Genomic DNA, 58,275 nt, shown 5'->3' on the forward strand with positions numbered 1-58,275 from the left:
AACGACTTGTTGAAGGGCACGGGCATGTGCATATCATTCGGTTTCTCGATACTGCTGCCCGGATCAAACAGAATCGTTTCATACATAATCTAAGGTAGATGGGGAAGTAGTTTATAAATGAGGGAGGGTATATCAAGGCGATGAACTGAGTTTGAACCGTCGATCTAGGGGGAAGACTTTCGCAGTGTGCAATATACATTCTTTTATACCAATTATATCGATTTTCGGATTTGGGTTTTCTTATATATCTCGAGAACTATAAGAGGTACATAGGCCAAACTTGGTATGTAAGTTCTCGTAAAGTGTATACAGATGAAGGAAATTTAATTTTTGGGAAACCTTCCATTCTTCCTAAATATATCAACAATAGAATTCTTAGAGCTAGCGTCTTGCGCTTTGGTATACACACACTTTGAATGCCATATTTTATCCCTGAAAGTTTTGTAAAAATCGGATGAAAGGCAACGAAGTTACAATAGGCTGCCTTTCTTATAAATAGTGTGGGGTAATGAAAATATCAAGTGCGCAGCTTGTGGCGTTTATCTTATTGTTTTAGAGCATCGAAAAAGTCTTAGAAAGTTTGCAGCCACAGCTTGGCGCATGATTCAGGGTATCTTCTAGTCGAGCACACCCGTCTAACTAGTATTGTTTCGCAAGTTTGCAGCCCTGATAAATAGAGTTAAATAAAGGTCTGTCGCTTACGCCATTTATTAGCTCATCGATGGACTGCTTGTTGCCGCCGACTCCGCCGCGCATGCTGGAACGTGTCCGGGATCGGGCTGTGCTGCCTCTGGAGTGTACCTGTGGCATGCTGACCATTTCGTGCTTGAGATGCATATTGAATTTGAGGAACTGATCTGTGTACGGCGATTCGGGTATATAGTTGGGCGTCAGATCCACCTCCTCGCCATCGACTGTGTCCAGCACCTGGCAAATGGAATCAATTAACTGGATGCTGGAATTTTTGATAAGAGCCCACCCGAAATTGCGAGCGGTACTCAATATCTGTATTGATTTCCATGGCGTAGGTGTGCTGTTCACGTTGTTTCTTTTAGCCCCAGATGGTTCTTCGAATATGTCCAGAGCGACAATCACGGATTTCTTTAACGATTTACGCTCGCCCTCAGGCTCTTTTTTATATTCGACAAGAGATCCATCTTTGATTATTTGGTTTTAGTTTAAGTTTTAGTTTCAATGTCAAGTCTATTAAATCTAGTCGAAGTATTCTTCAATGCTATAGAATGCTGGGAATTGGAACTGAAACTCCTTGTGTGACTCGATAAGCCATTTGAGAGTGCTCTAGTAGGGTGTGCCCGACTGGAGGATACCCTGAACCTACTTCTTTCAACTCCAAATGCAGTTTGCCTTAGTTTAAACTTCTGTCTGTTGCCTGAATTCACCCACTATACCGAATACCCTATTTACCCATTTACAGGGTATAAATATTGTAGTTTTGTTTGCCTGTTGAATATTTCAAAGAATATTTATTAACCAATCAAAATCTCAGGTCGAACTAATTAAACTAATTCTTGTATTTTTACACAACTGTAATTGTGTCAATTTTTGGTTCAAGGCAATCATAGCAGCCACGGGTTTGAACCGGCTTGCTGTCTTGCTGGTACTTCTGTTTATCATCTCTGCAAATCAGTGCGTGCCTTTTCTTATCAATTTTCCTTTAATTAGCTCTATGAATACTTGTTAATTTTTAATTAAATCTCTTGGAGTTTGCAAACCCAATCTCCAGCTAGTTAGTGCGTTTGTTCCGGCTGCTGCTGCTTATCGGCGGCAGCTCACGTGGCGACTCCTTGTAAATTTCCCCTGCGCCTGATGTTAGATAAATGCCAGATAAAGCTAACACCCTGCTGCCCGGATACCAACCACCATCCGAAGGACGCAGCTCCACTCGGCACGCAGCACTCGGCAAGCGCGTTTCAGTTACAGTTGGACCCGCGTGCCGTGCAAAACGTAACAAGAAATCCGGAATCCGGAAACCGGAAAAATTCGAAAAAGTACGTTTCATTCGCGGCGGCGATAAAAAGTGAATTTGCATGCGTGTATCTTTGAGATACATTTCGTCTAATCGATGTGGTGTTAGACACAAGATATATTGCTCTCGCAATCCAAATCTCAATTGCCAAGCGGCTAATTACGAGCATGTCCATTGCACAACAGCAAAAGCAACAGCAACAGCAACACGAGACGGCATTGCCTTCAATGGACTGCCAAAGTGAAAACCGAGTACCAGAAAACTCAATTAGGAATGTTGCAAAAAAAACAACATCGTCGGCCAAACCGCAGCCAGCTTCAGCTACAGCTCCAGCTCTGGCCAAGCAGCAGCAGCAGCCGCAGACGCAGTACGTCATAAATTCAGCGCCAATGCATGCCAAGGCGACCACCGCGGGGGTCATCACCGGCGGCACGCTCCATCTGCATCGAGTGAAAAGTGCGCAGGTACGTAAAACGTGACGTTAATTGAAAGTTAACCAGCACACGGGGATGCACTTCCAGCGCCCATTAAGATGTCGCTATATGAGCTTTAGCATACTCTATAAACGAGGTGAGCTCAAGAGAAATCAAGGGGTATCGAGAGGATTAGGTAAACACAAGGAAGACTGAGATATAGATTAAGATATAGATGTAGATATAGATATAGATATAGACATACAGACATGAAGACATATAGATATGTAGACATTTAGACATTTAGATATTTAGATATATAGCTATATAGATATATACATATAGATTTGAAGGTGAACCAGTTGAACAGCCCTCTCTCTAAGTCAATTGCAACGGGGACATTGCTAGAGTGAAAATACCAAAGCAAAGCACACGCAATGCTCAGATACAGCTTATGAGGATGCACAGATACAGATGCAGATACAGATACATGCGAATTCCCGGTTCTTGTATAGATACCTTGCCACAGTGCAGGGTGCGTAACGTAAATTTGTGCGTCTATTTTTTTTCCTTCTTTTTGCTATCATTATTTCTTTGCCTTTTTTGCCGGCACCGGCTGCCGTCCTCGGGTCTGTCCCGGCCCGGCTGGCACGGAGCTCAATGGAGCTTGCCGCATGCGTGTGAGCCTGCGCTGGACGTGCGAGAGACGAGAGACGAGAGGCGAGAGGAAAAGCGTCATCATAGCCATGTTATGTAAACATTGACTGGGAGGACTTACGAGATGTGCAGTGGGGTGGCAGGTGGAATGGGCAGGGAAGTGAAAAGCAGCGACTCCGAAGCGACGGGCAACCACGACGCAGTTGCCAACGCCGACTGCTGGCTGCCTGATGCTCGATGGAGGCGTTTTGGCGGTCTTACTGTTATTACTGCTACTGCTGCTGCCTCCACTGCTGCTGTTGATGCTGTCAAAGTCATGTCCATTCATCTGATGCGAAATGAATTTGTTGACGCCATTCAAAGCGTACTTTCAGGGTGGCTGCTGTGGTTGTGATTGCATGTGTGTGTGTGCGTATCTGTGTGTTAGTTGTTGCGTGTGGTCTATTACTTGCGCGTATCTGTGTGTGCGACTGCCTGGCCGATTGGGTGGTCTGAGCAGGCAACAAATCAAAGCATTGTTTGCCTTTAAGTCGCAGCATCCACATTTGCATTTGCCCACTTTTCGTCTGGAGTAGCCCGCATAATTTCTTTGCCCACTTGGCCGTTGAGCCAAGTTATGCAAACTTTTCTCGCAACTTAACTTCTTGAACGTTGCCATAAAATGCAAAAGAAAATAACATTTTAAAGCTCTTCCAAGAGTACGGCCTTTCAGGCAACCGCATAGCGAAACTTTGAGTTCGAGTTCCAGACTGGAGTATGTAGCAGGTATTATCTAAGCTATCTATCCTCTTTAGGTATCTATAGATCCTATACTTTAATAATGATTAGAATAGTAAGAGTACGAGAGGTACGTGTTTTTGTTGTAGACAGTGAGATCGGATAACTATATCATATAGAAATGATCAATCAATCTAATACTTATAAAGTATGAAAAACTATCTTGTTTATCAAGTTAGCTTCACCAAACCCCGCAAAATCCTACCAACATGGGACTATCATAATATATATCTGCCGTAGCAAAGATGAGTTAAAAATAGATTTCTTGTATTAAAAACCTTTTTATTCATCAAGATATTTTGAGCAAATCTTTCATTTATTAGCTTTTATTATAATCAAACACTTATTAACATCAGACTCCTGTATCAAGCTTACGAGCGTCACAATTCTTTCCGCAAATCTGCAAGACCCTGACTCTACAAGGGTATTAAAATTTCGGCCAAGTTCGAAGTTTCGTTTCTTGTTGTTTTTTTTTTCGATCTGCTATCCCTTAAAGTTTTTCCCGGCAGCAGCTCGAGGGCTTTGGTGGTGGTTCTGCGACTTGTTTATGTTTGCTTCAATTTTATCCCTGACATCGTTTGCATCCTTTGTTTGGGCTTTCGATTGCGATTTTCCGTGTAGTTTCGCTAAAAAAAAAAACTCAATGTCAGAGGGGTCGGGGAATGGGGGAATGGGTGTTGGGCTGTGCTTGGCATCGGCCTTGCCCGTTTGCATGTCCCGCCAGCCGAGGACAGCCTTGCACTTGCCCGCAATTGAACTTCACTTGGGGTTGTTTCGCCCACGGTTCCGGCAACAGAGAGAATCTCATCGTTGTCCTGCGCTCCCATTCAGCGGCTGGCAGTGCTCTTGCTGAATTTATCTGAGAGCCCAAATCGCAAACTGGAGAGGGTCTCCAGTCTCTCTGACTTTGCCCTTTGGCCGGAGTTGTTATCCCTTTCTCCCTCTCTCTCTCTGTTTCTGCTCTGGTCTCCTTTCATCTTGGGCTCGTGTTTGTTTTGCTTTAGCACCGTCTCGAGGGGTTAATCAACCTTCTTCAACTGTCGCCCGAGCTGTAACCGAGACTCGAGAATTTTTTGAGTTGCTCGCAAATTCAGCTCGTCCCATGGATAATGCACAAAGCAATTGAATTTATGAGCTGTACTCGTCTTTACAGAATCCATAAAGTTAGTTTGTAAGTGGATTTATGGCCTGACTTCTTACGCAGCACGTGTAGCTTTTTACAGTCGTGTGTCAATGCATCTCAAGGGTAGCTGGGATATAAATCAGAATATTTTGAAAGAGAGTGCAAAATAATATGGGTTTTTTCTTTATAAATACTAGGAGGGTATATTTCAAAGCAAATAGTCCCCTCAAAAGTAATTAAACAAATTATTTGTCATCTAACATTTTTATCCAAACTGACCTTATTATACGTAGCGTATAAAAGGTCACATTTCTAACTACCTAAAGTATTTGTATATGCTTGATCAGAGAGTATTTACCCGGAGAGTGCACATTGTCACATAGTGGGAATTGTTTGCTCCCAATATTGCTATTTATGCTGGTGATCCCTTCGCAGCATCTAGTGTGGGGGGAGGGGTGGGGTAATTCACATATGCACTGCACGCACGCTATTGGCTGTCAGGCTTTTGATCCCGCTATCTTTGTTTTTATGCAGCCGAATTTGCTTGTGCTTGCGCTCTCAATTGTTATGGTAGTATTAGTGTGACGCCGGCTTAGCGTAGGCGCGCGCTTAATGAGGCAATTTAGTGTGTGCCTTTCTCTGCTGTTGATCGGTTGCGTCCTCGGCGCGTGTTAAATAAATCTAATCTCGTTTTGAATAGATTTAAGTTAAATTTGTAGTATAAAACGCGTTTCGTTCGTATTGTGTGTGTGTTTACAAATTTCTATTTACTTCTACCGCTTCATTCAACAATTGGCAAATTATTTGTCGCTTACATTTTGCTGCTGAGCATTTTTCACAAGAGGCAAAATGGCGCGAACACAATCAAAGAAAGAGAGAGAGAGTGAGAGAACAATCTAGAAAAAGTAAAGCTCTTATTTAACAGGTAATTGTGCTCTTGCTGTGCATGCATACATAGAAACTATATATCTATATATGTAACTTATATTAGTGACGTCACAGGCTCTGTTAATCTTTTAAATAGTATGCGAATGAAGAGAGTAGACTTTTACAGTTTGGCTTACTGATCATATGCTACAGTAATTGCAGTTACAATGGTGTTCAATTAAATAGCTACACTTTAGTAGGAAACATTTATTTATGCTTTTAAATAAGTAAAGAAATTTGCAACATAATGATCTTCAATTTCGGGCTGCCAGTGCAATTGTCATATTTGTACAGATTTTGATTTATAAGTGGCCCAATGTCAAAAAAATATATATAAATGTATGTGTGTGGAAAATCAAGTGAAACTGCGTCAAATGCATTTTGTTGCTGGTTTGGAACGGTCATTGAGCTTCAAGTGGAAACCCATGGCAAATGGCAAATAATCCAAATCCACTTCAGACTGAATTATTGTGCATGGCAAAACATTTCGGGGTCGTAAATTGAAATGCATGTAAAGCAGATTTCCAGTTGGGGGCATCCGCATACGCAGTGGCTGCGGCTGTGGCCAAGCCCCCCCATCCCGCTCCCTCGCTGCATGCCGCGGCGCTAATGGAAGCCCGCGACGCGCCTAGCTGCCTGGCGCCAACATATTTTGCTGTCGCACTCAAATTATGAGCGAAAATTTGCATAAAGTCAACGGAAAATAAAAAAAAACAAAACCCAAAAAAAATACAAAAAATAAAAACGAACAAATAGACGGGAAAAATGTATCTTACAGAATGCAAAAGGTGAAAGAAAGTGGAAAGCGTGCAGCGAAGAATTGATGTGTACGTGCTGGAAATTTCTTAATTTCGGTTGAAAGATGTTGTTACCTGGCGGCTTTTCCAAAGCCAAGCCAAACATTTTCCTCACGTCATGTGAAACTTCTTTTCAGACTGCCCGAAAATAAGGTAAGAAAATTTCTTGTTGATTACGTGTGGCACATTCAAGAATATTTTCATGTCTGGCGACAACATTTGATTACATAATTTCCTTTGCTTTGACCAGCTTTTAATATGCATTCAGAAAATCTAAGTGTGTGTGTGTGTGTGTGTGTGTTTTCCCACTGCAGCAAGCTGCGCCTGGAGCGTCGTCAGCGTCCATTTAAGAGACAGCTGCCATAAATTTGGCTGGGAAATCGGGAAACTGGGAAACTGGGAATCTTGGATGCGCTAATCAGCGCTGTCAAGCGTTGCAGTTGCAGATACATATGCTGCGATGCGATGCCACAGATGCAGATACATATGTATCTGCAGATACTTTGGCGCTTGGCAAATTGTCGGGGCACAAAAATATCTCACGCATTCTTACGACGCTTTTTTTTTTTTTCAAGCAATTAATTTATGCAGTTGCGCCGAGATTTTCCAGCGCAGATTAAAGTCGGCGAGGGCATTTAATAAATTGCCTCTAAATTAAAGAAAATGCGACAAAAAAAAAAAAAGAAAAAAATATATGGTACAGATTTATGGGCGAGTTTTGGAGCACAGCAGATGACACCTCGCTGCCAGGGTTGCCACCAAGACGCGCATTTAAGGCGTATCATTAGGCATTGTGCTGGCGACCAAGTTGTCGCCGCTTTTAGCCAAAATTCTGTGACCCATTAATTCGGAAAGTTGTCAGCCGGCCGCGCTAATGATCGCTGCTCTCGGGACTTGAATTTTTTTTTTTTTTTTTGGGGGGGGGCGCCCACGTTTTGGCCCCGGGTCCCCGTGTTTGGTGTCGCCTCGAATATTTTGTTGCATTTATTTTGGTGCTCGCGCTGACCTTATAAATCAGACTGTTAGAAGTTGGGAGGGGCACAATCAAAAAGTTTTCGATGGCGTCCAAAAATCCATAAAGTTCGTTTTTTCATTTTGTTTTTTTCGTTTTCATCTTGTTGGTTTTCCAAAAATCTAAACATAAATTTTTGATTTACGCAATGGGCGCGGGCGGGCGCCGCATTTCGTTGATTTATCTGCTCGATTTCAACAGCCATCAAGTAATTTGTGTTTTCGACAAATTGGAAATGGCGGACACCAAAGCAAAGAAAAAAAAAATTGACATGGTTTTTCTTCATCTTTCTCTCTAAGGGATTTGTTAGGATGCCATCGATAATCGTGTTGGGTGCATAAAAGTATTTTATTGGCCAATTATCCAAAAATCGTTTATTGTTGTTGCTGGTTACGTGTGGTTTATATCGTTTATATGGCATTTCAGTCGGATCAAACGATACTTTTCAGTTGTGAGTGGCAGCTCTTTGTAAGTGTGTCATATTAATGCCCTTTCGAACATGGCCGCATCCAAGATAATCCCATATTTATGACCCTTGAAAACGCACTCATTTGCATGTGCTTTGTATGACGATGATAGTCTATCATATTTTTAGATGCTGACTAGACTCTTTAATCGCAGCAAATAGAGTTATCATTGTGAATATAAATTTGTCTCATTGTCAAGAGTTTATCTGGAATTCCTTGGAAAATATCTGCAATCCCATTTAGAAGCGTTTTATTTAGCAAGCTTATCTACGAAAAATTCCAGGGAAATATTTTTCTACAAACAGTTGAGCATATTTCGCTTGTATTTTTATGCCTAGACAAAAAGCTTAACTTTTCTCGATCTTGATATTTGCTTAAGTTCCGACAACATATGAACTGAGTTATTTATGTCGAGTTCTCCGTGACAATTGATTCAAAGTTGAGAGCGGGCCACGCTCTATTAAAGGGCTGTTCAATTGGCTACTCTAGAAATATCTAATCTTATCGGCGCTTACGTATTAATCATTTATTTTTTGTTTGTTTATTTATTTCGCATTTCTGCCAGTTTGTTTTGTAAATTGCGGCCAACACTGAGACAACAACATACAGCAAGATATAGTGCATACTTCACTAAAAGGGGGTTGTATTTGTCAGCTGTGAGCCACGTGATAAGATACGAATGTGGCACCTCGCATGATAATAATTGGCACACACAAAATATGAAAAGTAAGCTGGAACGTTGGATCAAACTGACTACGTTATACTCGTTTAGAGTTCAAAAGCTTAGCGAACTTTTCTATTTGCATTTCTGGCCCGATCTTTAGAGATGACCTCCTCTGGTCTATCTGCGAGATTTGCTGACTTAAGCTTAGGACTAGCCAACTCGTCAAATATTTTGAGAAAAAGCTAACTTTTTGAGTTTTAAGCTCGTTTCGATCTTAAGAGAGAACTTCCTCTGGATTATCTGTGAGATTTGCGGACTCTAGTCTTAAGGCTGGGCTAGATATAGATTAGTGCGGGTTTCCCTCGTCCTAGTGGGCGTGGTTCAGCTTGGCTGACTCGAATACACTCGACTGTCCAATTTAGGATTATAATACAGATGGACACAAAACCAATATACCCTCCTTTTCATCTCGTGAATGAGTATAATAATATTTAACTCTTCGTGGAAATTGTGCAATCGGTAAAAATAGCCCGCGGGCCCTACGTGCATATATAAATAAATGTATTTATCAGATGGCCAGATATTACTTGCGTTGTTTACTAGTTTAGCTCCAAAAAAAAAACTAAACAAATCAATCATAAATGCTTAGCTCATAGATACATCAACACGCACGGATACAAGCTGTGGCTGTTGATGGCAACAGCTGATTGATTTATTTACCTGATGATGTTGCTCTTCCATTAGGCAGCCACCCGCCCCCTCAACCGATCGACCTGCGACTGACGTGCTTCCATCGACAACCTTGTGTTTGATTTCAGCATTTCCTGCTGCCTGGCACCGTGGTGTCTGCAATAAATGATATGTACATGGCTGATAAGTTGATAAGATGTTCTCGTTAGTCAGCTCGCAGCGCGTCATCAGAATTTCCGCCCAAAATCCGTTTGACGTCAATGGGAAATATTGTTTACTTCTTGTTTTTTTTCGCCAATTGCCGCATTTGTAATTGATTTCTTGAAGGGCATTTATTCCAGCTGCTGTCGAAATTTCCAATTTAAATGATTGTCATAGGTCGTTGTTCCGAAAAAAAAAACAAATTGATTTCTATGCTAAACAGGTGCGAATTCTTCAATTCCTTCTATATACACCTGCTTGATAATTTAGTGACGAAAGCTCGAATTCTCAAAACTTGATAAAAAACTGATCAAAATCGATTTACTTTTCACATATGTGAGGCTAGTTAGAGATACATATGCATCTTACACTCGATAAGGGCATTTACTCTTCGGCTAAATGAACTCTAGCTGTTCCATTTGTTGCCATTTTCTGAATGCTCTTTTTCATCTGTGAACAGACTCGTTTTCAATTTGCTTGGTTCCCAGACATTTAGAACATCCTACGCTGGCCTTTACAGCCCCAGCTCCACTTGGAAGTTCGCGTCTGAGTCATGCGCATGCGTGCAGCATCCGAGGCGATGCTTTGCATGCGAATTGTTGTTATTGTTGTTGTAGCCAGCTGTCGGCTGTCAACTTGTGTATCCATAAGATACGCAGGCAAAAACAAAGCGCATTGATCGCAATTACGCGGCAAAAGTGTCGGCGACGCACAATTGGTACAAAAAAAAAAAAACAGAGATTGAAAAGAAAATGAAGTGAAACAAGCAGCAAGGGATATCGCTGATACGCCGACGATTAAATGCCCTACTTTGAAGTGCTTTTATACGACCGAATATTTCTATAAGAGCCATATAATATAGGAGTTATATTTGACTTTTATTGAAGGTAAGAGACTAGATTGGAGAAAGATAGTCAGAGGTATATAGACTCAGATATTGATGCTGATCAGGAATATATATAGTTTAAAAGTTCGCATATATCTTCTGGGTCACACAATTGATGACAAAATAATAATACCCTGTGCAAGGGTATTATAAGGGAAGTGAGTTGTTTTTGTTATTGGGTTGTCAGTGCACGGTAATTGCAAGCGGTATCTGCAGCTTTAGCTGTATCCGTATCTGTATCTGTAAAATGTATCTGTATCTGCTGGATAGCTGCTGCATTGTTTGTGGTTGTCACTTGAAGTGCTTGAGGTCGCAACAATTGCAACACTTTCTCAAGAATTCCAATTGTGACGCAAGCAGCAAACCAATTGTATCTTGTATCTTGTATCTTGCAGATGCAGCCGCGACCGACACGAAAAACAACTTTCGATAGCGAGCATTTTTTTGGGCCACACTCGATACTCGATACGCGATACCCCCAACTTACTTTATATGCACACATTATGCACGTCTGATGAAGTTGTCGTCGTCGTTGTCGTCTTTGTCGTCTTTGGCAGCCGCGTAACAGTAGCTCAAGAATGTTTATTCTGAGGCAAAGTATCCGTTGTATCCAACCTCCCGCAGAGAGTGCTCTTCGCTTTGCCTGCAATTACCGCAAGTCAAGTCGATTTGTAACCGAATCTTTTGTCTGGACTGCGGCTGTGACTGTGACTGCGACTTGTTTCTGGCATCAGAGCGCCGCATGGCAGCGACCTTAGTCATAAAGTTCCATTGATGAAACTCGACAGACAGCCAGACAGACAACTGGACAGACGGACAGAACAGAACCAGACCAGCCCAGCCCAGCCCAGTCCAGTCCCAGACTGACCACAATCACGCTCATGAATGAAACCGAGTCGGGAGAGTATGAATGAATTGTCCAGTTGAACATATTGCAACCGTATGCTGATTTCTTCACTTTGTACTTTCCGCTGAGAGTGCTGTTAAGAATTTCTTAACCCAATTCCAAACTCGACTCGACTCGTCGCGCCGCGTCTCTTCCTAAACAGCTCGCAAAACAAACAACTTTTATGGCCGGGTCGTTCGGTTGAGTGTTCGCAGCGCATTCCTGTATTTCATTTAGGGATACGGCAAGTCGAGTGTTTCTGAGAATTTTCATAGTTTGTGATTCTTTTCTTTCTCAACAGAAATAACAGATACTCTTGGCCATCCACTGCCACTTTCCAGCTACATTTATGCGGAGTTGAGTTCAGTTTTCTGTGCGCTGAGTGTTGATTGCAGTCGTAAAACAATTAAAAAGTTTCATGTCATCATAGGCATCATATGAATCCGGCGTGCAGCGCTTTAAAACTGGTCAAGCGGACTGTTTTGGTTATGGTTTTAACGGATATTTCTTTCGGGCCATGAGTCAGCATCGCTATAAATGTCAAACTTAACAGATCTTTAGATAAGCTATGAACTAATTGGCAACAAAAGCTGAAAGCTTAGCCGTCGATTAGCAGAGAATTGACTGTAAAGAAAACCTAATAGAGAAGAACCTATTCCTTTCGATAAAAGCCAGATAAAAGTTTTAGTATATTATATATCTGATAATAATCAAGGGGTTTTGGTTTTTTGTTTTCTTTAATACTTTTTGCAAGTCTTTACAAATTAACAAACCTTATTCATTGTGCAGGTCATGCTCTTCACGCTGTTTTTAAATGTTCTTCTTATAATTCTCAACCAGTTTTAGCGTATGCAAGGTCATGTCGTTTATTGAGCCTTGGTTCTCGTCTTCTTTCATTATTTGGTTAGATACGTGAAAGATGCTTAGACATTTAAGTGAATAGGAAGTTAAACTGTGGTATTCGCTTATAATTCTCAAACCGTTAGAGTCTGAGCCTGGCTTGATGCACACCGTAGCCCTAGTTCTTTGCTGTGCGATCAGTTCTCTTCTTCCTTAAAATTTTATGAACATCATTCAGTGGACTCAGTTGCTATACATAATTCTTAGCAATCAAGCGAGTGGGAAACTAAGCTGTTATTAAGAAACATTCGCGTATGATTCTCAACCAGTTAAAGCTTGAACTAAGCCTGCTGCGCACAGCTGATATTTTTGTTTGCTGAGCCAACAGTTCTGCTCTTCCTCTATTCTCTGCTCACAAAGGAAGTGCAAACAAACTTTATGAACATTCAGTCAATAGACTCTGTTCCCTGGCATATTTCCTCTACTGTTATACGAGTAGGAATCCAACCCTTTTTGGCATTCATCTTCAAGCACTACAAAATGCCAAGTCAGCAAATTGAAATTCAATTCTTATTTGTGCATTTGTCGAGTTGGGATGCTTCGTTGGCCAGCATTATCGTGGCAAACACCCCCGCACAGCCGGCAGAGCAGCCATTATTTATGCTGGCCATATCGATATGGCAGAGCCCAACACTCGCAGACTATTTTTTTTTTGTTTTCGAGGCAGTTTTGTATCTCAATTTGCAATGTGCTTGTAATGAATGGCTGTGCCATGCGATCTGTTCAAGTAGAAGTCGCCGGCTGCCTCTCGAGCCATGTGGGTGCAACTGCAACTGCAACTGCAGCCGATCGTCATGAATTATGCAAACACGAGCAAAATGCAGCCATGCCCGCCCGCTGCAAGCTGCTTCAGTCTGACATTTCTCTGTCTTTGTGGCAACAAACAAATTGTTTGTTATTATCGTTGGGTGGCACCGGCCACAGATCGTGCGTCAGGAAAGCTGCCTCCGGAGCTCCGGATTAGGAGTCCGCGTCAGATTAGAACGCGAGGCGGCAAATTGTCAAAAGGCGCCGCAGCTGCCAACCATTTGCTTAGGCTCCGCTGCTCGTAATATTTACTCTCCCATATGGCATATATTACTTGGGAGTTTTGCTTTCAGTTTCACATCTATATATTTATTTATTTATTTTCATTCTTATTTTTAGGCCTTGCACAATGTGTGAAATTGCCGACAGACATTGAGGCAAATCTTTCAGATTTGCTTTTGCCTTTGCCTTTGCGCCCTGCCCCGACTTTTTGAAGTCGCCCAGTTTTCAATGATGATGATTAAGTCGTTTGCTCTTTGACGTTTCTCTGGAACGAGCAACCATTAATATTATTTCCAAATCGTCTGGGCGGGGCAATTAACCCATTGAGTTGGGGGAGCTAAGTATAAGGACACACGGCCGAGAGATCTTAAGTGAGCAGTTTCCGATAGGCTCTGCGAGTAGTTGAATTTTTGAAAAGATGTGTCTTCTGATAAAGAAAAGGGAGGAGTAAGAGGAAGACAAAATCATTTAATCATGGGAACTTGGAGGAGGAAGAAACTTCCAGCAATGATTTAAATGTGCCTATAGCACAGTTTGAATTTTAAATAAGTTTCTAATTATTTTTATAGTTCTGCATATTTAAGTTCTCTGAAGTAGAATAGAGTTTTAGGCAATACATTTGATAATGATTCAAAATTTTAATCATATTAGTTTATAGACTCTGGAATGCTTCTCTGATCTTATCTTTTCTTTACATATCGATGAATCCTTAGAGAATTTTCTTCCTTAAGATTCTCTTACATCTTCATATCTTAATAATAGAAATAATAGAAACAAATTCTTCAAAATGCTTAGATCTCCTTAATATTATTAAAGTCATCAAGTTTTTCTTGGAAATTTAATTGATTTTGGAGGATCCCGATTTGAATTCCTTGCCATTGTTAAGCTGTTGTCTTCTCTTAGCCGCAGGTCATGGCTTCTGTTGCTGTTCAAAAAGTTGGGTCCATAGTTTCTAGGTATATTCCATATTCATATTAAAAATAAACATTGTTGTAGAATACGTCATGGCGATTGTCTTTATCGCCTCTTTCGGAGCATTTTCTTCCGTTTGGCGGCTTGAAATGCAGCTGCTAGGCATATATATGTACAAGTATCTGGGCTAAATCAGCCCAATCTCTGAAAATGCTTCTGCTGCTGTTTCAGTGAATTCCGTTTCCATATCTTTCGGCACTCGGCTGGTGAATTCTTTTGGGGCTTGGGTTGCTGGTAATGCGTGCTCCATAAATGTGCAGAACGTGCCGCATACGAAAACAATGCAAAATCAAAGCAACAACAATAACAACATCATCAACAATGGAAGCATCCAATCTCCAAACCAAGTAGCTAACCAAACATCAAGAGTCGAATGTCGGCAACAAAGCGCACTGAACACAGATTGGAAATGAGGCGAGCAGCCCGAAAATGCATTTTGTAGTTCCAAGAATCTATTAGGCCCAGCGGCAAGTGGCGTTTTGTTTTGAGGAGAACGCTTCTCCGATAGGGAAAAGGAGTGGGAGAGAGAGAGAGAGAGGGAGAGGGAGACCCGTGCCAGTTCAATTAGAGAAACCGGCAAACGGCTGGCTGCACTTCATCAGCTCAGCGGCGCGTGATAAGCCGCAGTTGCAATCAGTAAAAGTGATGTGGAAATAGTCCAAAAAGCATGAGTACTTCATGTTGTGCCATAAATTCATCAATTATCTGGGGACTGCCTCCCCCATCCCTCGGCCCCCCGCCACTCCGCTACACCCTTTTGCCACTTGTGACTGTAAAGCAATAGACGCCGAAGACGTGCCCAATTTCGGGTTGGAAAGTTGGAAAGGATCGTCTTCAGCATTGCGCAGCTGTGGGCGCAATTAAGATGTGCATCTTAATGAAAGTCAACCTCGACTGATGGCCTGTTGCCGGGGACGAGCCATGGCTGATTAGGAGTGGAGCGCTGCAAGCGGGGCGACACTCCTTAATCGAATGCTCTCTAAGCCCGAGGGAGTTACATTGAATTGGTCTGGTTTCAGGCAACACCAGAGATTACCAAGTGAACAGGAAATACACGTTTTATTGACCTGCAACCCCATAGACGCGGAAGTTGTCAACTGCAACTGCACTAGCTTTTAATCGTCGGCTTATTGCTTGATTGACTGACTGTTTGATTGATGATACTGCATCACAGTTAATATCAGTGCTGTCAACTGGTACAACTAGCCCTTGGCTTTCTAACTATATACATGTGATATTGTTTGTGCTAAGTGAGTGATTGACTGATTGATGGTCAAGTAACCTCGTCAAGAACAGTGCTTGCCTTCAATCAAATTTCAGCTTCCTAGTTCTTAAGGTGTGGAATGTGCGTTGATCACCAATCAGTCAGTCAGTCAGTTAATCAATAAGACAGTCGTCAGTCAGTCATTCAGTCAGTCAGTCACGACAAACATTTTTATATGCAGATGTTTTGTGTTGATTGAGAGTCTGGCTGATTGATGGTTAGGTAACTCCATCAAGAACAGGGCTGGCTTTCAATTAATATTCCCAAAAAAGAAAGAACTTGTGATTTGCTTAAATACGTAAAAGTGTTTGATCTGACTGATTGACTGACTGACTGATTGATGATCAACACATAGGCCAAGCCGTAAGAGCTAGAAAGCGATTTGGGGCAGTCGAAGGGAGGAAACTGGAAGAAAGCTGATTCGAAATTAAATAACATCTAGACATAATAATGGCAAAATAAAGTTCGAGATGAATAGAGACATCGTTAGACGGCACCCAAGGGAGAGTTGGACTATTCTGGCTGTGCCACTTGAATATGTGGGGTGCCATTAAAACTGAGGGTTGTTTGGCGACACAAATGTGCAATAAAAAGTCATTCTTCGGCGGATGGTCATACAACAAATGGCTCAATTAGGAGGCGACAAATATTTGCTACAGACGCCGCCCAACCCTGATTGCGATATTGAGAAATGGGCATTTTTTTTTTTTTGGGGTGGAGAATGCTGAAATTTTGTTTGGCAATCTATTTTATACCTGCGACAAGCAGGTGCCATAATTCCCCAGAGAAATAGCGAGCACGAGAATAAACAACAAAATGTTTTAGATAAAAGATACGACGCCTACAAATTGTGTATTGTGCAAGCATTGGGCCAGAAGATGTTTATATATTTTGGAGAGAGAGAGAGAGATATGTTTATGATGCGTGATGCGTGGTCGCATTAACATATATTATTTATTCAGCTTCCAAATTGCAAACAACAGCATTCCAGCGTGTTATGAGGTGTCATGCGAGGGGGCATGCGACACGGGCAGACGAAGCTGTTTCATTTGCATATTTAAAATGCCCAAATTGTGGCAAATAATAAAGTCATATATGGTGTAGGTGGAAGACCGACAGCTTTAAGTCAGTTTCTGCTATGTTATTGGGCAAACAGCTCAGCTCAGCTCAGCTTCCAGAACTCAGCTCTGACTAGGTAATTAGAGTTTCAGTCGTGGTCAGCTGGCAGTTTTCCAACCCCACGACTGACCCTTGCCTATTTAACAAGTTCTCTAACATACAATTTGACGACTAATTCCATGGAATGCGGGCGTATTGCCACAAATGAAAACCTAGGCAGGCATTTAATTGTTCGAAAATGGAAAATGGAAATGCGGCACGGCATGAAAACAAATGGCATGAAAAACTGAACACGGACCCAACCCCAGACTATGCACACATACTAGATAAATGCCCGAGCGTGACAGCGACAAAGGCAGACGGGCATCCAGGACATGCTCTGTTATTGTTGCCAAAACGGACAATGGCATAATGATAATGGCCTTAAGGCAGGATAATGCACATACCACAGCCAACAGAGGCAGCCAACTACAAAGTTGATTTGTGTCCAATTAGACTGAGGCATCAGAAAGAAAGGCTGCACATAATTTCAGTATATGGCTTGGAAGCGTTTTTAGACGCTAGGAGCTATATGATATATGAGTTGTCCAATTCGGTCGTTTCCAAAATATGTAGAGCCTATAATAGAAAGACGATCTATCTATCTCTATCTATCTATGTCTACAGACAAACTTGATCAAGAATTTATATATACAATTTGAAATCGGATATGAATGTGTCATACAATCGCAGATAACCTTTAAATCCCTTTCACCCGTTTTCCATGCGTTTCTAAATCAAATTCCGTCTACGACCCACGCAACGGAAATGACTTGGTTAAATTGTGTTAACTTTTAATGATTGCGATAAGAACTCGTCAGAGCTGGCTAATAAAACTAATTGATAGAAAGTCAGCCCGGGTTAAACGCTTCCAGGCCGTGTCTTCTTCTTGTGCTTCAAATCACATCAGAAATGTGATTCAATCAAATCCAAACTGAAAGCGACAATAAAACTCAACGAGTGTCAAGCACTACGGCGGGTCCCGGGCTCATTTACTGCTTGCTCGCCCGATCCTAAGCCAACTCTTTGGTTCTCTGTAAATGTCTCGCTGTCAGTTTGACTGACGTGGGCGTGGCACTTGGCATGCAAATCATGTCAAATGTCACTTTCAACTACACAACTGCAGCTGCGACCGCACCTCAGCTCTGCTCTGCGCTCCTTTCCCGTCTGTTTCGGATTCTGGTTCTGTTTTTTGTGCTTCTGAATGGAGGCTTGGGCCAGCACAGCTTCCCTCTGTTGCGGAACGGGTTGACCTTCGGCACAGACCTGGTCGTGCATACCCTTTCGTAATCGCATGCAGACAGACTCAAAGAAAGTCACAGCCCGAATACGTGTCCCTGGGGAAGCGCCTGGTGCAGGCGACAATACTCAACACGCCCCCCTGTGGCACGAGTTCGAGTAGAATTGTTTCAGTCGATTTGTTTGGACAGCTGCGGTTGCAGCTACTGTAGCCGAACCCGCCCCCTGACCATGCCTCACTTTTTGGGTAATATGAGCTTTCATGTATCATCTGTGCTCCATCAAATGTTTGGCTACAGCTCATAAACTGTCTGCATTCGATATGCCTCAAAAAATAACGAAAATATTAAGAGTATTTACTTACAATAGATAGCTGAGTGAAATTTAATGGGTTTATTTCTCATATAACCGAAAGTATTTGAGATATCCAGCATAAATAGTGTTGAATGTGACGGGGCACTGAACCTCAAACGACATCCACTGATAGAACATATGAAGTTACCCCTAAATCGATCGTATATTAAGTGACAGAATTCTATTGGCATCGCTTACCAAAATTCTACTTAATTGTCCCATTTCGATTGTGCAAAGGGTATTAAACTATGCGAAATGCGCACTTCAAAAGGTAGCAAAAGCAGCTACTACCTTTTTCCATACACTTTGCTTGTGTAAATAGTATTAAATTTACGAGCAGAGCCGAGTGGGTTTCGTATACGTTCGGCTTTTCACGCAGACGCACACACACATGCTTAAAAGCCGAATGCTTGTCGAAGTCACGTTGTTTTGAGAGAGCTGAAGAGAGTAAGTGTGCACAGCTAATGGACAGATACATATGCGACGCTTGTATACCCTTGCTTGTTAATGTTGTGTGTTGTAAAACTTGTATAGTTGGGTTACGATTGTATAAAAGATATTCATAATTATTTGCAATTCAATAAGTATAGAATGTAGTTATAGATTCATAGCCTTAGGCATCACTTGATGCATATGCTAGCCTGGGGTCTTGAACTCTGAGAATAACTTAGGACTTAAGGCAGCGTTGGGAGATGGAGAATGTTAAAAAATTTTATATATGTTCAAATTATGGTTTTCTTTCAATCTAGGAAATTATTTCTAAACCAGAAAATGAAAAAGTTATAAATATTAAAAATGTGTAATACAATAATTGATAAGAAGCTATTAAAAGAAGCTAAATTAAAAATTATAAATATTAAATATAACTAATTATAAATAATTTATAAATAAAAAATAGATATTGAACCAATTAATATAATAATTTGTAAACATAAATAAGATTTTCTACAGACTGAGCAAAGCGACTTATAAATACCATAGCACTCCACGTTAGGGTATCTGAACAACAATGTTGGTGGTAAACGGCAACCGGCTGAACAGACTGCGACCCGCTGTTCAGTGTCTTCTGTGGTTTGCTGCGGTGCGGAACGTGTTGAGCGCTGAACGCACAGGCGACAAAAAGAAAATAATTGTCGCATTCAATTTGTTGAGAGTTTTCTTTCGCGCGATTAGAAACGCTATCAAGTCGCGGCTTTACGAAGGTGGTGCGATAAAAATCGCTTGAATTCGGCAAAAATATTGGCCATATAAAACGTTGTTGCGGGCATTTTGTTGTTGTTGCAGTTTGGGGCATCTTTTGTTAAAAAGCCACACGAATTGGGGTTTTTTTCTGGTGTCTGTCGAATTTTGTGGCCCGCGCGCAAAACTTGAATTTTTAAGCTGATTCCGCAAAAAAGCAAAGTCACAACAAAAACCAATACAAAAAGCATAAAAAGCAAAATAAAATCAAATAAAATCAAGCTAAAAACATATGCTGATGCGAGCATTGTGCTGAGAAAGATACAGAGATACAAGTGAAGTGACATGTGAAGTGAGTCGAGATACTTTATCTATATTGTCCTGGATTAAATATATTTCGGGTATCTCGATTGCTCCATACAAAAAATAATACATATATCATGTGCTAAGCCAAGCAGCCACGATCAACTTCAGTTAATCCTCAGCTCAACCAATTCGAAATGCTGGAGAAACAAAGCGCCATTTCAGTGTCCGGCTCCTGCTGCAGCTCCACGGCGACCAATGCGGACCTGGACTACGATGTGCCCGTGTCGCGGCGCATTCACATTAAATCGGTTCGTAGCCATCATCATAGCTCATAAACTATCCGACTTTATGCCCGCGCCAATATCTATGCGATGCATAGGCGCCGATAAAGTCATTGACAACTCATTACCAGCTAAACTGTCTAGGATCGGCCATTTCCATTCCCATTCCCCTAGCCATGCCATGCCCCTGGTCGTACCTCTGACCATTCGTATCGTGGTCGCATCTATCTGGCCGCCTCCTGGCTTCATTTTGTTGTGACAGCCGTGTTAAACGGCGGTTCGTGTCTGCGTTTGCTCAGGAAATTGTAACGGATCTCTCTTGGCTATCTGAAAAGCACTCGAATTGGACGCGTCTGGAGCCAGGCAGCTGCCACTTGCCACTTGCCAGTTGCCGCTTGCCACTTGCCGCTTGCAACTTGGCAGTTTCCGCAATTTTGCATTGGTTATCACCTCCGTCCCAACGTTTTTGATGTGCCAGTTATATTTATTGCCCAGGTGCGATATCTGAGAGTCATGCGATAACTCTCTAAACAGATGCTAGGCCGTTTCATTTCTTCAAATCAATAACATTTCGACAGTTAACACTTTGAAAACAATGAGTTCATCAGTGCATGTATGTGATGTCATGTATGTGCTTATATTGCCTTTGCCGATACCCTGTTATCACGGGTATGAAAAGTGATTAGATAGAGTCTCTCGGGTATTTTTTAGTGCGAAAACTTTGACCAAAGAAAAGCAGGTGAAATGTCTGAGGACATTTCTAGAAGGCAATATGCAAACAATTTATTATATTATAAATAATATTAAGCTAATTGAAATAATTATATTATTAATAATAACAACAATAATTAAAATATGAAATTACATATATCAGTATACATTTTTCAAAAATTACTCCAAATTTTATTAGATTAGATTTTTGTTATTATTAAGAATTAAGGCCAAAGCTGTGTTAAGTGAAGTTTTTCATTAACCCAATATTTGGCATATAAATCATGATTCGATAATAATCTCTTAATTGAGTGAGAATATAGTTTCTTTTATCATTTAAATTCCGACAAATTTGCACATTAAAAAGTAAATGTGTACTTGAAAGTTTCTATATGGAAAATTTCTAAAGCTCAAGCTAACCTCGCAATTTCGCCAAAATTAACCTTGAATATTGTTTTTGATGCAAACACAGATACACATATTGTATATACGTTTAATTATTATCATTCTTAACAAACAAGTGGAGCTGCTAAACAAATTTGAATTTGTTTGCACAAAACTGAAATAAAGTAAATTAGTTTACACATGAGCACGAGTCGAGTTCTTGCTAGAATTCCGGCGAGAGCTAAAAGCAAATGAATGTACTCAGACACTCACACTCAACTCTTGGGTATTCAGTTTCAAATTAAATAAAAGCAACAACTAATTACAAGCGTCGTCTCTGAGAGCTGACCAGGCGAGGGGGCTGGCCCAATGGGCTGGCCCACTATGGCAATACTTGTTTTGGCCTAACAGCCGCTGACACTAAGTACACCATAATTAAAGTTGGCCAGGGGCGTTGCGAGAGGGGATGAGGAGGCGCGACGGGGGGATTGATAGACTGCAGCTGCAGCGAGCAGACGCAACGCTGCGGCCAGGTGAGATTAAAATAAATGTGCTCCAAATGCGCAAAATGCGAAAAGTAATTGACGCTCCCAAGCCCAAGCCGGTTGGCCAAGGCTCTGGCCAGATAGATAGCCAGACTGTGCAGCGTGAAGGGGCAGAGGCAGGGGCAGGGGCAACCAGCTTAGATTTCAAAATGCAAACAGCGGAAAACATTGAAGATGGCTCTTTCCGTTTCGCAGTTCCACACAGACGCCACAGACGTGTCCAGGACGAGAGACGCAGGCCAAAGGGTCTATTAGCATGGCGCGCTGACTGCTGGCAAATTAATTGTTGCAGCCAGTTCCAGGTCTGGACGTGCCACAGCTGTCCATCTGGGTGCACGCAATTAATGGCACTGGCCAGCGAATAAAATCAGTTATTAATAGTTGTGCGCATTTTCCCTCTCTCTCTCTCAGTGCATGTTGATTTCCAGCTAATTTGAACTGATTGAAAGTCAATTGCTGGCGGCAAGTGAGAAGCTATAAATAAGCGGCAAGGCCATAAATCCTGCCACAATCCATGTGCACACGGGGACCACTCACGTGGCCCGTCCAGAAGTCGCCCATTCGGCCCTGACTTCGGCCCTTTATCAGACGAGCGTCTTATCGGCCCAAAATTGAATGGCAGCGTTTAGGCGTGACCCGTACGCTGATAAGGCCCAAGGCCTCGCGGCTAACTTATCGCCGGCACAAATTTTTTGGTCTGAGCAAATCTAATCGAGCCTTATATGCCGGCACATAAATTGTAATCGAAAACCCGCTGCCAAGTAGCAGAAGTATCGTAGAAGAAGTAGAAGTAGTAGTAGAAGTAGCGGCAAATCGAATACCCTTTTTTTGACAATCGTTTCCCAAGAACTCCTTTTAATATAGTAGACTGCAGATATTTTAGGAGCACGTAGTTGCAGTTTTTTGTGCAGGATAAATTAAGAAATATGAAATAATTTTATATTTATTAAGTTTTTGTTTTTTTTATAATTATAGCTGCAGAGTTATATAATATAGAAGTCAGATGTTGCTCAGAAGTTGTAAGCATATGTAAATACCATGGTAAACTCCTGAAATGCCAAATTTAATAATTTGTAACATATAACGTGACAATAGTTGAATACCCTCTGCTAGGGTATATAAAATATGTCTACTTAATATTAATTACGAGCCTGTCTGAGGAGGTCTTTCCCGGCGCAGCCAGTGAAAGTCCTGTCAAGAGTTTATCGCGCCGCTCGTTAGACAGATATGCAGACAGACTTTATTTCTCCTGTGGGACTCTCATCCCTCTTCTTCTTGTTCTCTCAGCTTCCCCCAGTTTGATTAAGTGGCGTCCCATGGTTTCAGGGCACAATTTGACTCGCTGCCTGGCAAGGGATCTGCCTGCCTGCTTCTCCTTCTCTCACTTATTGGGCACTTATTTTTTAGTGCCAAGCGCCTGGAAATTGATTAGAATTAATGTGCGCGTGCGGCGTCAGCGTTTTCAATTTGGAAAATTAAGAAAAACCACAAGAAAAAAACATGTACATAGCTTTGTCAAACTCACGAAATTGAAATTGATTGAACGCGCGGCGTTGAAAGAAAATGTCATGCCTGCAGCATATAGGCACAAATATATTGATCGATTGATATAAATATATGACACCATATCAATATTTTGTAAGATCAGCTATTAAATTATTCTTTCAGCACCCCATTTTATTAGCTCCACAATTATAGAGCAGAAATACAAAAAAAAATTCATTCTCAAGTAATTGCTGTAGTTGAAGTTCGTGTAAATTAACTCGAAGTGAACTACTATAATTGCAAAAAATTGTTCAAGTGCTGCAATGGATCGGCTTCAAGTTAATGGAAAATATGATCGTTACAAACAAGAAATAAAACAAGCCAAGTGCTTAAGCCATTAGACCTGTTTAAAGTGTGCTGAACTATGGCTTCACAGATCTTTAACATACTGAACTCTGGCCAAGTGTTGCCACATTCAAATATGACTCTCTATTGTTAAGGGTTAGGAATCATAGCAAATAAATTTAAATGCCTTGTGAAAGTCATTTTAATGCTTAAAGAAAACCAAAAACTTTCGCTTAGCTTCAGTTATTTTGCTTTTATCTTATTGCAATTGGCTGGCAGCTCTACACGCTGCGTACAGTTGCACCCCGTGCTGTTATCTAACACTGGTTCGCTTTGGGGCAATCTAGTGCGCAGTAGCTGGTACCCTCTTGGCCCCGCCCATGGTCATTTAAGACCTTTTGCTACCATAATTAAGTTATCAATTTGGTTTTCATTTTATTTTTGCATTGAGAGCTGCGTAAACATGTCAATAAAATGGATTGAGAATGCCAAAGCGGGCAGCTCTGTGAGAAATTATGCACTTGAGTTGCGATAATGAGGCAAATACCTGCGTAGAGCCACCTGTTGCCATTGCTGTTGCCGTTGCCAGTGCTGGCCTTTGGAGTCTTTTGCACCTTTTCGCACTCGGCTGGCAGGCCGTCACGCCAAACGTGCCCAGCCAAGACAAATGTGCCAGCTGATAAGACGACTGTGATAAACGGCTAGAGGACAGGCTGGAGGCAGGTTGGGGCAGGCTGTGACTGGCCAAAGGGGGGCACAGCGCACCATGGGACTGGCTCCTTTTGGCATTTTACACATTTGCTGCATGTTAACATGGCAACGGCAACAACAACAACACACGGCAACAAATTACATGCACGCGAACTTTGCTACTTGCCAAGTTGTTATACCCCGTGCCCACGAAAAGGGGGTATTATGGTTATGGTGCAAGTGTAACAGGTAGAAGAAGAGCATATCGCGCAAGTTGTAAGAAACACAAAACTTGGTATGTAGGCTCTCTTTTAGTCTAAACAGAAACAGAATATTCAACCTTTAAGAAAGGAAAGATAAAAGGGAAAAAAATGAAGAAGGAATTGAGCTTTTTGAGTTATAGAGATGCGCTTTGGTATAAAAGCACCATTAACTGCCATATTAAATCCCTGCTGATTTCATTAAGATCGGACTGTAAATACCCGAGTTATGAAAGATTGCATTAGCCAAAGTGGGCTATGAGAAGAAGAAGCTTAGTGAGTATGTCATTGAGAGGGTATATTTGTTTTTGTGGCCTCGAAATTGTGTTAAGGCAGCTTGACGCTGGGTATCTGCCAGTCTGGCACTCTCGACACTTACTTGCTGTAATTGTAGTTGTTTGGTTTTCTAACGCTTTGTCTTATCAGCGGGTTAAATGCGCCTGCGGTTTTTCCCTTTTGTATCTGTCAGATACAAAATGTGCATGTTTGGGTCTGTCAATGTTGTTGTTGCTGTTGTTGCATGTTTAGTACGTGTCGGCTTATGCGGCTTTTATGAAAAACATATTTGAAATACATCAGGTCACGTTCAGGACAACATGAAAGCAGTCCCAGCAGCTGACTCATCTCCATAATTGTTGTTGCTGCTCTTGTTGCTTGAATGTAAAGCACACAAGGTGCCTGCAATGCTAATTAGGCAACACCTTCATTGAGCTGGACTGCGGCCACGCCCCAGAGCAGCCATAAGTCATAGACCCAGACGCGACATTCAGCTGTAATTACAATAACAGCAAAAGGGCATAGAGATACAAAGGCGAACATTACGAAACGGCATTGCGAAGCTCAACAATAAATAAACAATTGCAAATTGTTGGCAACAGGTCGACAACGATAAGGTGCACCACATTTCTTATTGGGACAGCGGACATGTAATGGGCCCAGCAGCGGAAATGCGACTTACTACAACTTGCACGCTTCTCTCTGCTGCAGATAAGACAACATATCGGTTCGAACCACAAAATGAGTAATAAAAACTTGTATACAAGCGGGGTTGGCCAGACGATGTGCAGTCAATTTGCACGCCTTCGGGCCATGTTAATGGGCCCCATATTCATTAGGCTGCGGCTACTACACTGCACTACAAGGCACAGCTGAGGCTCTTCAACATTTTTTAGCCTGAGTTGGGTCCATCATTATCATCGGTCAGTTTCTGGATAGTTAAAGTGCTGCTGCTGTAGTTTACTGCACATTACCTACACTGGGCGAAAACCCATGTTCTTTCTTCTAGTATGCATGGGAGAGGAGCTCATATTGTTCTGAGGACTTAACTCTACCTTTCTTTTCTTTAAACGAAGAGCCTAAAAAATGTGCACAGCTGGCAGGCCTCGAGGGCTTGTCTTGCATCTACATATTATGTCCATTGTAATCTTTTACTTTATTCACTTTCATGCCAAGGCCCCTCTTCAAACTGACATTCGCGTGGGTCCAAAGACATAAGCTCTAGTATAAACCATTTGTAATCCATCACAAGACTCCTAACGAACTGTAAAAACTGTCGCTTGGGCTATTTCTCGGACCAACTTCAGGTTCAAGGTTCGCTTAACGTGGGTGCCCTTTGGAGCAGCGAGCTAACGATCTTCAAATCTTAGAGAAACTGGTTGGCAGCACAATAAATTGATGCCACATGACGCAGATAACTAAGCATGAGTCAGGCACACATCCGGGGTATTCCACGGCAACCAAGTCTCTTCCACAACAAAACTCATGACGTAGCTACTCGACGAAATAGTTTTTAGACTCGTTTACAAGGTGGAAAAAGTCTATTGGCTTTTTTACTGTCTGACATTAGAGATTTGATAGTTATAATTTAGACAATGTTGTCTATATCTTCCACAGTTTTAAAGTTCTAAATAAGCAATATATTGTAGATTGTCTATGGGTTGATCCAAGCACTGACAAAACCGATATAATAAAAGATCAATCTGATTTAAGAGGCTTCGTATGTATCTAAAGCTGGCGCCATTCTGCGCTGAGCTGTCAACTATCGATATCGCCGTGTGAATTGTGCTCCTAAAAAATCGTGGAAAAAAGTGACAAAAAACGGACAAGCCCACCTAACAGTGGCATAATAATACAGCTGAAAGTGAATTGAACCCCAAAAAAATCAAAAACTGCGTTAAAGTGCCTAAAATAAAGAAAGACCCAAAAATCAAAACTGCAAATGTGCAATTTGCTCACAAGCAAAAATTGGGAGCTGTCAAAGCCAGTGCTGCCAATGTCAATGCCGAGTTGCCTACAAAAATAGCAGTCAGCTTAAACAACGTTCAGGCTTCCATGGCAAATAAAAACTTAAAAAACGATGACGTCCCTGGTACCCATGCATACAACACACGCAGCAACACCTGCTCCAGTCATGCAGTGTTTAGCAATATTCCACCGCCAACTAACCCCGAAGTCAACAGCAATCAAGTACACGGTCTTCTAGCCCCGCTCACTGAAGCAAGTAGATCTTCACCTGATTACATGAACGAGGTTCACGCGTACACTCCTGAGGGATGGGGACAGTCGAACCAGCTACAACTACAACAACACGGCATTGTGTGCACAACAGCAACCACAACAACTACAACCACCGTGTCCTCAAGTAGCGGCTGCAGGACCTCTGCCTCCAATGGTACAAGCTGTGCCGCACTGGAGCCCTCTGGAACACACCGCAAAAGCACCAATGAAGCTTTCCAGCTTATCCCAGTAGCAACATATAGCGCCCAGAGCTCTTTCCCGGCAGCTGCGTCTTGCAGCGGTCTTTGCAGCCAAATCCCTGCTCTGCACCCTCTAAAGAGCAAAGGTAATATGCCAGCCTTCCAAGAAGCGCTGGTCAATTGGCAAACGACTAAAACAAAAAAACGACAAGGAACAACACTAAAGGCCGGAGCCATCAAAAAAGGGAAAGTACCCACAAAAAACGGGAAAACCAGCAAGGCAGGAGAAAGTTCAACTGCTCCCAGTGCCTCCCTGACAAATGGAAACAGATATGCTCCACTTGCGCCTCTGGAAGAAACCTCTGACATCGAAGACGACGAGATTGAAATTGCAGATGAAGCTCCGCCAGCTCGTCCTGAACCTCATCCTGAAAAAAAGGTCCCTAAGCCCAGGCCCATAACACTTCCTGGAGTTAACGACATCGTCGCAATGGAACAGACACTTGACCAGGTAGCTGGCCCAGATGCCTACGAATTTAAGGTCTCTCCCTCCGGCACGCTGAGAATATACGCGAAAGATTCCGACACTCATAGAGCCATTATTCGCAAACTCACTGAGGTCAGGGTCCAGTTCACGCACTTCTGTCTCAAGGAGGACAGACCATATCGCGTAGTCGTCAAAAACTTGGCCGCTTCTACTCCCAGAAGCCAAATCGAAAATGTCTTTGCAATACACGGCCACGTTGTAAAAAATCTATACAACCCGGGGACCAGGCTACCTACAAGTGACGCTGATGCTGACCCCGCAAACGATTCGCCAAATCGCAACTACTGGTTCGTAGATCTTAAGCAGGCCCCAAACAACAGGGACGCGCTTCTAATTAGCAAGGTTGGTCGTCAAAGGGTCCAAGTTGAGCTTCCGAGAAAGAATAAAAGCATCAGGCAATGTTATCGCTGCTATGAGTTCGACCACACAAAAAACTATTGCCTCAAAAAGCCCATATGTGGACGGTGCGGCCAACCCCACTGGACCAACTCGGAGCAATGTCAGGCCAAAACGGTGGCAGACCTGCGATGCTCAAACTGTGATGGGAACCATGCTGCTTATTATAAAGGATGCAAAGCATTCCAGCAGCGCTTGAATGCCCGACAACCGGCCATCAATGTTGCCCTCCCGGCACGACACAACCAACAGGAACCTGCACGGCGCATCAACTCGCAGTTCGTACCCTCCCGAATTGTGCAACAAGGCCTGTCGTATGCTGACGCGTTGCGGCCAGGACGCAACACGTACCAGCAAAATGCACAAGCGTGCCAACACCCTGTGTGCAATCAGCCCACCGCTACAACAATGCAGCCCCAATACCTCCAGCATGGATCTCAGGGGCAAGACACGTCCCTCGGAAGTATCCTTCAAGGACTCCAGCAGTCGATCGCAGCACTGAATGCAGCAGTCACAAGTATCCTGGTCAGCATCAAGGAGCTGAAGGACGCGCAAGCTCCACAGCTCGGTCTTCCCACTCACCGCAAATAATGGCTGCCCAGATGCGCCTCGGATCGTGGAACGCTCGCAGCATCTTACAAAATGCAAACGAGCTCAAACTGTTTTTAAGAAAACATGAAATAGACATCATGCTTGTCTCAGAAACCCACCTACACGCCGGCCTGTACTTCGCCATGGAGGGATATGTTTGCTACCGTGCGGATCACCCAGCAAATCGAGCCAGAGGAGGTGCTGCGGTGCTTGTCAAGCAGAACTTGGTGCACTACCAACTATCTCAGGTGACTTCCAGCGCAACACAAATGGCTGCTATTATGGTGGGGACTCCTTTGGGCGAAATACCTGTAGCTGCAGTGTACTTACCACCAAATCTATCCTGGAGCCGAGCTGGATTCGATTCTCTCCTTGATCAATTTGGTCATAAATTCATCGTTGGAGGTGACTTCAACGCCAAACACCGGCTGTGGGGAAGCTACAGAGCTGACAACAGAGGCATTGCGCTACATGAAGCGCTCACCAGCTGCTCAGCCCAGGTCTTGGCCACCGGGAGACCTACCCACTTCCCGTATAACAGGCAAAGTACTCCTTCGTGCATTGACTTCTATATATACAAGGGTATTCCCAACAGCTTAATATCAGTTCGCGAAGAGTATGAGCTTTCATCTGACCATCTACCCTTACTTGCAACGGTATCTACGTCTGCTCAAAGGACTGTAAAAAAGCGAAGGCTTGTCACCCCCGAGTCGAACATACAACGCTTCAAAGCTGAACTGAATGGCATGATTGATCTAAGCATGCCAATCTTGACAGCCGAGGATGCCGACGCTGCAGTTCAAACCCTGCTGTATCAAATACATACCGCGGCTGCCATCGCTGCGCCAGCACAAATGTATTTTACGCCTACAAGCCAACCTACGAGGACGCTTCCCCCCATCGTTGAAGGCCTTCTTTGCCTGAAAAAGCGGCTGAGGAGGGAGTACGTCCGGACCCAGGACCCCAGAATCGATAGGATCTATCGCCGTATCGCCAACAGAGTCAGAAAGGAGTTGACCTTACTGAGAAGAAAAGCCACAGACACCATGCTGGAGGAAGCAACGGCAGACGAGAGCTCCAAATTCGCACTGTGGAAACTTACCAGTCGATACAAGCGGCAACCTGCACCAAAGTTTCCCGTTCGACATCCCGATGGCACCTGGGCCAGGTCGCCAATGGAAAGAGCCGAAGCCTTCGCCTGTAACCTGGAGGAGCGTTTCAACCCGTTTGAGACCGCATCGCATAGAAGGATACAGCGAGTCGCGCAAATCCTGGAGGCGCCGCTACAAACGGCACTCCCTTTATCACCAATCACCTTCCAAGAAGTAAAGCAGGAGATAAAGAGCCTAAAAAACAACAAAGCCCCTGGGGAAGATCGGTTGGACAACCAGACAATTAAGCTATTGCCATACAAGGCGGTGCTTTTTCTCGTAGCCATTTTTAATGCAACTCTTCGGCTAGGTCATTTTCCAGTAGCCTGGAAGAAGGCGCACATCATTATGTTGCACAAGAGCGGAAAATCCCCTAATCAACTGGACTCTTATCGCCCCATCAGCCTCCTGCCTACCTTTGGCAAGATACTGGAAAGGTGCATCCTTAGAAGGATCCTGGATACTCCGGAAATAAAACGCTTAATCCCGAAGTTCCAGTTTGGGTTTAGACTGAAACACGGTACCCCTGAGCAACTCCATCGGGTCACAAATTTTATTTTGGACGGCTTTAACAGGAAGGAGTATGTGGTGGCAGCATACCTCGACATCCAACAAGCTTTTGACCGGGTGTGGCACGCAGGACTCCTCTCCAAGATTAAGGGCAAATTGAATCCGCAGCTCTTTAACATCATTGCGAGCTTCTTGAACGAGAGGACATTTAGAGTGGTACAGGATGGAGTAGCCTCTCAAACCAAACGCATAAAAGCGGGCGTACCACAAGGCAGCGTCTTGGGTCCCACGCTATATAGCCTGTTTACACATGACATGCCCACAGCAAATGCAAGCAGACGGAATGATCGGCAGGACCTTCTGGTGGCCACGTTTGCTGACGACACGGCAATCCTTGCAAAAAACAAATGTGTGTACGTGGCAACTGACCTCTTGCAGGAATACCTCAAGCGATTTGAAAACTGGGCTTGTAGATGGAACATCGCAGTGAACCCTGGAAAATGCGCCACGGTTACCCACACTCTACGCAAGGACTCATGCCCCGGACTTTTTCTTCATGGTGAGCTTCTAGAGCAATATCGTCAACACAAGTACCTAGGTGTCACTCTCGACAGACGACTTACATTTAGTAAGCACGTCTCTGCAGTAACGAGCAACATCAAATCTAAGATAAGGCGAATGAGCTGGCTCCTCAACTCCAAAAACAAACTCTCGCTCCGAAACAAGGTCCTAATCTACAAGGTAATCCTTGCCCCAGTGTGGCGTTACGGGCTTCAAGTTTACGGTATAGCTGCAAAAACACACCTGAACAAAATTCGCATCATTCAGGCCAAAACCCTGCGCAAAATAACTGGAGCCGAATGGTATATTCGAACACGAGACATTGCAAAGGACCTTAAGGTTACTATGATAGGAGACCTTATTAATCAACAAACAGCAAGTCACTTATGTAAGCTCCGCAACCACCCTAACGTCTTGGCAAGAAACCTGCTAAGGAGACGAAGAAGGAGGCTTAAAAAGTGTTATCCTATAGACCTGGCCAAACGCCGACTATAATGAAGCAAAATTAACATGTACATATATATACACATTGTAAATATTTAACTTAAGCTTTCATTACCCAAAACTCACGCTGATAAAAGTTGCTAAAAGTGAAAAGTAACAGAAAATTAGCAAAAATAAAAGTAACTTAAAAAAAAAAAAAAAAAATAAAAAAAAAAAAAAAAAAAAAAAAAAAAAAAAAAAAAGCTGGCGCCAAATAGATAATTTTCTCAAGTCTTTTAATAAATGTTTTGGTTAAATTCTTTGAGCTGTAAAAGAGTATTGCCCGGTCGGCTATAACCAAAAACAACATTTATACTTGTTATTGTTAAAGATTGGTTGCTCTTTAAAGAATTTGAGCAACATTTTCAAAAAACCAGGAAAATCGAAAATAACTGTTAAGCACCACGATCCGACTTTTAATTTATTCAAATAAATCTTTAAAATGGCTTTTTAATTTGTTTGCTTGTGCTATGCACAGATTTTATGGACATTGTTTCTAGTTTTGATGTTGCTCAAGTCCCTTGCATTGCCTTTGGGGCACTTTGCAACATTTTTTTGGGTTTTTGCTGCGACATTTATATTCCCTCGTCGCTGAAAATCATTTATTATTGAATGCTTGTTTGTATGTTCGTTTATCAAATGATTAATCTTTTGTTTATTGGCTTTCAAAAAACTTTTATGGCGGTTCTGTTGCTGGCGAAATCTGCTAAATGGGGGAATTTCTGTCTTTGTCTCTGCCACAAAAAAAAAAAAGAAATAAAAATAATAACAAAAAGAATGCAACAGACGATAAAAATCAACTCAAAAATTCATAATGTTTTGGATATGAAATAGCAAAACTTTAGCTACATAAAAATAACAACTTTACAGACACGCTTTTAAATTGATTTTCTGCAGTTGATTCATGAGCTAAAAAAATTGTGAGGTTTTATTTTATTTTATTTTATTGTTTTTGTTGGTTTGGGGAAGTCATTTAGCAACGCTTTTGTGTTGCGTATTTCACTTGAAATTGTTTTTATTTATTTATTTATTTTTTTCGCGAAGGTCGACAATACAATTTGTGAAACCGTTTATTTGTTCTTATATATATCAGCCAACAGTTAATTTGCAAAGGGGTTTACAAAAAAAAAAAATAAATAATATTGAAAAATTTCCATCTTAAGTATTGTGACTCATTTAACGTGTACACACAAAAAACAACAAACAGGCCCTTAGAATATATAATCAGCCGCATCTGGCCAATTTCATAGTAAATTTATTTCCGTCGCACGCGCACTATAAAAATAAAAATCATTATTCATAAGCGTTAGCTAACTGCAATATTATGTAAGCGACAGTGAGGGATGCAAGTGCCACCAGACGATCCATCAGGCTGAGCCAAAACCATTTAACAGGCCAAAAAGCAATCAAAACTAATCGAGGATTAACGCTAGCTTAAGACCAGTACAACATCTAGCTAGAGGAAAAGAAACCACGTACATATATAAGTATGAAAAACAAATCGCAATAGGGGGAGATATGCAAATGCGAATTATTCGTAGTCTGTATTTAATATACGAGAACCTATATACCTCTATGCCCAAGAAGTGTTGTCTCTAAATCGATATTTATCGATATTTAGGTGGTATAATTTTTGAGTTGTGCCTATGTCCTGTCTAAAAATCGATATTAATCGATATAAAACAAAAATAATTTTCAAGTAAATTGGTATTTATCGATATCTATATGGTATAAATGTCGAGCTATGCCTAAGTCATATCCCGTAAAATGATCGATTAATGCCTGATCGATTAATGCCTGTTTTGAAATCAATATTTAGAGATAGTTAGCGTCTCATATGAGTTACGAGTTTTGCCTAAGAAGCCACCTTTCAAAATCGATATTTATCGATATCGTGTTTCTTTGAGTAATGCCTAATTCATATCTCAAAATCGATATTTATCGATATGAAGAAATAATCGCAGTTGAATTACATGTTGTACAATTTGTAGTCAAATGTAGCATACATTTTTTTAAATTTGCCGTCTACTTTTTGCTTGCGGTCTTTAAGGTTGATTAGTTGATTTGCTTTCTACTCACTTAAACCATAGATCAGCTAAGCCACAACTACAACAGCTATTAAGGAAATCAAAGATTCTTCGCAGATTAGTTCAATTGAGCTCAAAACCTGAGGGTCAACTGGAGCAGCCCTCAACAAGGGGCAACATGCCTGAGGCATGGCCAGTGCGTGCCACTGCCCCAACTGATTACGCTCGAGTCACATTCATTAAAGTTGATTTAAAGCTAAATGGATCAACAGACACTTGCAGTTATTTGCGGCGCAGTCGTTGACATGTGTCCCCCTGTCTGTGTGTGTGTGTGTGTGACGGGGCGTGGCACATCGGAAACAGAGTATCTGTTGCACTTTCGCTGACTCGGTTTGCGGCTCAGTGAAGCGTGCAACATGCATCTTGTTCCAGTGTGGGGGAGTGTAGAGCCAAGGAGTCGATGAACAACAACAACAACAACAGCAACTGATTTTGACAAGTGTCAACGCATTTTAACGTCAAGTTTAACAGTCGGTTAGCTGCTGCTGCTGCTGCCGCTCGACTGAGCAGCTCACGGAACGTGTTTTTTTGCGCTGTGCAATCTTTTTGGCCTGCTTTAAAGTTTTATTGTCGCATTTTTTGCACACGTCTTGACGAAATGTGCCGAAAAGGCCGAGGCTGTCAAGACGCAAACATTTTGTTTATTTTTGCACTCAACAACTGCAACAACAACAATAAAACCAGTTCAACGCAACATATGGCGTTTTATATTGTGCAGACAAGTGGACTTTAAAATCAACATATAAATATATCTGACTGGATATAGCTCAAATATTTGCCATACGGCAATTCGTATGTAACCCTTTGAATACCCTGGCAAAGGGTATAACAGTTTTGCTACGAGATTTGTAACGCACAGAAGAAGACGTCTTTGTCTCAACATAAAGTGTATATATTCTTGATCAGCATCAACAGGCGAGTCGATATCTTTTTTCTATTTGAACTAGTCTTTCAATTTTAAAGCTATCTCTATGATACTTTGCTTAGTTTCTTCTTTTGGTGCATATGTTGGCATCGGCTAGATCGAATCACTATATCACAAGACTGAAAATCGGTTCAAGTATTAAAAACTCTTTTGTTTTTGCAGTTATCTTGTGGCATGAATAAAATCTTATTAGATAGCTCAATAGTTAAGTTTTTAAATGGAAAAGTTTGCCGTCCTTGAAGATATCTTAAAGAAACATAGCACTAACGAACTTTAATGTTCGCCTAATATATCTGGCATAAGTCTCCCTTAGGAACAGCTAATCGAAATTAAAGCTTTTTTCTATATATAAGCCATATGTCTATCTTCAAGCCTTATATCTACAAGGGTATTTCATGCTCGGCGTGCCAAAGATAGCAAATATATCTTTTGAAGTTTTTGTCACATTACTTTAACAGATTAAATTCCTGGATTTCATTTAATCAGCCACAAACACTTTAGTCCAAAGGTTGACTACAAAAACAACGAAAAATGACGTGTTTGCTGTACACAAATAAATAGCGCCTAGTCACAAAAATGATTTCTGCTAATGAAGCCAAAAGTTGAAAGCGAGTCAATAATGTATATATATATATGTATATTTATATATAAGTAAAAGCTGACAGATCGATATTGAGCCAATTGGATTAATTAAAAGCAGCTAAAAGTATATATAAAAAAAAGAAAAACAAACACAAAAGTTTATCAGTCACGCGATGAGCAAAAAGCCTCAAAAATAAATATATACCAAAAACACACAACTTATCAGCGGGGCGGGGGGGTTATCACAAAGTGTTATTGACGATAGCATATTCTATATACGATTTTGTACACATTTAGTTTGAGATTTTTTTTTGTTGCTCGTTTTTTGGCACTTCAACTTTTTAGTTTTGTTTGACTTAATGCGGTTAATGGGCTCCTCAAAGTCAAATTGTCATGTCGAGGGGCGACTTAAAGCTCATCACAGCTTAAATACAATTTTTGACAAAGTCGTTGCGGTTTTTTTTTTTGCTTTTTATTTTTTTATTTTTTGGTTTATTTGCAGCTTTTTTGCCAAATTTTTATTTGTACACAGCGTTTTTTCTTTCTCGAGCTTTAAGTGCTCATTAAGACGTCGTCGCCGGCGGCTTCTGTTGTTGTTTTTGGGGGAGTTTTGAGTTTTGTCTATGTGAATTCGGTTATTTATGGACTTTGAATGTGCTCAAGAAATTGCAAAACGTAGCAATTCAACTGGCTAAGGTCATGCACTCGCCATGGAGCTGAGCAGAAACAACAGATCGTATAATGTACAATATGTGCTTTATGGACGACGCTTTCTACAAGCCTCCCCTCAAATTGTGGCTTGGTCTCGACTTTATGGCCCATATGGTGAATAACCTTTCAACGTAACCGGCCAAGCTGAAATGGCGAAAAAAATACAGAAATTGCGCTCAAGAAATAAACAAGAAATATAAAGATTTTTGTTGTTTAATGTTGGCATTGTTTGTCTCTCGGCCGAATCTGCGTACATGCGATTTATGTGGAACTGGAACTCTGGCTTGAAGCTATGCTTATTGTAGCTCTTGTGCTCCTTTTTTCTTTTTAAACAATAAATCGATGGAGCTCTTTCACTTTAGGCTTGAAGCGCGCCAAATGAAAGGAAACACACACACAAAATGGCCCAAAGGCAGAAATTAAGTTTATTAATTTTTTGTGTTGTTTGGCAGATTTATGACAGCATTTTACATGCATAATTTGTAAATGCAATTTAAAAAGCTGCTGCACAACATTAATGCAAAAGATTATGTATATGTATTATTGATCAGTTAAAGCTTGCACTTTCATTGAGGAAATCGAGATTTTTAGTTCCAGTTTCAAACCAACAAAAATCTACCGAGAGTATTGCAAAATACTTAAAACTTCTACATATCTCCTTTGAAATCTCGATCTTTTCGAGCTTTTTAGTTCGATTTCTCAGCTGTGCAGTTCTATTGAACAAATCGAATTTTCTAGTTCCAATTGTTGCCAAAATGACAAAAATCTAGAGCTAGATATAGCAAAACATACAGGATTTCTTCAAGTTTGCGTTTCGAGCTTTTCAGTTCCATTTCTCACTCTTGCAGTTAAATTGAACAATTCGAATTTTCTAGTTCCCATCCAAAATTGGAACTAAAAAGTTCCACTGTGAATCGCGTCTAGAAATGCGCTAAGCAAACCAATTAAAGTCGCGTCAAGCAAACAGAAATCTATCGATATTTGATTTTTGTTTGCTTGTGACAACAACAACAACAAAAACAACAACAACAACAGAAACTAAAACCACAAGCACCGAGCGGAACTTGAATACCAAACGCCCAACTGTAAATATTTGCCCATACAATTAGCGCTGTGTTAAAAATCTGTGTGAAGAAGAAAGCTAAGCAAACTGCAAGTGGATGACAACCCTGGCAGCTGCAGAGCGATCTCCGAATGTTTTCTCTCGCTCGCACTCTCACTTCTCCATGCATCGATTGCATTTGTCGTAGGCAAATTAACAAATATTTCTCTAGCTCGCATTTTTGTGCCTATTGTTGTTGTTGTTGCAGTTGTTGTTTGCGGCTTGCGGCTTGTCGATTGTTGTTTGAACAACGCAACGCTCAAGTGTCAGTTGGCAGCCCTGGCCCTCTCCATGCCACATCAATTGCCCATGCACATGAACTTCAAGTGCGCTCATTTTCTTTTGACATTTGAACGGTTTCAGCTTTCGAAATTGAAAAGTAGAATATACAAAACGCGCATACCCCTACCCATAGTTGCTATACCCTGTGCCCAATTGGAAATTGGATAAGAAGGGGTATCACGATTTGTGCAAATGATTGGAACAGGCAGAAGATCGTTTCGCCAAACATATTTAGTACAAGTGTTAATAATAATAATCGATAAATCGATAATTATCGATTTGCAGTTTTTGTGTCTTAGGCATAGCTTGAAGCTGATAAGAGCAAACGAGAAGCTTGTGTCAGGGCCTCGGATAGTATACACAGATCCACCATCAGAATCTAGTATCATTAGACGAGTCGAGCTTGCTCCGTTTCCACGAAATCGATAATTATCGATTTTGCAGATAACGTTTTATAAGCATAGCTTGAAGCTGATAAAATCTGGAGATTCAAAAACATGTATTATATATTCAAATTGTATACACAGATCCAGAATTAAACCTTTTGGATACATGAGGAAATAGTGTTCATGGGTCTAGCGTATCTCCTGGTCGGGCACTGCCGACTAGAGCACTAGTACGTGTAGTTGTTGTCGAAACGGGTTCCGCACTCACACAAAACCGAGTTGAAAGTTCAACGGCGATTCATCGCGCGATATTGTAATCGCTGGAGTTTTGTGTGCGAGTGTGTGTGTGTGTGTGTGTGTGGTTTGTGCGCAGCTCATATTAAATGAGCCCAGGAGCAGAGGGTTAAATGAAGCGAAAGGAAGGGGCCACAGGGTTTTAGGGAAAGAGGGGGGCACCAGGTACAAGTTGTACTAGTGCTCCCCAACTGCCAAGAGTGGCTGTCACGGCAGCGGCAGCGGCAACGGGAACGACAACGGTGTCGGCTTTGGTTGGAGTTCAAAACGTTCGTTTTGGATTTTTGTTCGATGCGGTGGCGAAATTAAAAGCAACACGCTTAACCCGAGACCGACACACAGATACACACACACACATACACACACACACCCATAGATAAACACATGGATATATCGGCTCATTCATTGAAGAAACCTTTGCCCGCCGACCCATACAGTACACAGTCGTGCGCATTGCTTTAGAAACGATTTAATAAAGGGAAGTTGCATCGTTTAAATGCGTATCTAAGGAATGTGGCAGATGATTATGGAACTGTTGAGGCAACAATGGAAAAGCCCTCACTGTTAATGGGGCATGCATAGCTAGAGTAGAGTGTCAGTAATCGGTATTTAAAGTGCTGCACTTAGAGAAAAGGTTAAGTATCTTGGGCTCGATTTAAGAATTAAAGTTCTGAAGTCGCAGTCAAATTAAACTGAGAGCAAAGTTCCGACGCTTTTATTAAAGTGTTTTGCGAATATACAAGAATGTGATTAGAACTACTTTTAAATAAAAATAACTAATAATCAACAGAATAATTTTTAATATTAGTTGTCCGAAATTAATAATTTGAAAAGTTGTTATATTTAATTCTCGTACCATTGCAAAATGTCTCAGTAAAAGACTCAATTACAAAACTTATAATAAGATATGTTTTGTGCCTCTTGTAAAAGGTAGTTTTTATTTAGTTGCAACCTTTTGATCTAAATTATGATCCACAGCATGAGTTATTTATACTACAGTATATTATACTAGAACTCTGTGTTTCTCTAAGTGTATGTACTTTGTTGATAATGCCCAGTATCATGCAATAATCAGATGCTAGATCTTAAGAGCTCTTTAGCTCAAAACGTTATGAATTCCAAGCCGGTTATGCCAGTGTTTAGAATGTCGTTTTTTTTCACAGTGTAGTACTGCAACTACTGTGCACTGAAACAAGTTGTTGTTAATGCCTAAAATCATATAATTATCATATGCTAGCTGTTAAGTGCTTGAAACTTGATAGCTCGTATATCCGCAAGCATTCCAACTAATTCAATAAACTTCGTTTCTGCATGGTCAACCCGAACTGTGGGCTGTGCTCCGACAACCGCAGTTGACCTGAAATTCCAGGTAAACTAATGAAGCGCATGCCATGAGCTAAAAGACAAAACAGAAAAAAAAATATAAGAGCTTGCTTTGTTTTAAGCTGCTTTGTTTTTTAGTTTGCCCAAAATCCGTTTTGCACTTTGTGCAATTTTTTTGCCCAGCAAAAAGCGATTTATTTATGCCATAAAAAACCGAAAATAAAAAAAAAATATGCTACCTGTAGAAACCGCAGACGAGCTCTTATGAATAATGTTTTGCTTTAGTCCAAGATCGAGTTGGATTTAATGTTAAAGTTGGAGTTAAAGCTAAAGTTAAAGTCAATGTCGGGGTCGGTCAGTCGCTGGTCAAGCTTCACGTCTTTGAAATTCCATTGAAATTCGGGGCCGGTTCTCGATGTTCTGTTTTTTTGGTTTTTTTTTTTTTTTATTGCGGCTTCTTAGAAGTTTTGGCCGCAAGCCTTGCATGCAGTTCATTATGGTCATTATACATCCGAATTCTTAGCACACGGCATAAAAATTGCTTAATTCTGATAAGACACACAAAACATAAGATATAACTGAAAATGATATTAATTGTTTGTTGCATTCTCCATTTTGCCTGATTTATTTGCAGAAACTTTATGCTAGAGCCATTTATGATAATCACGCCGACGATCCGGACGAGCTGCCCTTCAAGAAGGGCGACATCCTCACAGTCATCGAACAGAACACCGAAGGCATCGACGGCTGGTGGCTCTGCTCGCTGCGCAACCGACAGGTGAGTTGCTAAGATAAGAGCTGGGCTCTAACTGGGAGCAGCCCTGCAGAGGGCATCTCGCTGTGCACTGAGATAAAGCATCACGAGAATGAGAATTAAAGAATAAATTATAGTAACAATTATGCGTGCTCTAGTTGTGAATGAGCGTAAACCTTCCTCTGCTTGATCTGATTATACTATTCCAGAAGATGGATGTCAAATTTGCTGACTCTAGCTTTTAATACTAAAGAGATTTCCTCAATTAACGGGATTTCGATATCGATTTATATCGATTGCTTAGACACGTGGTGAGTTATCGATGACAATGATCGATGACAAGCTCTACTAAGAGGATCTACATCTTAGGAGGAACTCGACATAGCTATTGCAAATATATGCACTTTAAGAGATGCTTTCTTCTTCTTATTACATCTCTCTTAATCCTTTTTACCCATTTTCAATGGGTTCAGGGTACTTCAATAGGATAATATATTAATTACCAAAGTATTAAACAAGTTTTTTTAATTCGAATTTCTCGCTTAGGCTCAAACATTTCTATGCTCATCAAATTTGAACAGCATTTTTTCTTGATTTAACAAGATTCTTGTTATTTTCTTCGAGTGCAGGTCCATTAAAGCCCTAAAGGGCAACGCCTTTGCGTGCTGTTTTGGCCGCGTATTTGTTTTGTTTGCTCCTTCTTCGGGTCTCTGTGCTCCGCTCCTAATTGCCAAATGGCTGCACAGCCACGCCCCATTTCAGCTGTGCATCTGTAATTAAACAATTGAGGCATTTGCATAAGTTCTACCGCCCTTTCCAATTATTTTGCATTCCATTTGGTAATAAAAAAAAAAAAAACCAAACCTAATTTGAATTTATAATTTAATTTTGTAATACTTCGAGTCTGGACAGATCCCAGGCTTCTCGTTATGTTCATGATTCATCAACATCATCTCGGGGCACGTGGCCGCCACCCGCCGCATGCGGGCCGCGCCGGTTGCATATAAATTTCACATTTGGCACTTTAATTGTGTCCGCAGCTGTAATAATAATCCCCATAATACTACGGCGAGCATTATGAGCGATTACCACAGTGCATACAACATTATTTGGACATGCTCGAAGCTGGCCCATGCTGGTCCAGAAAGCCGTGGAGCGGCGGCGAGCTGCAGATCGAGGGGTGTGAATTATGAAAAGAGGTCGATGTTGTCAGTTTGATTGCGTACAACAAATTGGAATGAAATGTTTCACAGTTTGTTAAGCTTGTTCAACAAAAAGAATATCAATTAATTGGGCTGAAAGCATGAAAATAGTCGAAAAAGTGGGCAAACAAACGCTTCGAAGCATGCTCTGCATGTTGATTAACTTTTTATTATTTCTGCTGGAATTTGAAAAAAATATTTAAAATATATTCAAAACTATGCCAAGAATTTGGGAAGGATTTTGTTCTAAAACAGATTTCGTAGAAATATTTTGTAAATAATAAAAAGCCTTACAAAAGTTTACGTGCGTTGTTTTCAAAGTTTATTATCATTAGGCTTAAAATATTTACACGAGATATGTTGATTTGATATGTTTATATGTTTACTTGCATTTTCTCCATTTGACATTTTATTATTATATATTGAACAAAAGAAGTGAACTGCAGATGTGTTTCATTTGCGAAGAATTTTAAATTATAATTACAATAATAATAATAATTTTCATAATCGCGTGTTTTTGCATAATATTAAATGTTGGTTGGACTGAAATAAGTTTTATTTATTTATCGAAATACTTATAAATAATAAATAAATAATAAAGCAAATGCGAGGCCAAGCAACCGCAATCGTTGCTTAATAATTAATTTTTCAGATAACTGAAGTTTATTTAAGTATAATTTCTGGCATTTCGCGACACTAATTTCATAGATTACCCTGCTTCAACTTAATAACTTTATTTCCTCTATTGTTTGGCAAATAATCTGTGATCTCTTAATGTTCACATGTTCAAAATATGCAACCTTGAAGCTCTGCCCCGATTAGACCCAACCCAAATACAAAACTTATAAATGGCAACACAAAAATTTCCACCCCAACAAAAAAAAAAACACACACACCCGTTGTCTAAATTAAAAACTGATCAACGGGCAAAGCTTGAAAACATTTTTGCACGTCGCTGGCAAAATTGCAGCTCCGAACATATTTTTAATTAACAACTCAATTGGCCGGGCTCAGCACTCAGCACTCAAACACTCACGAGTACTCATGAGTACACTCATGCGGCGATAGGCTGGCGGTGTCTGTCTGGTCTGTCTGTTGGTGTCAAAACACATATCAAAATGGAAATCAAAATCGCTTTAGATGGCCATAGACACATGCATAGCTGCAGATACACAGATACACAGATACACAGATACATAGATACAGATACTCAGATACTCGGTGTCGGCCAATTGTCGTTAATTAAAAAGTAGCCGCACTTTTTAATGGAAACAATTAACCCAAAAACGGCCAATTGAGTGGCGACAGCGGCAACAACAATGTTTTTCATACATAAATTTAAAATAAAATGAAAAAAAAAAACTAAAAAGTTTAAAAATGTTTTCAACAAAAAAATATGCAGCATAAATTATTCAGCACTTGCTAAAAAAAAAATTAAGAAACGGGGCGCAATTTTCGTTGTTTACGGCTAAAATAAAATTGAAATAAGCTGCAACACATGTTGACAAGATTTTTTCCTACCTCTTTGAAGCTGGCAATGGAAACTCAGTTCGTATATCACATCAAAAAGTCTCACACAGATGTCAAGAAAATTGACAAAAGATCGGCTGCAAAAAAAAAATCAACTGCACTCGATTTAAAGTCAGCTTGACAGGCAATTAAAAAATTGCAATTTATTTTATGCTTTTTTATATATAATATTTCTATATATATTCTTTATTAATTAAGAATGCACTCGGCATTCAGTTAATAAAAAAGCAATCGAAATCAATTGGACTCATTGAGTGGCAGCCATGAATTTTGACTGATAGCCCAGTTCCCTCGAGAAATATTCCAGCATGTTGTACTCAATTCGCAGCAAAATGCAGCTAAGGTCGAAATTTACAAAGTTCTGATTTAATCCTAAACTTCATTTAAGAAATTTCTTTTGTACTAAATATTATCAACAAGTTCTGATCTAAAGCCCAAAATCCTAAACTCAATCTTTGAAATTTGTCTTGTAGTAAATATTATCTACATAGTTAAAATTTAACAAGTTCTTATCTTAAGCTCGAAATCAGTGAGTTCTTATCCCTATTTCTTGTCAAGTTTTATGGAAATCTAATTGAAAAATATTTAGAAATTAAGTTAGCTATTATTTTAGAGATCAATTGCTAAAATTCGCTTGCTTTTATTTTTTGTATAGTTCTAAAACCTTGTTTTATTTTTGGTCTATTTACAGGGTCTTTGCCCCGGCAACCGGTTACGCATCTTGAACTCGTACGATTCGGGCTGTTTCTCACCATCGCCGGCCAGTTCGCCAATACCCTCGCTGGCGGCCAGTACGGCCACATTGAACAGTTCCATCTGCTCGGCGGAGATCTATGAGAACGGTTCCATCATCAGCGCATCGGGTGCATCTGGCAGCAATGCGGACAGCCAATCCACAGGCTCAGCCTCATCCAACGGCCAGGGCCGCGGTGCACGCAGATCGTGGCATGTCTCGCCGAACAAGGTAGGTTAAACGCAGTTTCTGTTTCCTTTTTTTTAAATTTTGTTATTTTTTAATTTAACGCTTCGTCTGCGTTTCCTTGACGGCAACCAACTCCCTCGAGACGCCCCTGGGGCTGCTCCTAATTGATATCATTTCATTTAGTTTTCATTTAATTTGATTTTTCTGATGCCCTTTGAGAGGGTAGTTAAACTTTGTCATAAAATGTGCAACGCAGAGAAGGAGATGTCTTCGACCGGATATGCAAATCGACCAGATCGCAATACTATATCATATAGCTACAATAGAAACGAAAGTTCTTTATGTTTTTAAATATCATAACGAAATTGGATTTTAATGCTGCTTCTTTATTCAAACTAAATCAAGTCAACAATGGACTACTATATCAAATCAATAGGTCTTAGTCTTAGTCTTAAGTCTTAGTAAGGAAAAATGGGTTGATTCTCGCGATATTTCCTTACATAACCTTAAAATCGTAAGCAATATAGATAGCAGATGCAAAGGGTATCTACTCTTCGGTATGCCGAATTTAACTTTCTTTTCCTGTTTTTTGCTGTTTCTTTTTTTGGTTTTTTGGCATTTCTGGCATCGTCTGGCTTATTTATTTTTGGCTTGTTCGTCTTTGGGTCGTGGCTACTGCACTTTTTTAATTTTGCATTTTTTTTTCTGAATTATGATATCCGTCTGGAAAGTGAAAGAAAGTAATTTCTCGAGTCCGCCGGTTTTCCATCATTATGGCCCGGCCATCGTTCACTCTGCACGTCAATTGCGTGTCGTAATTGTGCAATTAATAAGAGCCAAGTGGAGAGTCGGCAAGAGATTCCAGTGGATGCTGCAGCTGAAACTGTGGCTGAGGCTGAGGCTGGGGCTGATGCACTGCATCGCCGCCAGCTGCAGGCTGCGTGTGCGCATGTCCAACGGGTTTCCGTTTTTCCTACTTTTTTTTTTTTTGGCCTGTCTTTGCATATGGCTCGTAATTTGCCAATTTGTCAGCTGGACATGCGTTTTATTTGCATTTCAGTTGATCTTCTGCTCCATGGACTAGTCTCACTCCCCTTGATTTGCCAAATCGATGTCCGTAATTAAAGGAAACGAATAATTTGCACTTGGCCAGACAGCTGGCATTTGTTACAATAATATGAAACTCTATATGCAAATAACTGAAGCAGCTAGCTTAAGTTTCAAGTTGACTTTAACCAAATCGAATTTGGGATGCTCTAGGAAAGGCTTTAAAGGAACCTTAAGCCGCAGCAAGTGGATTAAGAACAAGCTGAACCTCAGCCTCAACGGAACCCTATTGAAATATGTTGTTTCAATATTTGTAAGGCTTAAAAACATATTTAATTACGCAAATCGCCAACTCAATTTTGGCTTCATAGATGTGAAAAGCGGGTTCAGTCATTGATTCAAACCGTGAAGCGAACCACTTAACATTTTTGTCGGGCTTGCAGCCATATCTCCAACACATCATCGTGCTGTTTGACCCACTCAATGGACAATTACCCATGGCAATTGTTTCGTTCAGGCCTTTCAATTTCATTTGGCAATCCGTGTCAGTGCACTCCTCCACCACCACCATCACCTCCCCCTCCTCCTCCTCCTCCACGAGCTCCTCCTCCAGCACTTTGGACCTTGCATAACCGCATTCATAATTGTCCATTATCATTAGCACCACATGCAATGGAGGCGTTCCAGCTTTGAACTTTGCCATCTGTGTGGATGGTTTTTTCTTTTTATTTTTATGTTTTGTATAATCTATGGGCCTGTTGGTCTGTTGGTCTCTCAGACTTTCGCTTTTCTTCGCACTTGGCGCAGCAAATCAAATAAAATAAACTACAAATTATAGAGTCTCGTAAACATTTCCTCGCATTATCGGCAGCTATCAATCTTTTTGCAGCCAAGTGAAACCATAAATTCAAATTTCAAATAAACGCTGCGCCAGAAGGAGAAGCGGCCACGCCCCCTCCTCCTCCACCTCCCCCTCATTCGCCTATCAGACATTTGATTTGTTGTCTGTCCATCGGTTTTGAGTCCAATCAACAAAAGCTGCAACTGCAAATTGCAACGGATTTTGTTGCCACTGGCGCAGTGGAAGATTGCGTTGATGCCTGGTGAAACCTTTCTTGCCATGGCGGAGACGAGACGAGACCTCGACATTTCCACAGCGAAATGCACCGCTGGCTGCGAGTGGCTGCGAGGGAAGGAGAAGGGGGAGTCTGAAGTGGTAGCTGTAAAAAATTAAATGCCGCTTTTGTTCAATTTGACTTGTCTATGCTGTTAAGTTTTATTGATTCGGCCACAAGAAACACAAGGAAAATGGCACGTCAAATTGAAAAGCTCCACTCGAAAGCGTCAAAAACTTAACGCAGCTGACACTGGTCTGGGCAGATGGAGGACGGTGGAGGGAGGAGGAGGAGCTGCTTCACTCTCAACTCTCGCACTTGGCTTGGAACCCAGCCGAGTTGGCTAGCCACTAACACCTGAGTGCCGCCAACAGGTGTAAACGAGTTGAACAATTTCCCAAGTGCCGTCCAAGCCGTCTTTAGCTTTGTGTTCCGAGTGCCACATATCATGTGCGTATCAGCTGCATTCCCCGAAACTTAATTGAGAACGGAAATGTCTTGAACTGAATTGTTGCGCAACATTGTTGGGCAGCCCAAATGCTGCAAGTGTCTGCCGCGAGGCCAGCCCACGTTCCACAACAAATCTATTCGCCAGCCAGCCCGATAAGCTGAGCGTGTGTCGATTCTTCAAAAGTCGAATCTTGAATACCCTTAGACAAGGCTATAAACATAGCTGCTAGCTTCCTTAGTACTCACGTAAAAAACTTCAAAATTTGTGCTTAATTCAAGTGCAAGTGTTTTTAAAATCCACATAAAATTTCTTAAACTGAGAATGTGAATTTAGCCTTAAAATTCCAAAATGCCAGACTCAAACATTATAATTGAATAGTATCTAACATTGCACTGCCATTAAGAACGTTTATCGCTTATTTTATGTTTGAAAAATCTTGTTTTAAAAATGTTTGACTTGTTTCAATGTTTTCTTTCCAATATGTTCAATTCTGATTGATACTCTAGAGCTCAAGAGCTTCTTTTTCAATCACAGTGGAATTCAGAGACAAGCATTTCTCCGAGATTATTTACATTATGTCATAGTTAGTCTTTATTTTAAAGAACTTTTAATGTGTAGCTTGTTTTTTAGCATTTTTTAAGAGCCAAGCTCAAGCTATCTTATATATATTTCTTTCCTAAGCTTTGCCCTCAACGTTCTTGCATTTGTTATAAAAAACAGTTTAATTTTTGGCACAATTTTTAGCTTAAAAATTAGAGAAAAAGTGGAAGCAAAATTTGTTAAAAGCATTCATAGAGACATGGTTAAATTCCATGAAAAAGCGATTATAATTTATGGCTGTGGCTAAAATATAAACCCTCACACATTATTATAATCAATACAAACAAACTTTACAATATTGCGCAGAGGCCTGTTTCTGGTGTCGTCAACAAAATAAGTAAAACCACATAAATATTTACGTCTCATTGTCGGCCTGACCAAAAATAAATCCCAGCGGGGACAGTGGCCAAATCCGAGACGGCAACCGAGAGACTGAGACTGAGAGACCAAAGCAGCCAAGCGGACGGCTCCACCGTTAGGCAGCGGCCAAGATTGTGACAATTTCGAGTTCCTTGAGCCCACATAAGAGTCTGAAAGACCAAGACTCCACCAAGCGTGGTCACGCACTGCCCATAAAACTGCGTCCGCGTCCGCGTCTGCGTCTGCCGCTGAGTCCGCGATTCCAAGTCCAAGTCAGGTTGCCGAATGGCCAACTGCAGCCAACTGCATCAAGATTTATGGCAATGTGGTCAGCTCTCTGGCTGGAGCTGAGAGTCCGCTTGCTGCTGCTGCTGCTGGAGCATTTCCAAAAAGAGTTTTCGAGTTTGTGTGTGAGGAAAACATGTCATTTTTATTTCAATGACCAAAAATGGACACAAAATGCCAGCCAGAAGCAAATGCGACAACAATAACTCTTCATTGTTGTTATTGTTGTTGTTGTTGTTGTCTGTGGCTCTGCCGAGATTTGTGCATGACCAAAGTTAGACGAACTTATAAAGAAGAGAAGAGCTCTGCCCCTTAAGGCAAGACCTAGCCCCGCTCCGAGGAGGAGGAGGAGGAGCATGAGGCCAATGCGAATGCGGATTTCTTTGCCATCTGAATGTTGTGAAATCGCCTGCGCTCCAAATATATATAAATACACACACAATGTGTGTATATATGGCAAGGTCGCCAGCGCCGATCCTAGGGATTAACGGTTTCAATTCAACCTAATGATCAGCTCTGGACCTCAATAAATAGCCATTAATTAAGTTTTCCAAAAGCAAGCACTTGAAATTTGCGGCACTGATTGAGGCAAGATCTCAGCATGACGCCACAGAAATAAATATTAAAAAGAAGCAAGTAAGAGTGCTTTTGTCGGGCGTGTGCGACTATTAGATACTCTGTGTTTGTGGTGCTGAATGATGAGCTTCATTGAGAGTACGTAGAACAAGGCTGTTGTACTGTTGATGCTGTTCAAGAATATATATATATACTTTAGCCTCTGAAACACCCTATACTCAATTCGTACAGGGTATCAGTTAAAGATACAGCCTGCGGGCATATTAGCTACTCACCCCAACGCAGTTCCTCCCTCCGTCCTCTCTTCAATGGCCGCCAGCTTAAATTTACTTAACAACAATTTGCATATTTGTACAAATGTTTTTTTGTTCTTGTATTTGGTACGTGAGAAAATGTTGAAATTTTGTCAAAGAACTGTCCATGCCCCTTCTCCGATATGTGTGTGTGCGTGTGCGTGCAGGTGTGGAAGGTGTGAGAGCAGCATTGAAATGCATCAAATGAGCTGCAAAGATACAAATCTTGTGCGGCTACCGTGCTCTGTGCTCCATGGAATTTAAACAGGGCCATAAAAAACAAGCATAGACTGTTGTGACAGCCGAAAAGATTTGAAAGATTCTCGCACAGAAGCAACAATCCTGCCATAAAAAAAAGCAAATGTAAAAAACTAAAAAGAAACGTTTGCGATCGTGCTGTGAATTTCAACTTTCAACTATCAAAATCCAATTAAAAATGGCCGAAAGCCAAAGAAAGATAGAATTCAGCTAACAAACCGAGCTGTTGCCAATTTAATAATGCTGCGCCCCCGGGCGGCCATTTTAATGGCCCATTTCGCAACATGGGCGAGGGGTGTGGCAGGTGGCGCGACCCATTAAAAAGTTGCCCCAAATGTGTCATAAACATACATTTCTGATCTATGGGAACAACAGTCGCTTTCCATAGCACAAATCGAGGCCAGACAAACAATAACAGCATAAACAAAAAACAAATGGAAAAGTCACGCAAAATTGCCTGGAAAAATCAGCATGAAAAATCAAAGAAAAGTGACCTCCTTGAAGCCAGGCCGCATCGCCAATCCCGCTGTGCTGACCCATTTCATAAAAACTAGATTCAGGCCGAGCCCAAAAGAAACGCTGCGCACCGGGTCTTAGGTTACCCAATGGCTCCTTTTGTATACCCTTGCAGAGAGTATTATAAGGTTAGCGTGAATTATGTAACGCATAGGAGCAGATGATGCTTGCGAGTCAATAAGGTATATATATACATTCTTGAACGGTATTAACATTCGAGGCGATAAATCTTGGAAAAAACTCCACTATTAAACGCTTCTCTATTCTTCTCATCTATTCGCGAAGCCCTTAGTCATATGTCTAGAAGAGTATTTAATCTTCGGTTTTCCGAAGCTTGTCTTCCTATCTTGTCTTGACTTCCAAATGAAGTTCAGCTGCCCTGATTTATCCCAGTTGATAAGAGCCTCCTTTAGTGCCGTTTTTGTGTTGCAGCTGTTTTAAGGATCGACTTTTCTATATGTGAGTATCCTTTTGAAGCAGCATATTTGTTATTGGCGAATTGTGACTCGTGTTACGCGTCAACTGACACTTCAAAAGGACTCGAACGGATGAGGGAACGTAGAGCAACTGCCGCCAAAGTGGACGCACTTCAGGTAGCCGCCTAAGGGTTGCCCCTGTCCCTAACCCTGGCCCTACCTTAGGGGTTGGCCTTAACGGTTTACCTAATTGCGAATCGATTCAATATGCTGCCTATTTGTTTGTTTTATTTTTTTTTTATTCGGCGGTAGGCGTGGCAGCTCGATGCGTGCTCATTATAATTAGGGTAGCTGCGGCTATTGATGAATTTGGCATATGGCTGTAATAATATTTCATCAATCGAGCAGATGGCCCAGTCATGCCGCAGCATATTAGGCAAAAGTAAATAATATTAAGGCTCTGTTCCTTATGCATTATGCGGCATCAGACTGCAGAATTATGCTCTTCCCAGGTTTCTCTACTCTTCCCATTGCATTTTTATGCGAATTCCCACTATTTGGTTCTTTGTTTAGCTCAGGTTCAGGTTCATTTTACCTTGACACTGAACGGCATTGAGCTGCAGCCGCTAAATATCCCAGTGTTTTTGTGCGCATGCCCTAAACAGTTCCCAGTATTTTTCTTACAAGCTGCACTATTTGCAATTTCGTTTCGGGGCCATTTCACAGTCAAGTTTTTCCCATTGAACAGTGAAGTTTTCTTCAGCGCAGCTTTTCATTTTGTCTGCCTGAATTTTCTTTGTTGATTAATTTGGCATTAATTGATAACAAAATGTGATAGTTGCTTGAGACCAATTACAGCCAGACAGACAGGTGTGCGCCATACTCGTGCTCGGCTATTTTGCTTTTCATTCATAAAATGCGGAAAAGGTCCTATAACAACAATTGTGAAAATCGATACAAGTCACGCGTAGTAAAGGGCGGAGTTTCACGGGCTTACCTAGCCACGGCAACGACAGCTATAGACAAAAATATATATAAAATGGGAATTACCACTACAATTTCAGTTATTATTACAATTGAAATTTTCAACTAAAAGAACTGAGAAACCAATTAAATGTTTTTTTTTTTAAATAATATAAATTTAAACAAATTATTCAAAATATGTCCGAAATTATTAAAATTATTATGATTATAAATTTTTAAAAATATGTCCGATGATTAAGAAATTGAAGATGAATTTTCGTCTTGCGTTTTCTCGGGAGCCTGAACCCTAAAATTTGTGCTCCGTTTGGGGAATTAACGATTCAATTGATATATTTACGATAAGCATTAGGGAGGTCTGTACTAACATCTAAATAGTCTGTACTAACATCTAATTAGTCTGTACTTCTCCTTTACGAGAGCCATATCTGGTTGCCTCATAATGAAAAAGATCCCAAGAAAAATTCGCATAATGAATATGAACTGGACTGTATTTGCTTTTGTGCCAAGCCAAGAGCCCCACCCGAACGGCTACCCACTCGAAGTACTTCTCTAATTCGCTTCTTCCTTCTCCAATTGCAGGTCATTACGCCGCAGCGGCACGGGGATGTGTACATCTACAACAGCTCGCCGGGAACATTGTGTGGAGCGCCGCGTTCACCGCATCCTCAGCAGATTTACGGCAACCAAAGCATCTATCAGAACCTCGGCATGATGATGGGCACACCGAATGGCAATGGCAATGGTAACGGCAGCGAGTTCGAGACCTACGACATACCCAAGCCGGCGACGCCTGTGCCCCTGAACTATGATGGTCCGGGCAGGCAGGGCGTGCGAACGCCCACAACGGGCTCTGCGCTGGGCGCCCGATTCGATTCGCTCAAGAGCGTCGGCGCTTCCATGTCCATTGAGGAGGAGTCCTACGATGTGCCACGCCCACTGCTGCAACAGCAGCAGCAGCAGCCGCAGCACACGCTAACACCCAGCAGTTCGGCATCCTCACTGCTGACCAGCGACAGCCTGTCGCTGAGCTTCTCCAGCTCCAATCGCAGCTCGCTGGCCAACATGCCGGACTATGATATACCACGCCGTAATCCGTTGCCCGTGCGACATCAGCGGCCGCATGCCGCCAGCTACGACTTTCCGCTGCTGCCGCCGCTCCAGGAGCAGGATCAGCAGCAGCAGCGCATGTCAACCCACCAGCCCACCAATGGCAGCCAAGCGCTGAGCAGCACCAAGGAGCTGCCGCTGGAGCTGAACTCGGCGCTGGAGACGCTGGCCAAGCTACAGTCGCAGACAACGCAGGCCATAACGCGTCTGCTCAGCTTTGTGGTGCCGCATTGGCGCACCCGAGCACAGCTGGAGCCGCACATTATGGAACTGCGGCTGGCTGCACTGCGTCTGCGCACCGCGCTGCACGATCTGGCCGAGTTTGGCGAAGGTGCTCTGGGCAATGCGCAGCGTTCCGAGGACAGGAATTTGGCCCTTAAGCTGCGGCCGTTGGTGCGTGCCCTGCGCGATGCCAACAAGCTCATCCAGGACTCCTCCGAGGCGTTGGATGCACAGGGTGGTGGCTGGTCCGTGGAACAGCTGGCGCGCAGCGATGAGAAGCACGGCTGCCGGCCACCCGATAGTCTGGATCAGCTGATGGCCTGCGCCCAGACACTCACCGAGGATGTGCGCTCCACGACCAGCTTCATCCAGGGCAATGCTTCGCTTCTGTTCAAGCGCCAGCTGCCCGCGGAGCAGGCCGGCTCACAGAATGGGAGCAGTCGCGGCAGCGCCGAGTGGCTGGAGGACTACGACTATGTGGCCTTCGAGTCCAAGGATGCCGCTGCCAAAAAGAATCAGGCTCTACGTGATGCCATACCCGCCGGCCTCAAGACCCAGTTCGATTGCGCGCTCAAGATCGCCGAGTGCACGGCCATGGGCACGTCGGTGCCCGCGGCAGTGCCCACCACGCCCACAGCCGCGCCCAACAAGTCGCCGGAGATGACAGACAAGGACAAGAAGGTGGTGCGCTACTATGCGCAGCAGATCACCACGCATATGGGCAATCTGCTGCAGGCGATCGATTCGTTCCTGGAGACGGTAGAGAAGAATCAGCCGCCGAAGTTTTTCATCGCCTACGGCAAGTTTGTTGTGGTCAGCGCACATAATCTGGTCAGCATTGGTGACGATGTGCATCGCAATATCTCCAAGGAGGCGTTGCGCGAGAAGATACTGCATTGCACCAATGCCCTCTCCGATGCGCTCAAGACCTGTGTGCTCAAGTCCAAGAAGGCGGCGGCACATTTCCCCAGCGGCAGTGCCGTCCAAGAAATGGTCGACTCCGTGGTGCACATCAATAATCTGGCGCGTGATCTCAAGACGGTGATGCTGCAGGCCGTTAAATTGTCCGCCGGAGATGGAGCCTGAATTGATAGCTGTGCTTCGAGGCGACAATCCAAAGCAGACAGTATTTCGTAGGCTTCCAAGGTCTTCCAGGCAGGCAGCTGGCAATGTTCCTTACTCTGGTAACCACGCTTTGACTATGCAATAAACCCAACAGCATCCCCGCACGCATCGATCCTCGATATACATATATATATATATATACATATATATGAATACATATATCATTTGCATTGTGATATTTTGGAGCAAACATCTGAAAAATGCACATCTCCCGATATCATACATATATGTGTACATGGATCACGCATATGTATATATATTTTGCGATAAATATGCATAATAATTACGATTACGATTACGATTACGATAACGATAACGATTACATTTAGCTTATATTTATTGTTTTTGAGGTTAAGTCTCTGTAAATAGCACTCCTTAATACTTAAATCTAGGTTTCCTTTTGTACATTTCTATTTCAAAATGCGGCACACGCAAAATTATGTTGTATCAGTAAAGCATTTCAGCAGATAATATTATGTATGTAGTATGTCATAGAAATAGCTTTAACGCTTCGTATACCCATAACTAATAATAATACGCAAACCTAGCATGTAGCGGAAAAAACATACATATACACATACATAGTCAAAATCTGTAAGATTTGCAAAAAACATTTTCGTTTGCGCAAGGCAATAGTCAGCAATACACAAGAAAAATAATAATTAGCCATACCATACTGTTCGTAACAAATAAATATTATTACGCGATTTAACGTAAGCGCAGACTATGAATGAATAGTAATAAAATAATATATATTAAATAATTGTCACTTACTTGTTGCAAACTGATTAAGATTATTGTAAGTACTTCCCGGTATTTTACGGTACCCACGTGTACGAAAAGTAGCGCTAACGCTCGAAAATATATATACGTCAACATTGCGTGTAAATATCGATAACACAATGTGAACTTCAAAATGGATCATAAAGTTTGACCAAATCAATTTGGCGGTGTCTGGCGGAAACTCTAATTAAAATATACAATCCAGTGCACTTTATTCAATTCACAATCTATACAAGATCTTTTGTGGCGGCTAACAATTGATGTCTTATCTTCTTTTCTGGTGAGTAGCACATTTATTGGCGCCAAGCTCTGTAAATTCGATTTTTCATAGATCTGGCCAATGATCAAGTGGTTCAGCAGAAGTTGCAAGCAACTTCCGACACGGAAATCAAGATAAAACTATATTTTTAGTCCGAGTGAATGACCTTACACGACATATTTAAGTAAACTAAGCTAAAAGGGACCCCTCTGTGCCATGTAAAACAAACAAATTTTGTATATATAACCATAAATAGATTGTACTTTATTGATCAATCAAACTCAATCTGTGGACATCAAAGTATATAATATCGACGTACGACTAATGGTATGTTAGTTCTTAATTTGTAAAACATAACCCCAAAAAAAAAAACAAATGCAGTTCTTAAGTAGTATCCAAAGGCAATTCAATATTTTAATTATTTAATTCGCATTCGGCTCTCCGCCATTTAATTCAAATTTTGTTTTAAATATAGCGGCTCGATTAGTATCGATAGCTTTCAACAATAAGCAGGCCAGTGTTGCCCTGAACCTATCGATAGTTTTTTAATTCATCGTGACATTTAAGCACATGTTTTCGTCGTGCTCGCTGCGCAATTGGAAAATCGTCTGCCAAAACATAATAATAAATAGATAAATATAAAAAACATTGCGCTAATTTGGCAGACTTACTAAATTTAAATTACCATATTGAGCAAAACATTTGAATGGGCTGCTTAACTTTTGGCGGCAAGCAAGAACTTCTTCATCTTCTGTTTTTGCCATTAACATATTTAGTTGCGCGAATGGCTCTATAAACTGTTGATTGCAGTTTTGCTCGGAGATAAGGAAAGAAGCGCTGCACATCATGTGCAATGCGTCTGTTGCAAATGTGGAGCGCTCGATTGCAACGCCAATTCGACTTTATGCCTCGCCTTCGCGGGAGCCCATCAGGATCATTGTTTTTGTTGTGCGCAGCCACCTCGCATGAAATGCATTCACTGCAATATGTGGCGTGAGTTGTCGCCAATGGAGGCGCACGGACCCTGTGTTGGCGGCTCTTTGCATGTATTTGTGTATTCGGAAAATATGGCCGCCGTTTCCCGAAAATACACCATTATCGCCGCTGCGCGCTATGCCTAGCACGGATGGCGATACAGAGCATATGTATCGGGCCCTGACTCACCAGCACAGTCAAAGGAAAGCCTCAACGACATCGAGCGCGAACCATATGCGGTTGCAGAAGACAACGTCAACATCAACAGTCCGGTGTCTATCATAGATCTGGCCGACGACGATCAAGAGGGGCAGCAGGAAGCGGGATAAATGTCCGACGTGGACATCAAGCCAAAGCTGGCGGTGATGAAATGTGATTGGGTGAACATAACCGATATACTGAAGTGGACAAATTGCACTCGCTGCGGATTGGTGCGCATCCAAAAGAGAGGCTGGCTGCGGCATGTGCAGTCGTGCGCACAAGATCCGAAATACAGATCCAATAAATGTTTATACACCTGCACACAAAGGCCTGGTGCGGCATGCTGGTGCGAGACATTTACTGGGACAAGCACACGCATCCCGAGAATGGAACATGTGATATGTGCCGTCTAAGGTGCAGATCTCTAAATCAATTGTGCTATGGTTTTTTAATTAATTTGATTCCATTGCAGCCGCATGAATAATGTACCTTTGCCATATCAACCAAAGCCGCCGCCACGCAAGAACGAGACCCACGTTGGAGAGAAGTCGACGATCTCGTATGATAATTAGCCGTAGGAAACGTAGACAGACAATTGCCTTAGATACGTTTATACACAATGCAGGCGGCACGGACTCCATGCAAATTGTTGACTGCTCTTCGCTTCGTCAAATCTAAGGTTTGTTCCAAGTTGCAGTATTATTATTATATGTTACTTTAGCTATATGTAAAAATAAGTATAACTTTATCAGAGATACCGCTTTATTGATCAAAAGTGCATTACATGTGTATCCAAAGGATTAATATATCCAGTAAGGCGACTGGTATGTCAGGAAATTCATAAGAAGTATAACAAATATATCCGAATGCCATTCCAACCAACTAACTCATCAAAAATCAGCTCAGCAGGTCTCTGAAAGTAGCTTAATTTAGTTAGATAATAGTTGAACTAATTTTACGCATCCTTGGCACATCGAAACCCTAAATTGCTGGCCGAGCTGTCTTCGGTATTTTGGAACGCGCTGCGCAACGATAGCGATAGCAATAGGACTTGTGGCACAAATAGGAGCCGCCCTTCTTGACGCGATTCGGGCTCTCGCTGGTTGTCGCCGGCCTGCCACAGATCCGACGTCCATTCCCAGACGTTGCCCACCATGTTGTACAGATCGTAGACGTTCTGACGAAACTCATCTACTGGACATGTGAATAGATAGCCATCCTGCGCGGTGTTACCATCGGAAACTCGCCCTGCCATATGTTCAGCCAGTGCTTATCCTGGGGCATCAGCTTGTTGCCCCAGGGGAATAGCTTGCGCTGCTTGCCACCCCGGCAGGGCCACCTCCCATTCAGCCTCGCTGGGCAATCGTTTGCCCGCCCACGCACAATAGGCCACAGCATCGCGCCAGGAAACATGCACAACTGATGCTGCTCCAGACCTGAAAAGCAATGAGGATGCAGTCATATCATGTTGTCAGTTGGTGAAAAACTTACCTTGCAAATTGCTAGCGATGCCGTTTGGCCTACGCCAGCTAAACGCCGCTGACCTTGTACCACCAAAGCGCATTGGCCACGCGGTAATCTCCAGCTCCGCCTGCTGTGCTGGCGACAACATTGTCTTGAACAGAAAACTATCGCCAAAGCGTTCCGCTTCAGTAGTATAGTTTGTGGCTTCAACGAATTTTGCAAAATTTGCATTGGATACCTCGAATTTGTCCACGTAGAAGTCTTTGATCTTTACCACACGCTCTGGAGCCTCTCGATCTGCCTCAAAATGCGGCTCATCTGTGCCAATATTCACACTGCCGCCAGGTATAAGTGACATGCCCGCAATCTCCGGCTCAGCCTCCGGATAGTAGTCGCGATAATGTTTATTTTTATTGCGCCCCTGCTGCTGGCACACCTGTTGCGCCGGCTGCTCCACGGACTTAGTTTGAGTGGCATCGGAAGCATCCCTCTCCAGCTGTTGCAGCCGCAGTCGCCGTTTGGCATTGTGGTAAAGAAACCCCAATAACAGAATTGCGGCCTTCAATTGATTCATTTTCTATTCTCGTAGCCGCAGTTGCGCAGCTGAGCGCCAGGGCTGCAATATACTGATTACATATTCGATAACCGTTCGATAACAACTCTCCCGCCAATTCTAGACATATTTTTATTTTTTTATTGAATTCAAAATTGAAATGCTGAATTAATCTTATCAATAGGCATTCAACAAATCAAAATCGATGGCTTAAGAAAAGTTTTTGAACAAAAAACCGATTCGTTTGTAAAATCAACCTCTTTTGATCCTTTTTTTGGAATATCTCGGCCAAATAATGTCCGATTTTGTTATTTTATACCATTTTCGACTCGTAACGATCAGTACTATCGATTGGCATCAAAAGAATTAAAATCTAAATTTTGACCCAAATCGACCAAAAAGCAAGGGGTTACATCACGTTTTTTGTCAAAATCTGGGTCGGTTCAAAAATCAAAACTTTTTTGATGAATTTTGTTGAATATCTCGGGTAATTACTGTCAGATTTTGAAGTTTTATACCTTTTTGAATTTGTACGGATCCCTATTCTCAATTGGCATTCAAACAAATCAAAAATCGATGGCTTAAGAAAGTTTTTGAACAAAAACCGATTCGTTTGTAAAATCAACCTCTTGTGATCCTTTTTTTTGGAATATCTCGGCCAAATAATGTCCGATTTTGTTATTTTATACCATTTTCGACTCGTAACGATCAGTACTATCGATTGGCATCAAAAGAATTAAAATCTAAATTTTGACCCAAATCGACCAAAAAGCAAGGGGTTACATCACGTTTTTTGTCAAAATCTGGGTCGGTTCAAAAATCAAAACTTTTTTGATGAATTTTGTTGAATATCTCGGGTAATTACTGTCAGATTTTGAAGTTTTATACCTTTTTGAATTACGGATCCCTATTCTCAATTGGCATTCAAACAAATCAAAAATCGATGGCTTAAGAAAAGTTTTTGAACAAAAACCGATTCGTTTGTAAAATCAACCTCTTTTGATCCTTTTTTTTGGAATATCTCGGCCAAATAATGTCCGATTTTGTTATTTTATACCATT

At 41.7% G+C, this 58,275-nt stretch overlaps 2 protein-coding genes and 1 pseudogene across 3 annotated transcripts; 1 reads left to right on the forward strand and 2 right to left on the reverse strand.

The window, feature by feature from the left end:
• Window positions 1–6: 6 nt before the first annotated feature.
• On the reverse strand, window positions 7–1,047 carry LOC115762969 (the record flags this gene model as incomplete). The annotated part of the gene is made up of 3 exons (XM_030705346.1): window positions 980–1,047; window positions 703–927; window positions 7–89 (listed from the first exon to the last, which is right to left on the reverse strand). Coding segments are annotated over exons 1-3 (350 nt in total), but the record flags the coding sequence as incomplete, so codon positions are not given.
• An 18,446-nt stretch (window positions 1,048–19,493) lies between these two features.
• On the forward strand, window positions 19,494–53,262 carry LOC115762965 (breast cancer anti-estrogen resistance protein 1-like). 2 transcript variants are annotated; one of them, XM_030705344.1, is made up of 4 exons: window positions 19,494–20,196; window positions 39,851–39,994; window positions 43,394–43,666; window positions 51,105–53,262. In XM_030705344.1, exons 1-4 carry the CDS (start codon window positions 20,083–20,085, stop codon window positions 52,938–52,940), a joined length of 2,367 nt encoding a protein of 788 aa, XP_030561204.1. In that variant the 5' UTR covers window positions 19,494–20,082; the 3' UTR covers window positions 52,941–53,262. The 2 variants fall into 2 exon arrangements, with proteins under 2 accessions (XP_030561204.1, XP_030561205.1); XM_030705345.1 differs by lacking the exons at window positions 19,494–20,196; window positions 39,851–39,994; window positions 43,394–43,666 and adding an exon at window positions 50,316–50,411.
• A 2,755-nt stretch (window positions 53,263–56,017) lies between these two features.
• Window positions 56,018–57,235, reverse strand: LOC115762968 (annotated as a pseudogene).
• Window positions 57,236–58,275: the final 1,040 nt, after the last annotated feature.

The sequence above is a fragment of the Drosophila novamexicana genome, unplaced genomic scaffold (assembly GCF_003285875.2).
Source record: "Drosophila novamexicana strain 15010-1031.04,08,12 unplaced genomic scaffold, DnovRS2.1 tig00000648-arrow-arrow-pilon, whole genome shotgun sequence".
NCBI classification, from domain to species: Eukaryota; Metazoa; Arthropoda; class Insecta; order Diptera; family Drosophilidae; genus Drosophila; species Drosophila novamexicana.

Bases quoted from the DNA above. Each gene is read 5' to 3' on its own strand.
- LOC115762965 (XM_030705344.1), top strand. From the start codon at position 20,083: ATGCTGGAGAAACAAAGCGCCATTTCAGTGTCCGGCTCCTGCTGCAGC. The intron at 20,197-39,850 runs GTTCGTAGCCAT...ATTTATTTGCAG, and splicing joins GGCGCATTCACATTAAATCG to AAACTTTATGCTAGAGCCAT. The intron at 39,995-43,393 runs GTGAGTTGCTAA...GTCTATTTACAG, and splicing joins GCTCGCTGCGCAACCGACAG to GGTCTTTGCCCCGGCAACCG.